Below are 72,089 nucleotides of genomic sequence, written 5' to 3' on the forward strand. Positions count from 1 at the left end.
TTTACACTAGGCATGCTCCTCTTGTGCATCCCAAAGCATCGGAACGTCGAGAGTTATACCCTACCAACATGATCTCTCAAGTGCCCTGAGTCCAAAAAATTATCAAACTTTGACAAACTGTTTCTTCCGATCCAAGACACATATGATCGATCTGTTTGAACCTGTGGGGTCATGTGAGGCTCCTCTACAATGGCCCATCTCATTTTTTGACAACTTGGAGCCATTTTCAATTGGTAGCCTTTTTTTGCCTGCTACAAAAACCATCAGTTGCATGCAATGCAAAGTTGCAAGATAGGCTAGAATTGATTTGGTTCATCATGTGCACAAATAAATGTCACAAGCCCATCTAGGTGGATAGTTTTATGCTAGGCATGCTCCTCTCGTGCATCCCAAAGCATCAAAACGTCGAGAGCCATAACCTACCGACGTGATCTCTCAAGTGCCCTGAGTCCAAAAAATTGTCAAACTTTGATGGACTGTTTCTTCCAATCCAAGACGTATATGATCGATCTGTTTAAACTTGTGGGGTCGTGTGAGGATCCTCTACAATGGCCTATCTTAGTTTTTGACTACTCAAAGCCATTTTCAATTGGTAGCATTTTTTCGCCTGCTACAAAAACCATTAGTTGCATTAAATACAAAGTTGCAAAATAGGCTAGAATTGGTTCAGTTCATCAGGTGCACAAACCGACATCACGAGCATGTTTGGGTGGGGAGGTTTACTCTAGGCATTCTCCTCTCATGCATCCCAAAGCATCGAAACGTCAAGAGTCATACCCTACGGGCGTGATGTACAAGTTGCTTGACAACTTTTTTGACAATAATGACAATTTTTGCTCAAATTGTATCTAGACTCAATCTATTTTTCCTATGACCCGATAATAACTCAAATAATTCTCCATTATTATATAAGAATCAAGAATGCTCATGATTGGCCTTATCACGTCACATAAACTCAAAACATAGTTACAAAACATAGACACAAAATTGTCACATATTATTAAAAAATTTGACTCTAAATATGGTCAAATCAACTCTTGGCTATTTGAATATACAAAAAAATGTCTTACAATTCATCTCATGGGCTTTTATACAAAATTTGGCATTGCAATATGTACGATTCATCTCATCGCCATTTTAATATATTAAATTTGGCATCTACATTTGTACAAATTAGTTTATTGTCAATTAAACATATAAAATTATGCCCCTACACATGTAAAAATCAGCTCATGAGAATTTATATATATAAAAAATGAATATACAACAATTCGTCGATGATATATACAAACTTCTCAAAATCATTCTACTCTAAACCATAAAATCAATTAAGTGAGTCTTCAGGATCGGCTCTAACCCATATTGTGTCAAGTATTGCCTCATGGTCAGATTCACGAACTTTCCATAAAATCTTGTTATGAGGCCTACCATGATACTTCATCAAATGAATATTTGTTGCAACAACAAGGTTAGAGAAATGAAGAATATGTCTATATGTTTCAAATTCCTTGAACAACCAAATATAAAAATTCTTGATAGGGTATCCCCTAAGCCATGTTCCTATCATGACAACAGAGCCTATTGGGTACTCAATACCCTCTTCGTCAATGATTGTGGTTGTCAATTTTCTTTTAGGCTCAACACAACGACACAAATAGTAATTTGTTCCTTCTTCATTGTTCTCTTTTGCAACAACTGCATACACATGACCTGCATTTTATAAAGTGGTAATTAATACCAAAAATAAAGTATGATGTACAACAAAATAAACCAAAAAGAATAATTGCAAAAAAATTAACTCAAAAAATCACCTGAATCCACTAGGTAGGGCTCTTTTTACACATGCTCCTACACCATCGTGCTCTCCCTTACCATGTCCAGCCTCAGTGAAATTCCAAAAATGTTGTACACCACTTGTCATATGCATCCTTGTCAACTAATAAAACATCCTCGCATTCTTGAATTGTGCGGTGCAATTATCTAACCATATTAAGTGTCGGTTGTATCATATGTTCCTTTCCCTTAAACTATCATAGAAAACTTTAATGCATCCTTGTACAAACTTTGATAAATGAGTATGATCATCACTTATGTAGAAGTGATACTCTATTACAACCTTTCTATTTTCCTCGATGCTATCATCTGCATGCATGAATGCTATGTGTACAAAAATAGAAACTTGTGTAGAATGATAATACATAGATTGCACTTCATTTTGAGGTTGTAGTGTATAATTTTCAGCAAAATCAATGATAGAGATAATGGTGCCAAGAGGAAATGTGTCCTTACATAACTTGAATTGATCATCTAACCATTGAGCTCTATGTGTATGCATTATGTACTCATAAACTAGTTTCTCTTGAAACATTTTCATAAATTGAGCTACACATATATCATTTTTCACTAGCTCACATTTCTTCTAATCTTTTCCATCTTTAACTCCATATGTGACTGTCTTGTATTTTCCAAAAGAAAGTAGTTTCCTACAAATTTCATGTGTTCTCTCCAAATGTACACATCTTGGTAAATGTTGCAAACCACCACATATAGCACAAAAACCTTCCAAATAAGGCATCTTATAATAAATGCAACCATCATGTCTACTACATAGCACACTTGAAATAAATTCTCTTACCAACTTAGGAGGTGCTTGTATATTGCATTCCTGCAAAACATCGTTAGTGTGCAAAGTAGAACAAATATGACGAAAAATATCATAGTGCATGGAAAATTCAATATGCATCCTACAACAACATGTGGTGCGTATATGATTAATCTTAATATAAAAAGGTTTTGCCATTTCAAAAAATCTTTGAGAAATTCTTATTTGAGGAAACTTTTGAAGGAATCTTTCATAATATTTTGTTTGAGTCATATCCAAATAGTGTTTGGCATGTGGTTCACGATTTGTAGACCCGATTCGCCTTCTAACAACAGTTCTTTGGTTGGGCAAAACTCTTGTGTTGTCATGCCAAACAATTTCAATTAATGTTCTTAGTGCATCAACAACAACCTTGTCTTTGTGTGGTAGTCTACCCAAGAATGCCCAAAGAGAATTATTGTTAGGTTCCTCTATTTTTTCTCGCCTCTATAATGCTTTACTTAATGTTGTTCTACTAATGTTTAATGACTTACTTGTTTTTCTTATCAAACAATCTTTTTTATTTTATTTCTCATTATGGTTGATGTAATGACACATCGAGTAGCATTAGAATCTTTAGTATGTGATTTTGAATCAATAGCTTGATATGCATCAAATATATTTCTCGCAATAGTTCTTTCAATGTTACTTTCAGATGATCTTAGGCCTAGAATTTTCATTGTCTCTCTAAAATTCAAATTTTTAATCATTTGAACAATTAATTGACATCTTGCGGTTTGATTTAAGTTTTTAAAATAGTTTTGCCATATTCTTTTAGCCATCCTCCTACAAGTTCATTCATTCATTTTATCGGGCATTGGCTTCAATATATTCTCATCAATGTCAATGAGATACTTTGGTTTCCTACAAATGATTCTAGGAGGTGTTAACATCGGTGCATTGTGTACATTCAATTCATCAAATAGAGAAGGTGTATGTTCGTCATTTAATTGATTATTCAATGTGGTATCTTCTTCAATTGCATTAGGTTCATACGGTAAATCAAATGTCTCTTCTTCAATTACATGAGGTGCATTATGTTCGTTTGGTAAATCGAATTGAGATGTTGAGGATGGCATACCTTCTTCTCCCATTGTTGTTATGTCACGTAATTTCTTCATGCATTTCCTTTGTCTTTCCTTTTCAGCCTCTCGTTGTTCCATCGTTCCTTGTTTGTTCTTTCCCATGGTTGATATCAGTTGTCCTAAATAGAATCATATTACATATATATGTAAACAAAAGTTCATAAACAAACAAATAACCATAAATATGCATCTTATCTTTATTTTTTTGAATCAAAACTACTAAACAATCACAATAATATTGACAAAACTAATAAGAACAATAGTTCAATCATTTGAAATCATGCAAAAACAAAAAATTCACTTACTTCTATGTATAAAATAGTGATAGAAGTGAAAACACAGTTGCAGTGGGACCTTCAACGACCTCAAAACTTCTTTTGAGGTTGTTGAGGCTCTTGTGAAAATAAAACTATGTCTAAGTACCCCGTATGTGCTATATTAATAACCGCGTGTACGCTGTTAGTCCCTAGAATGTTGACAAGCCCAATGGTATTTGTTTTCCACCCTATATTGATAATTAGCGCGTATGTGCTCCTATGCCTTAAAAATGTTGTGGCAGGATAGGAAACTAATAGGCTCAGTACCTTGTACCCGCTTACAAGTAATAATTAGCGCATACATGCTCCTACACCTTAAAAATGTTATGGTAGGGCAGCGAACTAATAGGCTCAGTACCTCGTGCGTGCTATTTGTAGTAAAGAAAATTTGAAGGAAAAGGGAGGGAGGGAGAAAGGGAGGGAGAGAGGGAGAGAGGGAGAGAGGGGGAGAGAGAGAGATAGAGACAGAGGGAGAGAAGGGGGAGAGAAGGGGGGAGGGAGAGAGAAGGAGGGGGAGGGAGGGAGAGAGGGAGAGAAGAAGGGTAATGGAGGAAGGGAGAAGGGGAGAGAGGGAGAGAGAGGTAGAGAGAGAGAGAGAGAGAGAGAGAGAGAGAGAGAGAGAGAGAGAGTAGGGGGAGGGAGAGAGAAGGAGGCAGGAGGGGGGGAGGGGGGAGGGAGAGAAGAATGGGTATGGAGGAAGGGAGAGAGAGAGAGAGAGAGAGAGAGATAGAGAGACAGAGAGAGGGAGGGAGAGAAGAAGGGGTATGGAGGAAGAGAGAAGGGGAGAGAATCAAGTCTCTATTTTTCACTTAAGTCTCTCTCTGTCTCTCCCCCATTCTTTATCTCTGAATTCTCTCCCTCTCATCCTCCATCTCTCTATCTCACTCTCCCCTTCTCTCAGGTGTATCTCTCTCTCATTCTCTCCCTCTCTCCTCCCCCTCCCTCTCTCCCTTTCTCATTACCTCTCTTTCTCACTCTCTCCTTCTCTTCGCACCTCTCTCTCTCTAATCTCTTGTACTCTCCTTCCCTCCTTCCACCTCTTAGGTCTCTCCTCTCCTAATCCCACTATCCACCTCTTAGATCTCTCTATATCTCCCCCTCCCTATCTCTCTCTCTCTCCCCCTCCCTTAGGTATCTCTATCCAATTCTCTCTCTCTCTCTCTCTCTCTCTCTCTCTCTCTCTCTCTCTCTCTCTCTCTCTCTCTCTCTCTCTCTCTCTCCCCTCCTCTCTTAGGTGTATCTCTCTCCCATTCCATCCCTCCTTCCCCTCTCTCCCTCTCTAGGGTCATATGGTATTCTTAGGGGTCATATGGTATCCTAGGGATCCATGCATGTTTCCTAAGGGGTCATAGGACACCATATGATTCCTTAGGACACCTTATGACCCATAACGACACATAAGAGGTCATATGGAGTCCTAAGGGGTCATAGAACACCATATGACCCCTTAGCATACCATACAACCCATAATGACACCAAATGGTGTCCTAAGGGGTTATAGAACATTATATGACCTCTTATGACATCATACGACCCATAACGACACCATATGGAGTCGTAAGGGGTCATAGGAGACCATATGACCCCTTAGGACACCATATGACCCCTAACGACACCATATGGTGTCCTGAGGGGTCATAAGGTGTCCTAGGGTTCATAGGACACCATATGACACATAACGACACCATATGGTGTCCTAAGGGGTCATAGGACACCATATGACCCTTAGAATACAATATGATCCCTAACAACATGTAAGGGGTCATAGGTTGTCCTGAGGGGTCATAGGACACTATATGATCCCTTAGCACACCATAGGACCTACAATGATAACAAATAGTGTCCTAAGGGGTCATAGAACACCATATGACCCTTTATGATACCATATGGTGTTCTTATGGGTCGTATGGTGTCCTGAGGGGTTATATGGCATCCTATGACCCCTTAGGACACCATATGGTGTCGTTACAGGTCGTATGGTGTCTTAAGGGGTCATATGGTGTCCTAAGGGGTCATAAGACACCATATGACCTCTTAATAAATAATATGACCTCTAATGACACCTAAGCGGTCATATGGTGGGCTAATAAAATGATATATTATTTAAAGTTATGAATAGAACATCATACAATAGAATATTGATAGTTTAGTTTTGATATAGCTAAGTTAGACCATTGTCAGCATAAAAGAGACTCCAGGCGAACAAACAATGAGGCTTTGCTAAAAAGCAAGTGTAAGTGCTTGACCTAACCCTAAGAGTACTACTTGTCTAAAACATATGATGCTCTTAAATTTGTAAGGCTCTAGGACTGATCTTGATTGTGAATATAGGAATTACACACTTGATTTATTTCATGGGTGTGTACCCTTCTAGGCCTTTTGACAAGTGATGATCATCACATACTACCACTGCCATGCTTACAACAAACTTTAATTTCTTTAGATGTCAGGCGTTGTGTAACAGCATGGGAGCTCTCACATACCCACCACTATCATTCTTTGTGACAACATCTATGTTACTCTCCCTCTATCTCTTCCTACCAGTCGTTTCCTTTGAAAAACATATTGCAAGTAGTCTGACTCATCATTTTTCTTTGTTGACACTATTTTCCACATCTTCTTTGCTCATTAAAAACACATTTGAGAAGAATATTGTTGTAGGTTTCCTTCTTTGTCACGGTAATGCACCCGTGGTTAAATTTCAGACCCTTCTTCCTCCTATTCAATATACACACACAAATCCATCAGTCAATTTTCTTAGGAGAGCATACATGATAAAAATCAAAGAGTAAGTTGCAAACAAGAAATAAATTCACTTACTTCTATAGAAATGCAGACATAGTTGTGGTGGGGTATGGAGGGAGGGAGGGAGAGAAGAAGAGAGAGAGGGATGGGGTATGAAGGAAGGGAGAGAGGGGAGAGAGGGAGAGGGAGGGAGAGAGTGATAGGGAGAGGGAGGGAGAGGGGGAGAGAAGGAGAGGGAGGGAGAGAGACAGAGAGAGAGACAAAGAGAGACAAAGAGAGAGAGAGAGAGGGAGAGAGAGAGAGAAAGAAAGGGAGAGAGTGAGAGGGAGAGAAAGAAAGGCACCTTGTACGTGCTTACATACACATATATGTGTGTATATATATATTATATTAAATACACTTACATACACACATATGTGTGTATATATATATTTAATATATTATATATGTTGGCATTTTGATGATGTTTGTATTGAGCTGTGATTGTCATTGATGGACACACACTTATTTTATGTATTCTCAACCAGTAGTCTGTGATGTATTATGAAAACCGGTACTATGTATGTATAGTCTTTGTTTGTTGAAGACTATCGGTGTTTGCAGAAGGAGCTTACCGGTCAGAGCATGGCCGAGGACCTCAAGCGGTATGAGGACCTCAAGCAATATGAGGACCTCAAGCGGTACGAGGAACTCAAGTGATACAAGAACCCCAAGCGGTAGCCAAGAGATCGGAACACTATGTTCCAGTTTACCAATCTTCATTTGTAAACCGGTAAATTGGTATACTATATTTTGTTAACTGGCAAACTTGTAAATGTGTGATGTTTTTCATCCACCGACAATCTTCATTTGTAAACTGGTAAATTAGTATACTATATTTTGTTAACCGGCAAACTTGTAAATGTGTGATGTTTTTCATCCACCGACACCATGATGGTGATTCTGTGTCGTGTTACAATTATGTTTTGACACATTGTATCTAGGGATTTGTAGTCCAAATCTCATTGAACTGACATCAAATCAGAATTCTATATAAAGACATCATGTCTAGGGTTTTAGGGACGTGTGTAGAGAGTCGATCAAATTTGGTGCAAAAAGAATATCTCGCGATAGAAGATTGAGGGAATGAAGAACAGAAGACTGAAGTAATGTTGTGATGCACTAACTAAGAGCTATCAAGGATCTAACCAAGCATTGTGTGCTACTTTGTAGATCATCTACTTGTTAATTACCAATCTCTTCAACAAGGCAAAAACCCTTAATCGGATAGACTTGGTGAAGTCTTTACCAAATCCTCTAACAAGGTGGTTCGCAATTGTGAATCTGAAATCCTTTAACAAGGTAGCCTTTAACAGGACTTGTGTCCTAATGGAGATCTGGATTCTTAATAGGATCTGTTCTAGTGAAGAACATTGTAAGGCCTTAACTGGTCTAACCTTAACCGGTTTGGTTGCTATTCTGTAGATAGTGGACTTGTGAGTTTTACTCACTGTGGTTTTTCCCATTTGGGTTTCCACGTCAAATATCTTGTGTTATGGTGATTGTGCTATTGTGGGTGAATGCTTTATTTGTTATTTGGTTTATTTGTGTATTAACCACTTTACTATTGAAAAGGATATATCGATCTGCAATTAATTTGCTTAAGTGTTTGTCAAAGTTTTTGGGTATACTAATTCACCCCCCCTCTTAGTATTCATCAATATATATACATATATATATATATATATATATATAAATTATATAATATGTGTATATACACATATTATATATACAATATCATATTATACACACTCCCAAAATTTAAACAAACATAGTGCGTACGTGTTGTTTATAGTAAACATAGCGCACACGTGCTATTTATAGTAAACATAGCACATACACATTGTTTATAGTTAAGATATAGTGTACACGCTTCTTACACCATAAGTACCCCCGTACGCACTTTTTATACCATAGGTACCCCCGTACGCGCTTTTGACTGTTTAGGCTTGGAAATAGGCCTGTATGATAAAACTACGGTTTGGAAGTTTGATTTCCCTCCATTTCCCTCCTTTTTGACATGTTTTATTTTATCAACTTGGTTTCTCAACTTTTTCATCATCAGGTTTACACTTCATCAAGGGGGTATTTGTAAAATTGCCACCATATTTTCACCCATATTATATATACAATGTCATATTATACACGCTCCCAAAATTTAAACAAACATAGTGCGTATGTGTTGTTTATAGTAAACATAGCGCGTACGTACTATTTATAGTAAACATAGCATGTACACGCTTTTATAGTTAAGATAGAGTGTATGTGCTTCTCATACCATAAGTACCCCCATACACACTTTTTATACCATAGGTACCCCGTACGCGCTTTTGACTGTTTAGGCTTGGAGATAGGCCTAGATGACAAAGCTACGGTTTGGAAGTTTGATTTCCCTCCTTTTTGACGTGTTTTATTTTATCAAATTGGTTTCTCAACTTTGTCATCATCAGGTTTACACTTCATCAAGTGGGAATTTCTAAAATTGCCACCATATTTTCACCCATCTTCTGAGCTTTCTAACATATAATTTTTAAAAAATTTGAACAACAATAACATATTATTATTGAATTTCTTTTACCAATGTCTCCATAGTTCTCACAGACATAGGTGCATCATTTTTTTAATAACTTTTGATATACTTATCCAAATTTTTAAAAAATTATATATTATTGTAGTGCACTTGATTCTTTACAATTTTTTTTTAAAATGTATTTTCGATTTGTTTAGTGCAACTTATGCTTCGTGCATGAATAGGTACCTAATTTTCAAGATGTGCTGAACTGGAAAAATAATTAAAAAAAAAAACTCAACAAAAAGTTACAAAAAAAATACACATCTTCTAGTGCTCACTCTTAACTATCTTTATGCTAAAGGATTTGTCAAAATACTAAATCTAACTATTACTTTTTTATGCGCACGTTAGAAACTATGTTATGTTTTTTCAGAAAAAATTAGGGTCTATTTTTCGTGCGTGAAGGATTTGACCCCCTTAATCTTATCCAATTTAAAAAAGTTTAGTAGTTTGGAAACTAGATTCAAAGTACTACAATATTTTTTTGTTTGATTATCTCCATATCTTGAGTGGATGACTTTCAAATTTTGCCTCCAAGTTCAAGTTCACCTAATTTCAGAAAAAAAGTGTCCACTTATACCCCCTTTTTGACCACCATCTTTGTGCACTTACCCTCAATTTGATCACCAATGATCGACCAACACCTTTGCATATGATTACAACATTATTCACACACAGATAATCGCATAATCCCATATCCCATAACCATGATCTACAAAGAGATCTTACATCAAATATATATACCATCCTGGGACCTAAACAATAGATCGGCCACCTAAAAGATAATACAATAAATTCATTACATAAACCCGCAATCCAATGATCAACCATGTCAACTTAGGCCAAAAATAATGTAAATCAATCATTAGATCCCACCAGTAACGCATCGAGATCATCCACAAACACATTACATAAATCAGTCCATAACCTAGCAGAATAAGATTAGGTTTGGTCCCAAAATAGGTCGCCATAAACCAAATCCAACAACTCCGATCATCAGGATCATGAACAATATAACCAACAACATCCCGCGAGCCATCTAGAAGTTGCACCAACACCACTTATCAAGTGCATCAAAAGATCTTCAACAACGCTATGTTGGTAAAACCCTTACCGGTAACCAAAAGGCTTACGAGAGAAAATGATAGCTTTTGAGTCATCAAATATCGAACCAACTAATCATGATACACATTAGAATAGCATGAATGACCAATCCAAACCAATTCCACAAACCAAAGCATACCGGAGCATATCAGATCAACATCATAATCCAACCACTAAACTGGAAACCAACCAAACTATCGGAACCTGTTGGCTACCGATAAACAACCAAAACAGCTAGTGTTGGCATCAATGATGATAAATCATTATCAATTCCTCCAAATTGCCAACAATAATCCAGCAAAGAAGAGGAGAAAGCTCGATCGAACATATCTTATGTGATACCAAAGAAAAGATTACCTAACAAATCAGTCAAAGCATATACATTTGTTTATAACACAAACTCACAAAAATCCAAGCATGAAGCTACCAAAGAGATAGAAGAGCAGCTAGAAAACTACCAAATAGGATAAATCTTCCTTTGATCCCACAAACAAACCACCCCTCCAAAACAACCAAAAGCCCCAATGCACTGACACTGACCACACCTCCGGATACTAGAAGCATGCTGCAACATGTCATCTACAGATAACTTAGTTTCTTGAATACAAACAATATACAAAGAATGATTGACGATCAAATCATGAATAGCCTTTTGTCTGGGCATGCTATTCAACCCTCTTACATTCCACAAGAGAACAATCATGAGTGAGATTGGGAGAAGTGAGAGTCAATGGTATTCTTGAGTTAATTTGTTTATAAATTTAATATGATTATTTATAGTTTATTATTTTCTTTGTATTTTTTTGTATGAAAATCTACAAATCTTATTATCTAATAAAAAGAAAGAAAATTATAAAATTTAGGGTTCTTCCTATAGTGTGTTGGTTAAGTGGTACTAATGTTGTTGTTGTGGCCACCAAGGTTCAAATCTCTGTTGGGTCATTGTGATTGTAGGCTTGTAGCTTCATCGATCCATAAAATGTCATGCTAGCATCACCAATCATGTTAAAAAGTTTACCACACACTTATTTCAAAAAATAGAAAATAAATTTTTTGATTAATTTCAATTAAATCATATAAGATCAATGAAAAGATTGAATTTTGAAAAAAAAAAATTAACTCCTTTCCTTCATGGCGAGTTACACTAGAGGTGTAGAAGGGGCAGTCATATGTGCAATATCCAATTTAATGTTTTTTGTATTGACCATAACATGGCCAAATGAATTACAAATGTGTCATGTCATCATGTCTATCCTTGTGGAAGTCAACAAAAGAAGAGGTAAGTGTCATCTATCATGCAATTTAATATTGGTAATTAGGGATGGTGTTTAGTGAGACCACAATGTGAAATGAATAGTTTAAACATGGAGTTGACAAGATTGATTTCTCCTTAAAATATCCATCATAATTGACCTTAAACGAAGTACTTAAAACATTAAAAATCAAACAATATGTGTTGAACACTCATTAATCATATTTATTAATTTATTGAAATTTAAAATCATATTATATTTTGTATTTGAAACAATCAAATGTGCATTTTGAATGTGGGATAGAAAATGCCAATGAACTGACTATGTTGTTAATACTTTATTGACCTACTTGCCACCATGTAAACCAAAAGTGCCATGTTGTATCCATTGACTTGACCATGTAAGCAGATAACTAATAGGAAGCTTGGGAATGATCTAAGGGGAACAAAAACGAAATGGAGATGGATTATTTTGAAGTCTCTGATATCAGGTAATTTATTTTTGGATCTACAAATGACTCACAGTATATGGAACTATCCTATATTCTATGCAGGAGATACCTAACTGTATTACAAATGAAGTGTACATATCTTACTCCCTGCGGATTTTGAACTTATGACGAATACAGATCCTCTACCATTAGACCAACTTAATTAAAAATCAAACACTTCAAGTTTAACCAAAAGGGACACCCACAAGGATTGGTCTCTATGCTCGTTTAATGCGCTTCCAATCGCTAAGCACCATGCTCCCATGACATATAATCCAGCGCTAATAGCTAGCAGTGAGGACACCTAAGCTGCGAAGGACGCGTCTATTCTGGCTCCAAAAAGATAGTACGGATTGACTAACAGGCATGTTAGTCACGCGTTTGACACTGTCAATTTTGCAATTAATGGTTGCGATTGACTAACCTATCACTAACACGTTGTACGAAAGGTCTGTTTTGGAGCTAGAATAGCCGGGGCCAGTTGGGACACATCTATTCTGGCTCCAAAATGACAGTACAGATTGACTAACACGCATGTTAGTCACGCATTTTACACCGTCGATTTTGCAATAAACGGCTGCGATTGACTAACACATTGTACGAAAGGTCTGTTTTGGAGCCAGAATAGCTTCGGCCTTCGGTAAATGGTGTTATATATTTACAAGTTTATGTATTATAATAGTCAAATGTACATTCTAAAGTTTAGATAGACAATATGCACCATAAAACATTCATACAATTTTTAGATACACCATCAGACATAAGAACATCCCACATAAATAAATTCTTGACCATACCATGGCCAAAGTTGTCATGAAGTGGGCTAAAGTGGTCCAAGTTAGAATTGACATGCATTTGCAGACCATAGTGCAAAAATTTGATGATCAGTATGCCCAAATTTTACTTGTGATAAGCTACCTTGAGAACAGTAATCTTTCTCGTCTTTTACATTTTCTTAAAAATTTATAAGGCTTTCTCAAAAAATTCATGTTGAGCATATCCTACCATCATGGCTTTTCAAGGTAGGGACACTTGTAAGTTGTAACTACATCTAAAATCTATTTGCAAAGAAGTATTTGTTCCTTTTCTTTTCTTCCTTACAGCCCTTGGTTAGAGATTCCAACTACTTTTGCAATTCTTTTTTATGTTTATTTTATTTTCATTTATATTTATTACATGTGGGTCTTTATTTTAATTTACACATTGTTATAGATGCATAATTTATTAGTCATATATTTACTTCTATTTAATTGTATTTTCATACAATTATTTCATATTTTGATATTATCACTTTAATGTTAAGACTCAATTCTATGTGGAATAGCATTAACATAGTTAAATCTTGAGGTGTGTTATGAACCAGTATGATACACATTCATAAATGTTGTCTTTGAATATTCACACCCAACCCACCTAAGTGTTTAGCTAAGAATAAATTAACTTCAACAATGTAGTAGATTCTCAAACAATGTTCATAAATGTCAAAGTCCTTATATAGTATTCAATATTGCAGATTAAGATACATTACAATTATAAGCTTAGTTTCTCTGAAATTGAATCCACATGGTAGAGATGAACTCCATGGCAGTCAAGATCAAATTTGGTGTTGTTCAACTTTTTGGGGGACAATCATCATATCAAAGATATAAAATTTAAATGTTTAATAATCATCCTGTACATGATCAACTTCAATATTTGAACACTAGTTTAAGAGTTAAGTATCTTGATTATTACATTCAATTTTGGAATATTTAAAACAATTTTATTGAGTTAGTGATGAAGAATTCAAGTTTAGATAGAATGAATTCAAATGGAATCAATTTCGTGCATATATGAAATCACTTTCAAAACTCAAATTCAAACCATAATCAGCACCAAGAGTCTAACTCCCAAGAAAAAGAAACTTTCCTCTTTCCAAATGTCTCTAAACTCCTACAACTCCGAGATAAACATGTCATTTGCCAACAAAAGTCAAACAAACAATTAAATTCAAAATGTTTCTAAAACAAGACTTTCCAAAATAAATCATATAAATACCATTACCATTCCTGCATTTTTTTTCATACCCCCAATAAAACAACATTAATTTGGCACCGTCTGCCATAAGAATTTGAAAGCCTCCACAAGTCTCTCCATTTTTCCCCTCACAGCATATGCCTTTTCCACCTCACATGAAGGGATTGTCCTTATCATCCTCACTGGGCTTTGTAACATGATAAAGCTTAGCGGGATTGTTCCTTTTTGATGTCTTACGGGGATTGAGAATGCTCCTTCCAGACTCCTTGGTGATGTGGATACTTCATACTCCTTTGCAGTGTGCCACCTAGAAACTTGTGAGAACAAGGCTATCCATACCCATTTACCCTCCTCCACCTCCGCCCAACATATTATCGTGTAACAATCCTTACTACCATCTACATTACCGCCCATTAACTCCAAATTTGTTTTAGGAGGTTAGGCATTCCACAACAAAGCATATTAGAGTTCCATGGGCACTGGAACTCATATTCTGGTTATCATTCAAGTCAATGACAGAGAGATAGTTGGAGACAAAGTTTACATATGAACTCTCTTCAGGGACTTCCCGCGTACATATCAGAATTTCCTCTGGCCATTTCTGCAAATTTCGTGCACAGCATTCAGTCAATGCAGAATCAATTGAAAACAATTATAATTCTATATAACCATAAACTGTTAGGTATTACCTGCATGCTTTGAATGAAACCTTCAACACCTGATCTGTTGATCGCTGTGAGATTCACAATCCTCAAACTTTCCATGCACTCCAAACTTTCTACTCCCGCCTCCTTCCACCTCTTTTCTGCTGCCAGATCCTCCAAAGCTGTGCAATGCTCCAAACCATGTATTTTCTTGACTCTGTAGCAGCATCGGAGAACAAATACCCGGAGAGATGAAAATTGGACGAAATTGGGAAGCGCCTCTAACTTGGGGCAATCAATTATCGTCAGCCATTGCATATTTACCAGACCATCAGTACCCCATATGCTCCTCACCGTTTTACACTCCGACAATCTTATGTCCTCCGCTGTACTTCGTAGAACTTCTATCTCTGTTAGATGTTTATTATAGTCAATGAAGATAGTCCGAAGGCCTGGACAACAGTCCCGAGGGATGGAAATCTTGGACTCTTCTGTTCTTAACAAATTTATCAGCTTAAGGCTGCAGCGAGAAGAAGCAAACAACCACGCCCGGAGATCCAATTGGCTGATGGGGCACCCAGAAATATCCACTATTTGAAGATTATCCAGTTGCCCTGCTGATTGTGGTAAAGAAAATATTCTACGAGATTAAGATGCCCTAAAGAGTCTGGTACACATTCCAGCTTGAGACATTCCCTAATCCTAAGAGTAGTCAAGGAGCACAAAAATCCAAGAGATGCCGGCAAACTTGTGAGCAACTCACTCCCGATCTCCATCACTTTCAACTTGCTCAGCTGACTGATGTTCATTGGTATCTCCCTTAACATGTGGGTGCCATATAAATGAAGTTTTCTCAAAGACACCTGATTTGTTATGTGACGAGGCATCTCTTCCAATTGCTTACAGTCGGAAAGGTTCAAATACTCAAGCTTTGTCATGTTTTCTAGAATGTCCAACTCTAAGGTGAGTTTAGAACACCCCTGTAAGTTGAGATGTTGCAAGAGTGTGAGCTCCTTAAAACAGACTGGCAAACTTGATGCAGAGCATCTGCCGTTAATTTCTCAGCACTATTCTAAAGGTGTCGTTCAATGATTCTCTGTACTATTTTGAAAGGCATTAATAAGAATGCAGAGAATTGTAGAATTTAAAAGAAGACATCATTAATAATAAAGGCCATGGGCAAAGATTAAAAGACAAGAAATATTGGAAGGGCAGCGGCTATTTTTGGATGACTAACTGCAGATTAATGGGAATATGCATTAAAGAATGAGAGGGAAGAAGTTGCGTAGTGGATAAGGAGTTAAGGAGTAGTGGGAAAGAGAAAGAGTGCATGGAACGAAGGAAGTGAAGGGTTGCGCACCAAGAAAGGGGTTTGAATAAATATGTCAGGAAAGGAGAACAATAAGTGGTGATCGTTGTTTGCAAGATATGTGGGCATCAGTCCATTAAATAGGAAAGAGGCTACATAATAGTGGTGGTGGTGGAAAAAGAGAGGGGAATGGTTATGTGGAGATGAATGCTTGAAAAGAAGGCAAAACCGAGTTGAGTATATGGGATGTGGAGATGGAATTTGGGAGAGCACGTAGAGGCAAAAAGAGCATAGTGGTTGCGTTGAAGATGGAAATGTTGTGTAGGAGTTGGGAATTGGGCATTGTGAGTTGGTAGATATGAGATCTTACATCGCATGTTCACATGTGGAGTGGACTACGGAAGAAGGGATTTGTTTGTGGAATAAAGAATCTACGTAAGAGTAAGAACTGTTAGGGTATTAAAAGGTCGAGAGAGTGATCTTGTGTTAGTTGATTTGGTATGAATAAATTGTGTTTCACTGTTGTAATTTTAGTGTTAAATGAAAGCGGAGTGATTATATTTTGTATTTTATGCATGAGTTTTGTGTTTGAGTATTTGGAGCTGTATTTTATGTTATAAGTTTGAGTTGTAGCAGAGGGGTGTATGTTCGCCCTGCATCAATGGTATCAGAACCAGAAGATTCTGAGTGTGCGGACAGATTCGCTGAAGGGAGGTAGTTTGCACAAGGACCTGAGGGTTGGATTGTGTGAGAGATTTGTTGTATGTGTACATGCAACTTGCAAGAAGAACTTTTTATAGGGTTTGAGGAGTTGAGGCTCCTACAAGTGTAAACATATTGCCGAATGTGAGGTAGTTTATATGTGCGAGACTGAGAGTTTGAATATTTGAGTAGAAAAGAGAAGATTGAGGTTACACAATGAAGGGAATAGATGTGAGACCAAGAGTCCAGATTTTGGATTTAAAAAAAAGAATAAATTTCTGTAGACTTTAGAAACAGATAATAGAGATAAGAAAAATAGCATGTATGATTGATATGATAGAAGAAACAATGGAAGGGGCTTTTGAAATTTTGATTAAAAGACATAGTGATGTCGGAAAGGCGGACGAGAAGATTAATAAAAAAAATAAGATTGCAGATTTAAAAGAGATGGTGCAAAATGGGATGAAGGATCTCAAGAACGGAGTGTCCATATTGACTGAGCTAATTAGAAATAAGAATAGAATTTCAGAGTTCGGTTATCTTGAAGAAGTGACAATATCAAGTGTCACAAATTTGGGAAGTGCAGTGGAGAGCGATATTGACATCATATTTGGTCATAGGTTTGAAGATGGAGGTATGACTGAAGAAGTGCGTAAAGAAGGTAAAGGTATAGAAGACATAGTAGTTTTTGTGACAAGCCAACAAGATACTCAAGATGTGGAAGCTAAGATGATGCACTTTGAGGGCCCCTTGTTTGATGAGTAGATTAATGAAGTTGAGGATGTCATCTTGAAAGAGGAGGTCAAAAGAATCAATAGTTTCTTGGAAGGTGAACTTGAAAAAAGGAAAGATATTGCAATAAAGAGGAACATGTTGGTTTTGCTAAAGCTAACCAAGAAGAAGTTGAGAAGGAATATTTGTTGAAGCATATTGAAGTAGTTGATAGAGAATGGGAAGATTTGATTTCAGGTGGGACAAAGGTTGCAGCAAAAGGTAAAGTAAAATCAAATTTTTATGTGTTCTTTGATGTAAATGAGAGTAAAGAGACAGAGAAAATAAGTGCAATAGTTGATAACTTTGATAAAGTCAAATTTGATAAACATCATGAGGAGGTAAATTTTTATAAATTTTGTAATAAAGAATTTGAGATAGATCTGTGTGTTGAAGTAACTGAAAAGAGGATTGTGTAGTGACGAGGTGGAATAAAGATGTTGCATATTTGTATGTGGGAGTTGTGAAAGATTGTGCAGGTGAAACTTGGTGGAGGTGGTCGGTTCATAATGGATTGAAATCCACAAGAGACAGGAAGAGTGGCGAGGATATTTGGTGGAGGAGATTAGTTGATGGTGGGTTGGAGCACATGAAGGAGAGGAAGAGAGGAGAGAGTCATTGGCGAAGGACTGCACATGGTCAATGCCAATCCATGAAAGGAGTGAAGAATACTATGCAAAATTATGGGACGAGGATGATAGTTGTTCCAAAAAGATGTTGGAAGAAGAGGAAAAAGAAATAGTTTCATGTGCAATTGTCAATGATGGAGTTCATTGCAGATTGTTCACAATCTCAGAGGGTGATTCTAGATCACTCAACTCCACTTTTGTGAGCCTGTGCTCACAAAATTTCTACCGGGTGCATCTGATGCAAAGCATCTGCTATTAATTTCCTTGTACTATTCTAAAGGTGTCATTAATGATTCCCTGTACTATTTTCAAGGGCATTAATAAGAATGCAAAGAATAGTAGAATTTAGGAGAAGACATCATTAATAATAACGGCCATGGGCAAAGATTAAAAGACAATAAATATTAGAAGGGCAGTGACTATTTTTGGAGACCAACTGCATATTAATGGAAATATGCATTAAAGAATGAGAGGGAAGAAATTTCATAGTGGATAAGGAGTTAAGGAGTAGTGGGAAAGAGAAAGAGTGCATGGAACAAAGGAAGTGAAGGGTTGTGCACCAAGAAAGGGGTTTGAATAAACATGTCAGAAAAGGAGAACAATAGGTGGTGACTGTTATCTAATTAATGTCCATGTTTGCAATGTGTGGCCAAACTATTTAGACATGAGAGAGTTCCATGGTAGGGATGGCAGCTCTACCAAAGATAGACCTAGAGCTTGTAGGCGATTAGCCCTGTAGAGTCGCCGCCCACTAGCACCCAAACCCAAGGTGCATCAGGTTGTCCCAGTAGAGCTGAAAGAGTTGATGGAGCTATAGACTCTTTAGGTGGCCAGAACATTGACTGGTGCTATCATACAACATGGGACACAGTTAGCACAACCTTTTACACTGGATGATGAGCCATTAGTTGCTCCAGGTGGCGATAGAGAGTCCATTCAACATGTGTGTGTCAGTTGCTTGGGGATATGCATAGGGACGGATGACGAGGCCATTGTAGATGGATCCACATCTCATTTGTACACAATTTGTGGGAGTAGATGTCAGACCCGCACGGCTGAGGATGTGGCACTAACAGATGAGTTGATGGACATGTTGTTTGACCATTAGTCGCAGACACATGTGTGTTATTTGAATTCATAGTATTTTATTTATTAGTCATTTTAAATTTGTAATTACATAAATGAATTTTCATTTATGCATCGATTTAAATTGATACAAATAATATGCATTTCAAGATGCAGTAGCGGTATCCCATACTCCTCTCGCAGTTACTACAGCTGCAACTTCGACGCCTGAGGTATAAATTTTGTAACATGTTAAAATAGAATAGTACACTTTCAATTCAAAAAAATTACAAGATATACTATTTATATTTAATGCTTGGTCCAATTTTTGGTTTGTAGGTGTTGACAGGGGACCAAATGTCCCAGATTCATGACATCATGCTCTTAGTGATCGATTTTGGCCTACAAGGCTATACGGTATCATATTTTGTACACCCTTTTTTATGTATTGCTTTGATGGAATATACAAGTCATCTGATTTTAGATTTTTAAAATTATGTTTTATATATTATCTGTACTAATATCTCATGTTAATTTTATTTTCTTAGGGTACCCCCCCACATCTAGGCCTCGTCCTAAGCAAAAGAATTCCTCAAAGATGCCAAAACATGGGAAGAAGATAATTGAACACATTTTTAGTTGTACAATTGTTTGAAAATGTTGAAATTGTCTTAGTTGGGATTTGTAGATTGATTAGTATTTTTTGTCTATTTTACATGTACAATGGCCATTGAGCTATGTGAATTTGTTGAACGCACCTGATTCGCCCAAGGATCGAGAGGGGGTGGAGGTATGCATCTCTACTTTATTTTCTTGATTTCATGATTATATGCACGTGTACATGTGAACTTGTGATAAATTATAATCTTATAATTTTTTTCATACAAGAAATATCCATAGTTGCTTCATCAATGGCGAGCCCTCCTCCATGCACTAGAGAAGCATCTCAGGATCCGGTACACTTTTGTTTGATATATTACATTAATTGTTTTTAACCTACAATACTTATCATTATATTAATTGTATTTAATCTTTGATCATTTTTTGATAGGTAATAGTGATAGTTTCTCCATCGATGGTGAGCCATCCTTAGTCCATTGGAGAAGCATCTCAGGCACCGGTACGTCATTGTTCTCTATGTTATAGATTTTAAGTGTTTTTGATGTATTTATGTTAGTACATTGTATTAATTGTACATTTAATCTACAATAGCCCCCTTCGCGGTTCAGCCATAACGTGGATCCTTTTAAGTTTGTCTTCAAGAAAACTCCTAAGATTGACAAGGAGAGGAGAGCGAAGACATTAGATCTGAGATCAACCGATGAGGTAATCTACATTTCAATTGCAAAGAAATTATAGTTAAATGCATAGTTATGTTGTTAATTGTGGACTATTTTCTACAAAAGAATTCTAACTTGACTTTTGAAATATAGTTTTGCAGCCATCTACAGAGCCACGTACTGCATCGAAGAGGCTTGATTTTGATGATCCACCACAATTTTAGGATCATATAGTGTTAGTTGTTCTCATAGAATGATCAATACATGTAGATATATTCTACCTTTTTATTGTATATCTATTTGGACATGGAATATGCCACATTTTTGTAATACTTGTATTGACTTGGTAGACATGCCTGTTTTTGATATATATATAAATGTTGATATTTGATCCAATAAATGTGTACAGAGTTCATTATTGTGTATTTATTGTATTTCGTGGCTGCCATTTTATAAAGTTAATTGATCATTTTCCTATGTAATCAACAATATGAATATAAAGTTTAAACAACAAAAATCTATGATATAAAACATTGCAATCGTGGAATATGATTTGATAAAATTTCTAAAATGTTGAATTAACCCTACAAAACTCCTTGTATTCAGTTCATTATTGTGTATTCATTGTATTTGGTGGCTGCCCTTTTATAAATTTAAATGAATATTTGTCTATGTAATCAACAATGAATATAAACAACAAAAATTGACAATATGAACATAAAAAACAATATCTATGTGGTGCGAGAACACCCTCATGCTTGTAATGGTGAAATTTTGGTTCTCGTGTTTGGGGTCATTTGAATCAAAGATGTAAAAGTTGCTCAATTGTTGTCAAAGTTGCTCAATTGTTGTCAAAGTTGTCAAAGTTGTCAAAGTTTGGCTTCATTTGGATAAAAGATGTAAGAGTTGCTCAGTTGTTGTCAAAGCTGTCAAAGTTGTCAAAGTTGCAAGATAGGATAGAATTGATTTTGTTCATCGTGTGTACAAACCGATGTCACAAGTGCATTTGGGTAGGTAGATTTATGGTTGGCATGTTTGTCTCGTACATCCCAAAGCACTGAAATGTTGAGAGTCATACCCTACCAGCATGATCTCTCAAGTGCCCTAAGTCCAAAAAATTATCAAACTTTGACGAATTGTTTCTTCCAATCCATGAAAAATATGATTGATCCGTTTGAACTTGTGGGCTCGCATAAGGCTCCTCTACAATGGCCTATCTCAGTTTCTAACAACTTGGAGCCATTTTCAATTGGTAGCATTTTTTTGTTTATTGCAAAAACCATCAGTTGCATGCAATGCAAAGTTGCAAGATAGGCTAGAATTGATTTGGTTCATCCTGTGCACAAACCTATGACATGAGTGCATCTGAGTAGGTAGGTTTATGCTAGGCATACTCCTCTCATGCATCCCAAAGCATCGAAACATCGAGTCATACCCTACCGGCACGATCTCTCAAGTGTGCTGAGTCCAAAAAATTGTCAAACTTTGATAGACTATTTCTTCCAATCCAACACACATATGATTGATCTGATTGAACCTATGGGGTCACGTGAGGCTCCTCTACAATGGCCTATCTTGGTTTCTGATGACTTGAAACCATTTTCAATTGGTAGCATTTTTTTGCTTGCTTCAAAAACTGCTTGTTGCATGCAATGCAAAGTTGCAAGATAGGCTAGAATTGATTCAGTTCGTTCTATGCACAAACCGACATCACAAGCACATCTGGGTGGGTAGGTTTACACTTAGCATACTTCTCTCATGCATCCCAAAGTGCCAGAACGTCGAGAGTCATACCCTACTGGCATGATCTCTCAAGTGCCCTGAATCCAAAACAAAATTCAAACTTTGACGGACTATTTCTTCTAATCTAGGACACATATGATTTATCTGTTTGAACCTATGGGGTCATGTGAGTCTCCTCTACAATGGCCTGTCTTGGTTTCTGATGACTCAGAACCATTTTCAATTGGTAGTATTTTTTTGCCTGCTACAAAAACTATCAATTGCATGCAATGCAAAGTTTCAAGATAGGCTAGAATTGATTCCATTCATCCTGTGCACAAATGGACATCATGAACGCATCTGAGTGGTTTGTTTTATGCTATACATGCTCCTCTTATGCAACCCAAAGTGTCAAAATGTTAAGAGCCATACACTACCGACGCGATGTAGAATTTGCTTGACAACTTTTTTGATAACTTTTTTGACAATAATGACATTTTTTTCTCAAATTGTATCTAAACTCAATCTATGACTCCTATGACCTGATAATGACTCAAATAATTCTTCATGATTATACAATAATCAAGAATTCTCATGATTTACCTTATCACATCACATAAACTCAAAACATAGTCACAAAACATAGACACAAAAAATAGTCACAAAACATTGTCACATATTATTAAAAAGTTTGCCTCTAAATATGGTCAAATCAACTCTTGGCTATTTAAATATACAAAAAATATCTTACAAATCATCTCATGGGATTTATACAAAATTTGGCATTACAATATGTGTGATTCAGCTCATCACCATTTTAATATACAAAATTTGGCATCTAAATATGTACAAATTAGCTCATTGCCATTTAATTATACAAAATTATGCCCCTAAACATGTACAAATCAGCTCATGGGCATTTATAGATACAAAAAATGAATATAGAACAATTCATCGATGATATATACAAAATTCTTAAAATCACTCTACTGTGAACTGTAGAATCAATCAAGTGAGCCTTCAAGATCGGTTCTAACCCGTATTGTGTCAAGAATTGCCTTGTGGTCAGATTCATGAACTTTCCATAAAATCTTGTTTCGAGGTCTACCACAATACCTCATCAAATGAATGTGTTGCAACAACAAGGTTAAAGAAATTAAGAATATGTATGTGTTTCAAAGTCCTCAAACAACCAAACATCAGAATTCTTGAAGGGGTATCTCCTAAACCATGTTCTTGTCAGGACAACAGACCCTATTGGGTACTCAATACCCTCTTTGTCAATGATTGTAGTTGTCAATTTTCTTTTAGGCTCAACACAGTGACACAAAAAGTAATTCATTCCTCCTTCATTGTTCTCTTCTGCAACAACAGCATACACATGACCTACATTTTATAAAGTGATTGTTAATACCAAAAATAAAATGTGTTGTACAAAAAATGAACCAAAAAGAATACTTGCAAAAAATTTAACTCAAAAAATCACCTGAATCCACTAGGTCAGATACATAGTCAAAATCCACTGATGTCTCCATCTAGCTCAATTGTAGTGCTTTGGGAATTTGATATGTATAAATGGGAACCAACGGTCTATAAAACCATTTGTCAACCCACTCTTGTGATTCACATTCTTCCCACATAAAATGCATGCATGAAGAGCAACAACATACCATCTATCACGTATAAAGTACAAGTGAACTTGCATTTGAATTCATAAATGAGTGCATGTCACTCGATCCTACAACTGTACAACAATCTAGATAGTTTTCAATGTTAGATTTAGTGATCAACCAAAAATATCTATGAACCATTAACGTACCTGGATTACCTAGACCCACAGTAGAGTTACACCATCACACAATCATTTCTACATCTATTAACTTAGCACCACCTTCATACTTCAATTCTTCTCTAGCTAGGGCTCTTTTCACACATGCTCTTGTACCATCGTGCTCTCCCTTACCATGTCCTGCCTCAGTGAAATTCCAAAAATGTTGTACACCGCTTACATCATATTCATCCTTGTCAACCAATAAAACATCCTTGTATTCTTGAATTGTGCAGTGCAATTATCTGACCATATGAAGTGTCGATTGTATTGCATATTTCTTTCCTTTAAATTATCATAGAAAAATTTAAAGCATCCTTATACAAACTCTAACAAATGAGTATCATCATCACTTATGTAGAAGTCATACTCTCTTATCACTTTTCTATCCTCCTCTGTGCTATCATCTGGATGCATGAATGTTATGTGTACAAAAATAAAAACTTGTGTAGAATGATAATACATAGATTGCACTTCATTTTGAGGTTGTAGTGTATAACTTTCAGCAAAATCAATGATAGAGACAATGGTACCAAGAGGAAATGTGTCCTTACATAACTTGAATTGCTCATCTAACCATCAAGCTCTATGTGTATGCATTATGTACTCATAAACTAGTTTCTCTTGAAACATTTTCATAAATTCGGCTACATATATCATTTTTCAGTAACTTACATCTCTTCAAATCTTTTCCATCTTTAAATCCATATTTGATTATCTTGTATTTTCCAAAAGAAACTAGTTTCGTACCAATTTCATGTGTTCTTTTCAAATGTACACATCTTGGTAAATGTTGCAAACCACCACATATAGCACAAGAACCTTCCAACCAAGGCATCTTCTAATAAATGCAGCCATCATGTCTATTGCATAACACACTTGAAATAAATTCTCTTGCCAACTTAGGAGGGTTCTTGTATATTGCATTCCTGCAAAACATCGTTAGTGTGCAAAGTAGAACAAATATGATGAAAAATATCATAGTGCATAGAAAATTCAATATGAATCCTACAACAACATGTGGTGCATACATGATTAATCTTAACATCAAAAGGTTTTGCCATTTCAAAAAATCTTTGTGAAATTCTTATTTGAGGAAACATTTCAAGGAATCTTTCATAAAATTTTGTTTGAGTCATATCCAAATAGTGTTTGGCATGTGGCTCCCGATTTCTAAACCTGATTCACCTTCTAACAACATCTTTTTTGTTGGGTGAAACTCTTATGTTGTCATGCCAAAAAAATTCAATTAATGTTCTTAGTGCATCAACAGCAACCTTGTCTTGGCATGGTAGTCTACCCGAGAATGCCCAAAGAGAGTTATTGTTAGGTTCCTCTATTTTTTCCCACCTTTGTAATGCTTCACTTAATGTTGTTCTACTAACATTTAATGACTTACTTGTTTTGGTTATCAAATGATCTTTTTTTCATTTTATTGCTCATTATGGTTGATGTAATGACACTTTGAGTAGCATTGGAATCTTTAGTATGTGATTGTGAACCAATAGCTTGATATGCATCAAATATATTTCTCACAATAGTTCTTTCGTTGTTACTTTTAGATGATCTTAGCCCTAGAATTTTCATTGTCTCTCTAAAATTCAAATTTTTAATCATTTGAAAAATTAATTGACATCTTTTGGTTTGATTTAAGTTTTCAAAATAGTTTTGCAATATTCTTTTAACCATTCTCCTACAATTTCATTCACTCATTTTATCGGGAATTGGATTCAATATATTCTCATCAATGTTAATTAAATACTTTGGTTTCCTACGAATGATTCTAGGAGGTGTTAACATCAGTGAATTGTATGGAGGTGTATGTTCATCATCTAATTGATTATTCAATGATGTCTCTTCTTCAATTGCATTAGGTTCATATGATAAATCAATTGTCTATTCTTCAATTTCATTAGGTGCATTATGTTCATTTGGTAAATCGAATTGAGATGTTGAGGATGACATACCTTCTTGTCCCATTGTTCTTATATCACGTATTTTCCTCATACGGTGCCTTTTTCTTTCCTTTTCAGCCTCTCATTGTTCCATCATTCCTCCCTTGTTCTTTCCAATGGTTGATATCGATTGTCCTAAATAGAATCATATTACATATACATGTAAACAGAAGTAAATTTGGCATCAAATAACCTTAAATTTGAGCATTATCATTGATTTTTTGAATCAAAACTATTAATCAATCACAATAATATTGACAAAACTAATAAGAACAATAATTCAATCATTTGAAATCATGCAAAAACAAAAAATTCACTTACTTCTATGTATAAAAAAGTGACAGAAGTGCAGACACAGTTGAAGGGAGGCTCTTGGGCAACTAAAACTATGTCTAAGTACTGCATATGCAGTCTATTACTAACCGCGTACGTGTTGTTAGTACCTAAAATGTTTGCAATCCCAACTATATTATTTTGGCACCCTGTACATTCTTAGAACTCATAAATATTACATACACACTCCTAGGCCTTTAAAATGTTATGTTAGGGCAGTGAACTAATAGGCTCAATACCCCATACGCATTATTTGTAGTAAAGAAAATGTGAAGCAAAAGGGAGGGAGGGAGAGGGAGAGGGTCAAGGAGAGAGAGAGAGAGAGAGCGAGAGAGAGAGAGAGAGAGAGAGAGAGAGAGAGAGAGAGAGAGAGAGAGGGAGACAGAGAGAAAGAGAGAGAGAGAGAGAGAGAGAGAGAGAGAGAGAGAGAGAGAGAGAGAGAGAGAGAGAGAGAGAGAGAGAGAAATCAATTACATTGTATCCTATCAAATCAATCTTACTACATAAGCTAATAAGATAGTTAAATGCAATGGAATTGATTTCCTTGGTATGGCTATAAATTGCTACCTAGACCATGAGTTTGGAAACCACTTCGTATGCTAATAATTGCATGGGAGAAAATTAGGAAGAAAAATTGTGCATTACCAAAGATTTACCAAATCCCACTATAGGAGGAGTGTGGTGGAGGGATGATGCACAATGGGTTTTGTACACTGAGTCAAATGCTAAGTCTATCAAGGAAAGCATAGCCTCTCAAGCTCAAACTATGGACCTTAAGATTATTAGGTGAGGGAGAGGAAGTGAGAGAGAGAGAGAGGGAAATCAATAAAATTGTATCCTATCAAATCAATCTTACCAGGCATAACATAATAAGATATTTAAATGTAATGGAATTAATTTCCTTGGTATGGCTATAAATTGCTACCCAGACCATGAGTTTGGAAACCACTTTGTATTTTAAGAATCACAGGGGACCAAATTAGGAAGAAAAAATATGCATTACCAACGATTTCCCAAAGCCCGCCACAAAAGGAGTGTAGTGGAAGGATGATGCACAATGGGTTTTGTACACTGAGTCAAACGATAAGTCTATCAAGGAAAGCATAGCCTCTCGAGCTCAAACTGTGGACCTTAGGATTATTAGGTCTATTGTTCATCAAAATGGTGACCACTACATGGTAGAGATAATTTCAATACAACAATATAAAGTAAGGGAGATAAAGGGGGGTAGGGAGAGAGAAAGAGCGGGGAGGGAGAGAACAAGAGAGAGAGGGATGGGGTATGGAGGAAGGGAGAAGGGGAGAGAGGGATAGAGAGATAGAGAGAGAGAGAGAGAGAGAGAGAGAGAGAGAGAGAGAGAGAGAGAGAGATAGTGAGATAGTGAGAGAGAGGAAGAGGGAGAGAAAGAGAAGGAGAGAGAGAGAGAGAGGGGGGGGAGGGATGGAGAGAGAGGGAGAGAGAGGGGGAGAGAGGGAGACAATACGCATACATACACACATGTGTGTGTATATATACTTAATATATTATATACTATTATATAAATATATATTTTATATATTATATGTATATACACATTATATATACAATATCATTTTATACATACTATACACACTCCCAAATTTTAAACAAAAGTAGCGTGTACATGTTGTTTTAGCTTTATTACCGCATACGCATTGTTTATAGTAAAGACACCACGTACGTGCTTCTTATACCATAGATACCCCGTACGCGATTTTGACTGTTTAGGCTTGGAAATAGGCCTGGATGACAAAGCTACGGGTTGGAAGTTTGATTTCCCTCCATTTACCTCCTTTTTGACATGATTTATTTTATCAACTTGGTTTCTCGACTTTGTCATCATCAGGTTTACACTTCATCAAGTGGGTATTTCTAAAATTTCCACCATATTTTCACCCATCTTCTGAGCTTTCTAACCATATATTTTTTAAAAAATTTGAAAAATAATAACATATTATTATTGAGTTTCTTTTACCAGTGTCTCCATAGTTCTCACAGACATACGTGTACCATTTTTTTAATAACTTTTGATCTACTTATGAAATTTAAAAAAATTTATATATTATTTCAGTGCACTTGATTCTTTACAATTTAAAAAAAAATGTATTTTTGATTTTTTAGTACAAGTTATGTTTCGCGTAGAAACAGGTACCAAATTTTCAGGATGTGCTCGATTGGAAAAATCATAAAAAACAAAATACTCAACAAAAAATTACAAAAAAATACACGACTTCTAGTGGTCACTCTTAACTATCTTTCTGCCAAAGGATTTGTCAAAATACTAAATCTAAATATGAATTTTTTGATGCGCATGTCAGACACTATGTTATGTATTTCAGAAAAAACCAGAGTCTATTTTTCGTGTGTGAAGGATTGAACCCCCTTAATCTTATCCAATTTAAAAAAAGTTTAGTGGTTTGGAAACTAGATTCAGAGTACTACAATATTTGTTCTTTGATTATATTCATATCTTGAGTGGATGACTTTCAAATTTTGCCTCCAAGTTCAGGTTCACCTGATTTTGGAAGAAAAAAAAAAGTGTCCACTTATACCCCCCTTTTTTACCACCATATTTGTGCACTTACCCCATGTAGAGTGTGTTACATCACATGTGGAGTGGACTACAGAAGAAGGGATTTGTTTGTGGAATATAGAATCTATGTAAGAGTAAGAGATTTGGGTGAATTCTTGGAAATGGAAAGGTTATGGAGCAGTGCATGTAGATGAAAACGATTGGTGCAACATGGTGAAGGGACATCGACATTTCACAAAGAGAGTGGAGGGAAGAGAAAATGCCTTGAGGAGTTGTTAGGGCATTAAAAGGTCGAGAGAGTGATCTTGTGTTAGTTGATTTAGCATGAATAAATTATGTTTCATTGTTGTAATTTTAGTGTTAAATGAAAGCGGAGTGACTATATTTTGTATTTTATGCATGAGTTTTGTGTTTGAGTATTTGGAGCTGCATTTTATGTTATGAGTTTGAGTTGTAGTAGAGGGGTATATGTTTTCCCTACATCATAAAACCTCAAATTTTCACTATTGGACAAATCAAGATGCCTCAGGTTTCTCAAATGGCCAAATTTTTTGGGTAGTGATGATAGCTCTCAACACCTAGATAACTCCAAGTGCTCCAGCAACTAGAGAAGGAAAAATTCTTTAGGCAAACTCTCCATCTTTTTCCAAAACTTTTTTTTAAGGACTATAATTTTCAAATTTTTGAGACATCCAATTGACTTCGAAAATCTTTGGAAATTATAACATTCGGAAATAACCAATTCTCTTAACTGCATAGGAGCTTGCAACAAATTTCCCATCACATATAAGTGAATGAAATAGATTTAAAAATTAGGGAGTTGAATCCTCATTAAACATATAATGAAAGATAATTTTTTAAATATTAAAATAAAACTTCTAAACAATTTAAGGGAAGATTCTTATATCACTATCAGTCTCCCAAAGTTCTCTTAAGTGATGTTTTGAAAACCTATTTTCATAGAATTCTAACACCCTTAAATTTTTCCATGAACCCAGGTTGTTCTTTTCAATGTTAAACCAATGAAGCCATACCAGATCTTTAGAAATTTCAGCAACCACTTGATTATAATAATTTCCTCTGATATGAAAAAAATTTAATGCAAGAAAAAGAGGGTGTGAGAATAGAAGATCCTCTATCTACGTTAACTAGGATCTCCTTTCCCTGGGAATATAGAGAAAAATCCTCAACCTCTAGGATCTCCTTACCCTGGGACCATGAGAAAATTCCTCAATCTCACTTATGCATCCAGTTGAGGCCATTATTCCTCGAATGCCAATTCTCTTTTAAACAAGAAAAGGCATGTATCGGTAAGTTATATAAGCATCAAACTTACTAGAAACAAGAATCAAAGCCACACAAATAGATTAAGAGGATTTCCATTATAGTCTCCAATGAGACAATAATAAATAAATAGTTTTGTTTACCTGTATTTCATTATCAACATTAATAATCTGTTGGATAGACCAGAGATGGTAAGGTGACTGATGATTTGCAATTTCTCGTCCTAGATCCCTCAAGTGGTCATGCATTCTTATGTAGTCACCATCATCATTTATTGAAAAGTCTTTCACAACTATGCAAACCACTCTGCCCTGATCCTTCCCAAATAGCAATGGCTTAACTTTTCTTCTCTCCAATGAAGAAAAATCTAGTATCTATGAATATTTGTTTTTCCTCATCATCTAGAGCATCGTATCTTATTTTTAGTCTATGGGTAAGTGCACCAAGATGGTGAACAAAAAAGTGGCCACATGCCAAAAAAAACAAAAATTTTCATAACCCATGCGGGTTTTAAAAATTCAAAAACATGCTAAGCCAAAAACAATTTAAAAAACCAAAAGTTCCTCAACATTTGGTTTTTTAATAAAAAAAATTAAAAGTTTCTCAAAACCCGTACGGGTTTTGAGAAACATTATTTTTTTGTGTAGGCTATGGGTTTTGGCATTTTTCAATGCCAAAACTCATGGAACAACAAGGGAAAGCCAAAAAACCATAGAACCCGCACGGTTTTGCAATTATTTTGGATTTTCCCAACATTGAGAGCAATTTTCAACAATGGCACCCCGTCGAACAGGTAAGATTTGATTGGTTTGATTATTTTTGTTTGCATTTTAATTGAAGTAGGGTTTTTTAATTGATTTAAGTTTTGTTTTTATTAATTTGATATCAGATTCTTCAAGCAATCTCCAAAAATGAAATAGACAACAAAGACCTCCTCTTGCACAAGCAACACAAGCAAACCCTGTAAACATTGCACATAAGAAACAATAAAACCCTCAAAATCCTCAAAATTTTGCTCCTCAACAACCACCGCCACCCCGAAACCCTCCACATCCTCCATTAGATCATGTAGATGCCACACAAGAGGATCTCATCAATTGCCTTACACAAAATAGTGCCCAAATTTCTATATTGGTGAATAGGTTGAGGTCCTCTAGGCTTGAGCACCACTCAACCCTCGCAAGAATACTAGAAACAATGGCTAATAGTGCAAATGAGGTATCTAGGGAGGTTGCAAAATGGGGTTGATGGAGGGATAGATGTCGAACATTTTATGGAGATGGGTTGTCATATGATCAAGTGAAAAAAAAGGCCATAGGCAAAGCTAACATATGTGCTCTTTTCACCGATCCTGTTACCGATAACAAACAAGAACTAAATACGACTTAGTTTCCTATACATTGGTGTGTTCATGTTAGGCTGAAATAAGCTCTTTGGGATAGGTGGTATATGGTCTTTGACCAATCACCTTGTAATAATTGGGTGGTGCCTCTATCTTTTTTGAGAAAGTTATATTGTGATTTTATCCTCGGCGAGAAGCCAAATTACTTTGACATCTGGCAATTTTAGGGTAGAGGGAGAGGCTCTACACAGGATAGACTTGGGTTCCATAGGGTGGTAGAGCCACAACATAGGAGGCGTACAGCTCCTAAACCCATGGTTCATGTCACTTTCCCTATATCCTTGAAGGAGTCTATAGAATTACAGACTCTTTAGGCAGCTGCATCATTGATTGATGTCATTGTTTAGCATGGCACACAATTGGTCGAAGCAGAGGATGTACCAGCACCTACAAAACCTTCATCAGTAGCACCTCCTTCATCAGTGTCACCTCATGCATCATTTGGCATGAGCCAGCCCATTCAGCATATGTGCCCCACCTGCCAGGGTGTATGTTCTAGTGTAGACATTGACGTGGATGAGGATGGTTCAACATCTCATTCATGTACATTTTGTGGGAGTAGATACCATGCTTCCAGTGTAGAGGATGTGGCCCTCATCGACGAACTGATCAATATGTTGTACCCTCTCTATCAGACACGGGTGCGTTTAATTTTGTTTATGACATGTTATGAATTAAGTGACTAAATCTTATAAAAAGAAATGAATTTTTATTTTTAGAACAATGTAAAGTGACATATAAATAAAATGCATTGCAGGGTGCAGTAGGTGGTGGGAGTAGACCACATACTTTTCAGTCGATTCCACAGTCACGAGTAGTTTCGCCACCAGAGGTAAAGATTTATAAATTTGTTAAAAATATATTAATACATTGGTTTCAAAATATCTTTTGTTAATTATATGTATCATTACTTGTTATTTTATAGTGCTTATCAGTGGCTGAGATGTCCCAACTTGATGATATCACGCTTTCAGCCATTGACTTTGGCCAAGATAGCTATGCGGTATCATTTAGATTTATATATTTTTGACTTAAGTGATATATTAAATACATGCTCTTTTGCCTTATGTTAATTTTTTTCGTTAGTTTACCCCACCTGCCTCGAAGACATCTCCTATGAGAAATCCATGCTCTAGCACTCTGAGGCAGAAAAAGATATCCTCTCAGACACCCAAATAACAAAAGGTAATTCTGTACAATTTAAATACATTTATTGAAATGTATTATGATTAAACATGTATATGTAGATATTGATAAATGAACTTAATTTATTTGTTCTATATACAGAAACATATGGGGTTTATAGAATTAATGAATGTACTAGATGTCGATGAGGTTCAGTAGAGGGAAGAGGTGATATCTTCATATTCACTTTGGATTGCATTCTTTCTTGTTCGAAAAAATTAAATCCTTTTATGTCTATATCATATGTTATCATTTTTCATATAGGAAATGGTAATAGCTGCATCAGATTTGACTAGCCCTCCTAAGGTTACAGGAGAACTATACGAGGCTTCAGTGTGCATTTGTTCTACATATGTTAAAAATATTTGTTTTATCTAGTTTTTCAACAACTTTGGTGTAGCGTCCTAAAATTGCGACACTTGCAATTTCGACTGCATTTCGGTCTTCACGATGGCGACGCAACACGCAACCTGAATGGAGACCCCGAAACTTGCTCACGACACCAAAAACTGCATTTTTCAAGCACCCTGGCCTGAACCTCCTTGTACCCTGCTGTCCCGGGAGGTGGGACCAGAGCGCCCAGCGCCCTGGTCCCTGGGTCCTATTTTGGGCCCAGTCTCCTAAGGAGATTGCGGGTCTTTTTGTTTGCAATTTGGAAATTATATTTCCTGGTCGGCCTAAGGTCGGGAAAATCAGTCTAATAACCCTAATCGGCAAGTATATAAACTACATTTTCCTCTCTCATTTGGATAGAGGACATAACACATACATGACGGAAAAAGCGTGGAAACTATATTCAAACATTCAAGCATTCAAGCAATTGATCATTTCAAGTCTCCATTCAAGGCTAAGTGTTGCATTCAAGACAAGGATTCAACCATTGAAGAGGAGATCACATATTACTACAACATACAACAACATACAACATCTAAACCTTCGCACATAAGGATACAAACATCCTTAGAATAAGGTATTAGTACTTGTTTTACATTACAGTCATTTACATTTACAACACTTGCTCATTTCTTGGTTAATTCCAAAACTGGGGTTTGACCTAAAGGCAAACCCCTAATCCCTAACCCCCCAATTGTCTTCGCTTTTCTATGTGTAGGTTGCAGGTACGTGGCTGAGATTGAAGATCTGGAATCCTTGTGCAGAGACGAATAGATCCCCCTTCGTTTCGCGGATTTTTCAGAGGACCGTGGCGCCGGGCGCCATCGTCATGACAAATTTTGCTCAAATTTGCAGGACAACTCCGTATCGACATTCTACTGCTAATTCCAGGTTCGCAGCTTCATCCTATAACCCGAACTCAGTTTATAAGCGAATCTTTGTCACTTTCTATGCATTCCTAGCTTAATTTCCTTAAACAACATTCTTTACAAAAGAGGGTAGCCTTGCTTTTCTAACCCTTGAAATTCATTTAGCATCCAATCTTACATTGTGTGGGATTGGATCTTATGATTTTCAACCCCTCTTTTGAATGTAAAGTCTATCTCCTAAGTGAAAACCATCGAATCCTAGCGAACCTCCCTTCTCTCTCCTCGGAGTTGGAAGAGGGGAGAGCAACTAGGGTTCGATCGCGATTTTTCCGCTTTACATTTTGGTGAACCCGACGTGAACATCCTTTCTGATTTTTCATGCTTAGATCTGAAAAAATTGATTACATTTCCATGTTTGATCTTTTGCAAAATTTTAGAGGTGATTGCATAAAAAAACCCTAAATTTTCTTTTTGAACATTGAACTTGTGAAATGCTTAATTGTTAATGTTTGTTTCAGATCTGCCTTTCTATTACAAATTATCAATCCATATTTGTGCTTTGAAAATTAAGTGGTTAAATGTCAAAACCCTAATTTTTGAAACCCTCTTGATTCAACCTTTGTCTGACAATTTGACCGATCAAAACATCTCCAAATCAGCTGTAACTTTGGATCCTGCAATAAAATCACAATATCTTTCATCCCTGAAAATTTGGAAAAAAGTTGCGAGGACCGTGTTGCACTCCGAGCGCCATCGTCCCCAACATTTTTTCCAAAATTTCGGGAGCGAGATCTTGCTGTATTTTCCTGCTAAAATCCAGAATTTTGGCTGCTTTTATCAATTATAACACTTTCAAAATTACAGTCAAAGTTGGTCTTGTAATTGCTTGGTCTAGAGCTCCTAATCATTCAAAAATTATCGAAATTGAAATTTTGTGTCAAAACTGTGTTCTTACTATCTTAAATCTGAAAATTGTATTTGCATTCATTCGAAATTTCAGTGCTTTATTCAAATTCTTGCAATTTGTGACTTTTGAAATTAAGTGCTTAATTACAACAACTTTGATTTCTGCTTTCAAAATTGAATTTTGCGTGAAATTGAGTCAATTTTTAAAATCCAAAACTTGCATTGCTTTTGACATTCCCTCTAAAATCATAAAATTCAAAATTTCAATTTCCCTCTCTTTTTCAAAATTCAAAATTTTGCATTTTTCGACAATCTGGGTAGGGTTCAATTTCGAGATTGCAACTTTAATTTGGCCTATCTACAGATCGTAAAATCCCTCAATTTTTGCAGATTAGCTCTAAAATCATCATATCTTTCATCCCTGCAAATTTCGAAAAAAGTTGCAAGGACCGTGTTGCACTCCGAGCGCCACGGTCCCGAACATTTTTTCCGAAATTTCGGGAGACTGTCGTGATTGCATTTAACAGCTTAAATCTGGAAGATTGGCTGGTTTTACTGAAAATTGCTACCTCTAAAATCAAAATCTTTTCTCTCTTTCTAGTGCATGAGTTTTACAACAATAAGCCCTACTTACACTATTCCTGTTAGACGAAGCCGTAGAATTAAGTCTTTCCGAGGTTTAACTACCAAGGAGATGGAACCTAATTTGAGTAGCCTTTTTAACGAGGATATGGGTAATTCCTCTAATCCTCCTAATGATGAAGAAGCTCTCCATGAGGTTTCTGTTGAACAACTTTCGAAATTGGATAACCAATTTGACGATTTTTACCAATGGATGTCTCATGAGTATCCTGATAGTCAAGCTCTTCCTTTAATTGAGGGTCTAAAACGCATGCTTCAAAGTGATAAGAATGGAATTGATGTTTTTCATGGTATTTCACACATTGTGAATTCGAATGTGATGCCTATAAAGAGTTGTGCTGAAACTTTAGGTTATACACAACCTCCTACACAAGACAATCATTCTATTCCTTTGACCACTTCTATTGCTAGCATACCTACCTTTACATCAAACATAATGGCTACTTCTATACAAGACACTCCTCCTGTGATTACTAGTCATGGGGGCAATCCTCCCTCTTCTTCAATTAATCCCCTTCATTTAATTTGACTTCTTCATACATTTTTTCAATGAGTGTTCCTATTACATCTTCACAAATGAACATGACGCAAGGGGGCAATTCATTTAACCATTCTATTCCTCCTTGTAGTGTTCCTCCTATCCAATCATCCCCTATGGTTGACTATCATAGGGTCCCACCACCTTACTCTTTACCTTCTTTCAATAACATAACACCTCCATCTCAATCTAACACACCTAATATGAACTCTTCGACTGAAGCGACCATTAACAATCTTGCACAAACTGTCTCTTCTTTACAGCAACAAATTGCCTCTATGAATCAATCTAAGTTTAGTGTGCCCACATTTGATGTTGCGAGCCCACTTTCTCTTGACATTGTTCGAGCCATCCCTCCTAAACATGTTGAAATCCCGCATTTGGAGCTTTATAATGGTAAAGGAGATCCTCTAACACATGTTAAGACTTTTCAAACAATTTGTACTGATTTTGCTTATGACCCAAGGTTGCTTGCAAAACTATTCACTAGAACATTAAGAGACAAAGCCCTACAATGGTATTGCTCATTGCCTTCTTATTCTATTACTTCTTTTGAACAACTTGCAAATGCTTTCATTCAACAATTTCAAAACAATATAAGTCCTAAAGTTACTTTGATTGATTTAATGCATTGTAAACAAGGTGTTAAAGAAAAAGTGACTGATTTCATTGGTAGATATAAGCATTTGTATGCTCAAATTTCTTTTCCAGTGCCTGACAATGATATTCAAAGAATCTTTATTTCTAATTTGCAAAAAGATATTCGAGACAAACTTCTATTTTCTAAGTTTACTTCTTTCCAACAGTTGTGCGCGACTCTTCACAATTATCAACTGACTGTGAGTCAAATGGAACAATCACATCCTATGGCTCCGAGCGATAAGGGTGATAGCAGTCAACAACGATTTGGGAAGATTAAACCGAACAGAGATTCCATCAAATTCAATGAAAACATCATCAACAACAATGTGAATGCAGCATCAGGTGTGCCTCCTATTTCTAAATTTTTCAGGAAAGAAAGAAAGTATACTCCTTTGAATGAATCATTGCATGATATTATGAATAAGTTATTGGGACAAAATGTGCTTACTCTTCCTCCTGTACGACAAATTGATCCTGCAAAGATTACTTCACCTTATTTTGATCACAAAGCTTTTTGTCACTTTCATCGTCAGCCTGGTCATGATACTGAAAAATGTTTTTCTTTAAAGGGTAAAATTCAAGATCTGATTGATAATAATACTATTTCTGTTTCTGGAGTGAATGATAAAGGCAACACATCTATAGCTCCTCCTAACCAAAATCTTCAGATTTTTACTGATCCATTACCTTCTCATACTTCTCATACCTCTAATGCGATTGAGGCTAATGATTCCTCTCTCTCATCTGATGGTCTTGTGTCTATGACTCCGAATGTGATTAACTTTGTAGAGCAGCAAGAACACCCTAAAGAACCTTCCATCACATTTGATTCTAGTGAAACCATTAGAGCACCTGATGGTCCTTTATACATAGTTGCAAAAGTCAAGAATACACCTTGCCGTGGAGTGCTTATCGATCCTTCATGCATGGTTAATGTTATTACAGAAGAATTTCTTTTTACTTTGCAATTGAATCAAGTGATCTATGACAAAATAGATGTGATTGTGAAATTATTTGATGCATTTTCTTCTCCTGTGATTGGTTCTATTACATTGCCCATTGAGGTCCATAACAAATCTCTTGATGTGAACTTTGCTATTATTCCTTCATCCGAACAATTTCGTGTGAAGCTTGGCTATCCTTGGTTATCTTCCATGAAAGCTATTGCTTCTCCTATACATAAGTTTTTGAAATTTCCCCATAATGGTGAAGTTGTTACTGTTAATCATAGTCTCTTTAAACCAGCTGAAAGAACTTCTAGCGTTCCTATAGATTACTTTTGGCCTAAACAATTTCAATCTCTTCCTCCGCGAAGTGATCATCTTTTCAAATCTTATCAAAAGTGGAAAATAGATAAGATCCTATCTTTAAGTGAACCTAGAACACCTAAACTTGACATTCCTATCATTCTTGAGAAGGAAATTCTTCCTTTGAAAGATAAAACTAATGTCTTTCCTCAAGAAGATTCCCAACCCGTCCCCATGGATGTGACTATGTCTATGCCTGATAAATCTTCTAAAAGTAGACCTATCCCTCCTCGTCATGATGGACTTGGTCTTCTTCCTAAACCAAAAATTCCTCCTTTATATGGAGCAGTTCCTCCTCCTGCCTTTTATAGAGAAAAGAGACCTTCTTCTTCTCCTATTATCCAGCCTAAGAGACCACAACCTAAACACCCAAGTGATAAGGATGAGAACATTCCTCCTCCTCTATCTTCTACACTTCCTACTAAGACTAGACGAAATCGTTCTGCACATGAACGCCGACGAAAGCGTCATCTTAGGGCTCAAGCAGCTGCTTCTCAAACTTTACAATCTCCAAAAACACCTTCAACAAGCATTATTCCATTTTCTCCTCAGCCGGATATTGAGCCTAAATCTCCTAAACATAAGATGCATGATGGTCTTGATCCTGTGCGAGTTAAAGATCCTATTTTTATAAATCTTGATGATGATATAGATGAAAATGTTATTCATGATGAAAATGTTACTCCTCTTGCTTCTGATAGTGAATATGAACTTGTTGATGTTGATAACCATTTATCTAATGAATTTTCTAAAGCACTTATCCTAGCTCCTAGACAAGAACAACGTGGCTTGGAACATGAACATAGCCCTTGTTTGGATCTTGTGATAGCTCCATCTGCTGTGTTGGATGTTTCTCCTCTAGCGTGTTCCCTGCCTTCCCGAAACATTGATCAGCAAGATCGGGAGGTAGATGACATGCTAGACTAGTTACATTAGCATGGCAGATTCTCTCCTCCTCTCTTTTGTTACTTCTTCTATATGTTATTCTCATTCTTCTATTTGTCATCCTTAGTGTTGTCTACTTGAGGACGATGCAAAGCATTGAGATCTCTTTGGTCTCTCTCATGTTGACTCAAAAGACACATGTGTTCCCTTCTTCTAGGTAGTCTTCCTTGATTGGGGAATGAAGAACAATTATGCATACATACATATGATATATATACATGACTTATCATACAGCATACTGACCCCGAGGAAAGCGAAGTCACCTTGTGCTTTGTGTTTTGTGTCTATTATCCTTGGGTTTATCTCACACTTGGGGGCTAAATCTTTGTGATAACGTGCTCCTTTCCTTTCTCATTTCTTATGTGTATCACTACGTTAAAAAAATCACCCCCGTTGAGGCGTGTGCGATCGCTTTAACGTAGGGGGGCATACACCCTGTCTATCCTTTCAAGATACTTGAAAATTTCTTGGCGAACTTAGCTTTGCCTTGAAAATTTTTGGTATTTCTTTTGCATGACTCATAGTGAGGGAACCTTACTACTAACAGTCATGGTTCTCCCTCGTGATCTTCCCTTTTAATTTGTCAATCGAAGTCGTAAGATCCTTAGTCCACTGGGGGCTTGGTGTATCTTGCCTCCTTGACGTGGTGAAAGTCTTTCAATGTTGTTTCCTTGTACTTTACCGGAAGTATGAGCTCACATACTCCCACTAAAGTGGGGGCTAAATGTAGCATCCTAAAATTGCGACACTTGCAATTTCAACTGCATTTCGTTCTTCACGATGGCGACGCAACACGCAACCTGAATGGAGACCCCGAAACTTGCTCACGACACCAAAAACTGCATTTTTCAAGCACCCTGGCCTGAACCTCCTTGCACCCTGCTGTCCCGGGAGGTGGGACTAGAGCGCCCAGTGCCCTGGTCCCTGGGTCCTATTTTGGGCCCAGTCTCCTAAGGAGATTGCAGGTCTTTTTGTTTGCAATTTGGAAATTATATTTCCTGGTCGGCCTAAGGTCGGGAAAATCAGTCTAATAACCCTAATCGGCAAGTATATAAACTACATTTTCCTCTCTCATTTGGATAGAGGACATAACACATACATGACGGAAAAAGCGTGGAAACTATATTCAAACATTCAAGCATTCAAGAAATTGATCATTTCAAGTCTCCATTCAAGGCTAAGTGTTGCATTCAAGACAAGGATTCAACCATTGAAGAGGAGATCACATATTACTACAACATACAACAACATACAACATCTAAACCTTCGCACATAAGGATACAAACATCCTTAGAACAAGGTATTAGTACTTGTTTTACATTACAGTCATTTACATTTACAGCACTTGCTCATTTCTTGGTTAATTCCAAAACCGGGGTTTGACCTAAAGGCAAACCCCTAATCCCTAACCCCCCAATCGTCTTCGCTTTTCTGTGTGTAGGTTGCAGGTACGTGGCTGAGATTGAAGATCTGGAATCCTTGTGCAGAGACGAACAGATCCCCCTTCGTTTCGCGGATTTTTCGGAGGACCGTGGTGCCGGGCGCCATCGTCCTGACAACTTTTGCTCAAATTTGCAGGACAACGCCGTATCGACATTCTACTGCTAATTCCAGGTCCGCAGCTTCATCCTATAACCCGAACTCAGTTTATAAGCGAATCTTTGTCACTTTCTATGCATTCCTAGCTTAATTTCCTTAAACAACATTCTTTACAAAAGAGGGTAGCCTTGCTTTTCTAACCCTTGAAATTCATTTAGCATCCAATCTTACATTGTGTGGGATTGGATCTTATGAGTTTCAACCCCTCTTTTGAATGTAAAGTCTATCTCCTAAGTGAAAACCATCGAATCCTAGCGAACCTCCCTTCTCTCTCCTCGGAGTTGGAAGAGGGGAGAGCAACTAGGGTTCGATCGTGATTTTTCTGCTTTACATTTGGGTTATCAACTTGTATAATTGTCTTTAACCTATTGCAAGCCCCTTCCAAACTTCCTACTCTTATTCTACCATTCCATTTCAGTAGAAGTCCTACATGTATATTATGGGATCCAACACGACCAAAGGAAAAGGTATGTTTGTCTTAGATCAATTCCTTTTCACTAAGTGCACAACGGAGTTGAAACCCTCTAGTTAACTCATTTTGGATCACTTACCATGGATATCAAAAATGGTCCTAACTAATTCATGTATGACTTTGCCTCCTACGACCACAACACATCCATCTGAGGCTCCGGTATGCTTTAGTTTTTTAGTCTATTCATTTTTAGTTATTATGTGTTATTTAACATATATGTTATTAACATGTATTAATGTTGTTTTACCAATTACAGCCCCCTTCAGGACATCCCACGGATCCTCAACCTCACCCAATTGCAGAAGACAGAGATGAGGTAATCAACATTTCAACTTCAAACAATTTAGAGTTCAGTATTTAGTTATTTTGATGTTATATTGAGAAAATATATCTGATTCGACATTTGAATTGTCCTTGTGTAGCCACCTGCAGAGCCACGTACTGCTTCGAAGAGGCTCGATTTTGATGATACGCCATAGTCATAGATACCGATAGAGACATATAGTTATAGTTGTGGTCATTGAAGGGCCAATTTTTTTATATATTCAACATTTGTATATGTATATATTGCCTTTGACAGACATGGCACATGCCACATTTTTGTAACTATTATTGATTTAGCATCTATACCATTTTTTGATATGTACACGATTATTGTTCATTTTGATATATATGAGACTTGATATTCAATCCAGTTTGTTCATTGATATTTTTGAAACTTAGTTATTTTCTATTAAAATGTGATCAAACTTGTTCATTGTGTATATGTCTTGAAATATGATCCAATTTGTTCATTACTTGTAACTCATATGGCGTATACTTTTAAACTATCTATTGCTCATATTGTGTATACCCAAGTACCGACACCAGTAATGCTAATATTGTGTATTTTGATTGAGTGAATTTTCTTTGAGTCCTCCGTGCATGAAGAGATTGGAGTGAAGTTATTATTTCATAAACTCATGCTTATGGAGCGAAGTTCATCATTTCAAGAACCAATTAATACAAGATTTGAGTGCACAAAGAAGATTTGAAATTTATCTAAGGATGAGTCATCTTAGGTAAGGTTTTCATTTAAATTTTATTCCATAACAAGTCGGCCTTAGGGTAAGAGACACACCTATTCATCCAAATCTCCTATAAAAGAAGAGTTGAAGCAATCATTTTAACATCAAATCAAACCAATTATCTCTTCTTTCGTCAAAAACCGTCAATGAGAGGTGAGAAAATAGTGCATCTTTCATTTTGATCATCGTGGGAATGAATTGTCAGTGTGAGCATGTCTGAGTGGTCAGGTTTATGCTAGGTGTGCTCTTGTCTCACTCCCCAAGACGTCCGATCATTCGGAGCCACCTCATAGCAACGTTTTCCCTTGAGCACTCAAAGTGGTAAAAATGGTCAAACTGACATCGCGTAACTCAGAGACAGTGGAACTTATGATAATCCATTTGAACCTATGGGGTTGTGTTGTCACTACCTAAAAAAGCCTCTCTCCGTTTCGAGCAACTCGATTTTGTTTTCTTGTGGGGAGATTTTTTCTGTCGCATCAAAAACTATCAGTGAGAGGTGGCAAAATAGTGCATCTTTCATTTTTGTCATCATGGGAGTGAACTATCAGTGCGAGCACATTCAAGTGGCCTGGTTTACTCTAGGTGTGCCCTTGTCTTACTCCCCAAGACATCTGATCATTTTGAGCCACCTCATAGCGACGTTTTCCCTTGAATGCTCAAAGTGGAAAAAATAGTCAAACTTTGACATCGCATAACTCGGAGACCGTGGCACTTATGGATGATCCATGTGAACCTATGGGGTCATATTTTCTCTTCCTAAAAAATACTCTCTCATTTTCATACAAATCGATTCCGTTTTCTTGTGGTGAGATTTTTTCTATCACATCAAAAACTGTCAGTGAGAGGTGGCAAAATAGTGCATCTTTCATTAGGCTCATCATGGGAATGAACCATCAGTGAGAGCACATCTGAGTGGCTGGTTTTATGCTAGGTGTTCCCTTGTCTCTCTCCCCAAGATGTCTAATCATTTCGAGCCACCTCGTAGTGACGTTTTCCCTTGAGCACTCAAAGTGGAAAAAATGGTCAATGTTTGACGTCGCGTAACTTGGAGACCATGGCACTTATGGATGATCCGTTTGAACCTATGGTGTCATGTTGTTTCTGCCTAAAAATTCCTCTCTCTATTTTGGACAACTTGATTCCATTTTCTTATGGTGAGTTTTTTTCTGTCGCATCAAAAATCGTCAGTGAGAGGTGCCAAAATAGTGCATCTTTCATTCTGCTCATCGTGGGAATGAACCATCAGCATGAGCACATCCAAGTGGTCGGGTTTATGGTAGGTTTTACCTTTCCTCACTCCCCAAGATGTCTGATCATTCCGAGCCACCTCGTATCGACATTTTCCTTTGAGCGCTCAAAATGGAAAAAAAAGTCAAACTTTGACGTCGCGTAACTCAGAGACTGTGGCACTTATGGCCGGTCTGTTTAAACCTATGAAGTCATTTTGTTGCATCCTAAAAACAACTCTCTCAGTTTCGGACAACTCGATTCCATTTTCTTCTGGTGAGATTTTTTCTGTCACATAAAAAACCATCAGTGAGAGGTGACAAAATAGTGCATCTTTCATTTTGCTCGTCGTTGGAATGGACCGTCAGCACAAGCACATCTGGGTGGTTGGTTTTACGCTAGGTGTGCCCTTTTCTCTCTCCCCAAGATGTCTGATCATTCTGATCCACCTCGTAGCGACATTTTTCCTTGAGCACTCAAAGTGGAAAAAATAGTCAAACTTTGACGTCGCGTAACTTGAAGACCGTGGCACTTATGGACAATTCATTTGAACCTATGGGGTCATGTTGTCACTTCCTAAAAAATCCTCTCTCGGTTTTGGACAACTCGATTCTATTTTCTTGTGGTGAGATTTTTTCTGTCACATCAAAAACCATCAGTGAGAGGTGGCAAAATAGTGCATCTTTTGTTCTGCTCATTGTGGGAATGAACCGTCAGTGTGATTGCATTCAAGTGGTAAGGTTTATGCTAGGTGTGCCCTTTTCTCTCTCCCCAAGACGTCTGATCATTCTGAGCCACCTCGTAGTGATGTTTTCAATTGACCGCTCAAAGTGGAAAAAATAGTCAAACTTTGACGTCGCGTAACTCAGAGACCGTGGCACTTATGGATGATCAACTTGAACCTATCGGGTCATGTTGTTGCTGCCTAAAAAATCCTCTCTCAATTTTGGACAACTCGATTCTATTATCTTGTGGTGATATTTTTTTTGTCGCATCAAAAATTGTTAGTGAGAGGTGGCAAAATAGTGTATCTTTCGTTCTTCTCACCATGGGAACAAACTGTCAGTGCGAGGGGGTCTGGATGGTCAATTTTACACTAGGTGTTCCCTTGTCTCACTCCCCAAGACATCCGATCGTTTCGAGCCACTTCATAGTCAAACTTTGATGTCACGTAACCTGGAGACCGTGGCACTTATGGATGATCTGTTTGAACCTATGGGGTCATGTTGTCTCTACCTAAAAAATCCTCTCTTAGTTTTGGACAACTTGATTCCATTTTCTTGTGGTGATATTTTTTGTCCATCAAAAACCATCAATGAGAGGTGACAAAATAGTGCATCTTTCATTCTGCTCGTCGTGGGAATGAACCCTCAGCGCGAGCATGTCTAGGTGGTTGGATTTATTCAAGGTGTGCCCTTGTCTCACTGCCCAAGATGTCCGATCGTTTGGAGCCACCTAATAGCGATGTTTTCCCTTGAGCGCTCAAAGTGAAAACAATGGTCAAACTTTGACATCGCGTAACTCAAAGACCGTGGCACTTATGGATGATCTGTTTGAACCTATGGGGTAGTGTTGTCGCTACCTAAAAGAGCCTCTCTCAGTTTCAGACTATTCCTACTAGCCCTTCAAATCGGGTAATTTGGCAATAACTCAAAACTTTCCCAAAACACTATTCAGATACCCATTTGCAACTTATTTAACATATGTCAGAATCAAACATAGTTATTTATAATCAAATATTATAAATTTATAATCAAATGGTACAAGTTTAGTACAAATGTATTTGTAATCAAATGGTACAAATTTGGGCTCTCAAAATTTGCAAATCAGCCCCATGGACACTTTCATATATAAAATTTGGCATCTAATATAAACGATCAAGCTCATTACTGTTTATATTTACAAAATTTTGCATCTAAATATGCAAATTACAACTCTTTGTTGTTTTTTATACAAAAATTAGCATCTAGATATGCACATTACAACTCATTGTTTTTTATACAAAATTTAGCATCTAGATATGCACATTACAACTCATTGATATTTTTATATACAAAATTTGGCATCTAAATATGCACATTACAGCTCATATGCATGTAGAACACATCCAAAAAAGCAAAGTGACAACATTTCACAATAGATATATACAAAATTGTCAAAATTAATCTACCATATTGTAGAATTATTCTTCTAGATGGCCCAAAATCAATCGAGTGAACCTTCTGGATCAGCTCTAACCCTTAGTGTATCAAGTATTGCCTCGTGGTCAGATTCATGAACCTTCCACAAATCCTTGTTAAGAGGTCTACCATGATATTTAATCAAATGAATATTTTTTGCAACAAGAAGGTTTGAGTAATGAAGAATATGTCTGTGTCTCAAAGTCCTCAAAAAACCAGGCATTATAATTTTTGATAGGGTACCTGCATTTTATAGAAGGATAAGTTAATGCCAAAATCAATACAATGACTACTAAATAAATGAGTTTAAGAGGTCTCAATATAACTCGACATAACAACAGTACCTTCTAAGCCATGTCCTTGTCACAATAACGGATCCTATTGGGTACTCAATACCCTCTCCATCAACCACTGTAGAAGTCAATTTCTTTTTGGCCTCAATACAACGACACAAAAAGTAATGTGTTCATTCTTCATTGTTATCATCCACAATAACTGCATATATATGACCTGCATTTAATAGAAGGATATAAGTTAATACCAAAATCAACATAAGTTAATACGAATAAATTGAGCTTAAAATTGTAGCAAATTGCAACCCTTTCCTTGGTTCAACTATGTCTGATACATGGTCAAAATCTATTGATGCTTCAATTTTGTTCATTTGTAGTGCTCTAGGAAGTTGATATGTATCTAGGGTTTTAAAAGGTCTACAAGACCATTGGTCAACCCACTCTTTTGATTCACATTCATCCCACACAAAATGCATACACGAAGAGAAAATGCGTGCAATCTGTCTAGTATAAATAACTAGTGATGTTGCATTTGAACTTCTAAACAAATGCAAGTCACTTGATCTAGTAAGTGTACAACAATCTAGATAGTTTTCAGTGTTAGATTCACGTATTAACCGAAAATGTCTAGAAACAATAGACTTACCTGCATTATCTGGTCCCATTGTAGAGTTACACCATTGCACAATTGTTTCTGAATCTATTAACATTGCACCACCTTCGTACTTAAATTCCTCTCGATTAAGAGCTCTTTTCACACATGCTCCTACACCATCATGCTCTCCCTTTCCATGCCCTGCCTCAATGAAATTCCAAAAATGTTGCACACCACTTGTCACATGCATCCTAGTCAACTAGTAGAATGTCCTTGCATTCTTGAATTGTGTGGTGCAATTGGCCGACCATATTAAGAGTTGGTTGTATCTTATACCTCTTTCCCTTAAACTATCATAGAAGACTGTAAATCATCCTTGCACAAACTTTGAGAAATGAGTATGATCATCGCTAATATAGAAGTGATATTCTCTTATAACCTTTATGCCCTCCTTGGTGCTATCATGTGCATGCATGAATGCAATGTGTACAAAAATTGTAACTTGTGTAGAGTGGTAATACATAGATTGTACTTCATTTTGTGGCTTTAGTGTATAATTCTTAGCAAAATCAACGATAGAGACAATAGTGCCGAGAGGGAAAGTTTCCTTAAACAACTTGAATTGCTCATCTAACCACCTAGCTCTATGTGTGTGACATATATACTCATACACTAGTTTCTCTTGAAACATCTTCATAAAATCAGCTACGCATATATCTGTTTTCACTAACTCACACCTCTTTGATTCTTTTTCATCTTTAACACCATATGTGACTAACTAGTATTTTCCAATAGAAACTAGTTCCTTACCAATTTCATGTGTGCTATCCAGATGTAGGCATCTATGCAATTGTTGCAAACTGCCACTTGTAGGATAAAAACCTCACAAACACATCATCTTATAGTAAATGCAGCTGTCATCTTGTCTACATAGTACACTTGGAACAAATTCTCTCGATGACTTAGGAGGTGCTTGTAGACCACATTCCTGCAAAACATCGTTAGTGTGCAAAGTGCAACATATATAGCAATAAATATCATAATGCATGGAAAATTCAACATGGACCCTACAACAACATGTAGTACATGCATGATTAATCTTAACATAAAATGGTTTCGTCATCTCAAAAATTCTTTGACTAATTTAAATTTGAGGAAATCTTTGAAGAAACCTTTCATAAAATTGTGTTTGAGTTGTATCTAAATAGTGTTTTGGATGTGGCTCACGATTACTAATTCCAATTCGCCTTCTAAGAACATCTCTTTGGTTGGGTGAAACCCTTGTGTTGTCATGCCAATATTTCTTAATTAACATTCTTAGTGCATCAACAACAACCTTGTCCTTGCATGGGAGTCTACCCGAGAATTCCCAAAGAGAATTATTGTTAGGATCCTCGATTTTCTCTCGCCTCTCTAAGGCATAGTGTAATGTGGTTCTACTTATCCTTAATGACTTTCTTGTTTTGCTTATTAAATGAGATTTTTTCATTTCCTTTCCCATTATGGTTGATGTGAGGACACGGCGAGTAACATTAGCATCTTTAGAATGTGATTTCGAACCAATGGCTTGGTATGCATCAAATAGATTTCTCACAATGGTTCTTTCACTATTATTTTCGGATGTTCTTAACCCCAAAATTTTCATTGTCTCTCTAAATTTCATATTTTTAATCATTTCAACAACTAATTGGCATCTTCCACTTTGATTTAAGTTTTCAAAATGGTTATTCCAGATTCTTCTAACCGTTCTTCTACAAGTTCTTTCAAAAAATTATCATGCATTGGCTTCACAATATTTTCATCAATATCTATTAGGAACTTTGGTTTTCTATGAATTATTCTAAGAGGTGTTAAGATTGGTGCATGCTCTTTGTTTTCATTGGGTGCATTATGTGCATTGATCACATCAAATTCAAATGGTATATCTTCTTCAATTTCATTAACATGTGCATGTGCATTCACCAAATCATTTTCAAATGGTGTATGTTCATTGAATTCATTAGGTGCATTCATCATATGTATTTGAATCGGTGCATTCATCACATTAATTTCAATTGTTGAATGTTCATCACTTTCATTAGGTGCATCAGATGATGTACCTTCACATAATCTCCTCATACGCTCCCTTTGTCTTTCCTTTGCTGCCTCTCTTTGTTCATCTGTTTCTCTCTTGTTCTTTCTCATTGTCCTACACATAACATTATAATGACAATCCACAATCAAATAGCAAAAAAACAACAAATGATCATCATTTGGTTATATTCTAAAGTAACAATAATAAAATAACTAAAAAAAAACAAAAAAACAAGACAAATCATTTATGATCAAAGCAAAATAACAACAAATGATCATCATTTTTTTATAATCTAAAGTAACAAGGATAAAATAACTTCAAAAACAGTCCAATATACAAGATAAATCAATCATTTCAAAGCAAAAGTGACCAAAAAAAAATGAAAACGTGACTATTACTGTCCCAGAAAATCATGTGCAAAAGAATTGGGGCCTTCAAACAACTTGCAATGATGGTTTTTAGGCCATTGGGACTAAAATATATTAAGATTTGTATAGGTTATGGAAACATTTAATGTGAATGCTCACAATTTCTCATAACCTATACGGGTTCTATAGAACTAGAAGTTTTGGCCTTATTTCTACATAACCCGTACTGGTTATGTAGAACTAGGAAAAGGAGAGGGGGAGAGGGAGAGGGAGAGAGAGGGAGATTGGGAAAAGGTGAGGGGGAGGGGGGAGAGAGGGAGAGAGAGGGAGAGAGGGAGGGAGGGAGAGATTAAGAAAAGGAGAGGGAGAGAGGGAGAGATGGAGGGAGAGGGAGATTGGGAAAAGGAGAGAGAGAGAGAGAGAGAGAGAGAGAGAGAGAGAGAGAGAGAGAGAGGGGGGGGGGGAGGATGGATGGAGAGGGAGAGAGGGAGGGAGGGAGATTAGGAAAAGGAGAGGGGGGTGAGGGAGAGGGAGAGAGAGGGAGATTGGGAAAAGGAGAGGGGGAGAGGGAGAGAGAGGGAGGTTGGGAAAAGGAGGAGAGAGGGAGAGTAGGATAAAGAGAGGGGGATGGATGGAGAGGGAGAGAGAGGGAGGGAGATTAGGAAAAGGAGAGAGAGAGAGAGAGAGAGAGAGAGAGAGAGAGAGAGGAGAGAGAGAGAGAGAGAGAGAGAGAGAGAGATGGATGGATGGAGAGGGAGAGAGAGAGAGAGATGGATGGATGGAGAGGGAGAGAGAGAGGGAGATTAGGAAAAGGAGAGAGAGAGAGAGAGAGAGAGAGAGAGAGAGAGAGAGAGAGAGAGAGAGAGAGAGAGAGAGAGGGAAAGGTAGAGAGAAGGAGATTGGGAAAAGGAAGGAGAGAGAGAGAGAGAGAGAGAGAGAGAGAGAGAGAGAGAGAGAGAGAGAGAGAGAGAGAGAGAGAGAGAGAGATTGGGAAAAGGAGAGGGAGAGAGAGGGAGATTGGGAAATGGAGAGGGGGAGAGAGAGAGGGAGATTGGGAAATGGAGAGAGAGAGAGAGAGAGAGAGAGAGAGAGAGAGATTGGAAAAAATAAGACAGAGAGAGAATAAGATAAGGAGAGGGGGATGGATGGAGAGGGAGAGAGAGGGAGATTAGGAAAAGGAGAGGGGGAGAGAGAGAGAGAGGGAGATTGGGAAAAGGAGAGAGAGAGATAGAGAGACAGACAGATAGACAGATAGACAGACAGACAGAGATAGACAAACAGACAAACAAAGATAGAGAGATAGATAGAGAGAGATAGAGACAGAGACAAAGAGACGGATAGAGAATAGGATAAGGAGAGTGGGATAGATGGAGAGGGAGAGAGAGGGAGATTAGTAAAAGGAGAGGGGGGAGAGGGAGAGAGAGGGAGATTGGGAAAAGGAGAGGGAGAGAGGGGGGAGGGGATAAGAGAGATAATATGGGATAGGAAGAGAGGGAGATAATAGGATAAGGAGAGAGAGAGAGAGAGAGAGAGAGAGAGAGAGAGAGAGAGAGAGAGAGTGGGGTGGATGGAGAGGGAGAGAGAGGGAGATTAGGAAAAGGAGAGGGGGAGAGGGAGAGAGAGGGAGATTGGGGAAAAGGAGAGAGAGAGAGAGAGAGAGAGAGAGAGAGAGAGAGAGAGAGAGAGAGAGAGAGAGAGAGAGAGAGAGAGAGAGAGAGAAGGGGGAGAGTGGGTCAGAGAGAGAATAGGGGATAGGAAGAGAGGGAGAGAATAGGATAAGGAGAGAGTAGGATAAGGAGAGGGAGAGAGAGGGAGATTGGGAAAAGGAGAGAGGAGAGGAAGAGGGAGAGAGAGGGAGATTGGGAAAAGGAGGAGAGAGAGAGAGAGAGAATAGGAGATAGGAAGAGAGAAATAGAATAGGATAAGGAGAGGGGGATGGAGAGAGTGTTAGAGACAAAGAGAGAAGGGGTTAAGGGGAGTGTGAGGGAGGGAGATTGGGAAAAGGAGAGGGGGAGGGGGAGAGAAAGGGAGATTGGAAAAATGAGAGAGAGAGAGAGAGAGAGGGGGGGGAGAGAATATGATAAGGAGAGGGGGAGGGAGAGAGAGGGGGAGAGGTAGAGGAAAAATTGGGAGAGAGGGAGAGGGAGAGGAGGGCGGAGATGGGGAGAATAGGATAAAGAGAGGGAGAGGGAGAGAGAGAGTATAGGAGAGAGAGGGGGAGAGAGAGATAAGATAATGAGAGGGGGAGTGAAAGGGGGGAGAGGGAGAGGGAGGGGGAGAGAAAGAGAGATAAGGGGGAGAGGGGTGAGAAAAGATAGGATAATGAGAGAGAGAGAGAGAGAATGTGATAGGGGGAGAGAGTAGGAGGAGGAGAGGGTGAGAGGGTGCATGAAAGGTTTTACCCTCTTAATCTTATCCAATTTTTAAAAAAATTAGTAGTTTAGAAACTAAATTCAGAGTACTACAATTCTTATTCTTTTCTCAACTCCTAGTTTTGAGTGCATGACCTTCAAATATATCTTTGAAGTTCAAGTTTACCGGTTTTCAAAAGAAAAAAAAAAAAATGGCCACTTATACCCCCCCTTTTGTTCACCATCTTGGTGCACTTACCCCTATCTTTGATATCTTTGTGAAATATTCTAGAGATCTTATGCAATTGAGTCTTCCAATAATCTTTGTTGGATTTACCATATAATTGTGCTCCAATAATCTTTAAGGACAATGGTAATCCATTGCAAACATTTAGAAACCTTTCAACCAAATCTTCAAACTCTTGGAGTAGAGTAGGCTTCAGGAAAGTATGCCAACAAAATAGTAGTTTACCATGATGCGGATCTAATAATTTTATTTTGTAAATAGATAAGATGCCCCAACATTGAAGGACTTCAAGTTCTCTTGTAGTAACTATCATCAAACTACCCCATCCAAGACTATCCTTATTAGGCACTAGAGCATCTAATTGATATTCATTATCCACATCATCTAGAATGATCGGCACTTGAACAGATCTCAAATGGTTGGCAAGAATTCCCTTCCCTTCTTCTATATTGTCAACCAATATACCCTGAAGACCGAAGTCCTCCAAAATATTTTTCTGTTTATTATGCAATAAAATTTTTGAAGCAACATCTCTAACATCAAAAAGAAAACTAGACTTTTCTATAATTATGTATTTATTGTTATATAATTGTTTGGCAAGAGTGGTTTTGCCAAAACCTCCCATGCCCCAAATTCCCACAATTTGCACTGTGTGAGAGCTTTTTGCAGATTGAAGCATAGTCCTCTCAAAATCTATGACAACTTCATCTAGATCAATCGGATGTTTGGAAACCACAAATAGCACATTTTTTATTATTTTCAAAACACGATTAACAATACTCTTGAGCAGGCTCTCCTCGTCACTACACATATAGAAAAACTACAAAATGAAGCAGAACAAACATTTCTTAACATCACATATGCACCAAAAGTTAAGAAATAGTAAAAATGCACCGAATGCAGAAGATAATATGAAAAAAGATAAGTGATGGAGATAAAGGATTTGCTACTTACTCTTCATTATGAATGATGCTACCAACATTGTATGAAACATTGTTGAGCGTGTTCTTCCACTCCTGAAGCTTTTATGAGGTATACCTACCCTTCTTTTCATGTTCTAAAATTGCATGACCATATACTCCTTTTGCATATCGAATGCCATCAGGTTGAACATGGTAGAAAATAGGAACAATTGGAGTGCATGTTTTAAGCCTAAATGAAAGCTCTGCCAAACACCATGGGGATTGTGCATACCTCGGAGAAAGTATAGCTATATGAAGTGAAGCCCTGCGCATTACTTCTTCAATCTCTGTAGGCATTAAATCCCCTAATTCAAGCTGTTGGGAATCAAGAAAAACCCTCAATCTCATGCCAGTGAGGGTATTGTAGAGATTGGTGGCGAGTGTCTTTTTGCATCAGAGCCTCGATGATTAATAAATATATCATAGGGAAGCTTTGTCTCCGACATTTTGGATCTACCAGAAATAGAAGGAGATGGTGTAACCTGTTCAAAAGCATGCATGGTGGATGAAGATGGTGAGATCCCCTGATAGTCATGTCTAACCTGAGTACTAGAGGTAGATCTATCAGGCACATAATTGGATTTAATTGAACAAAGAGAAATTAAGAAAGAAAACCAGCTAAAACAGGATGAAAATAAGGATCCTATTGAGGTTGTAACAGAAGTAGATGAAGATGGAACAATTCCTTCAGATGCATTTGTATGCTCGTTTTCTTGTTGACATCCAATATTACAACTAGAAGCAGAAGCAAATGCCATGGATCTGGATCTGAACTTTGACAGGAAGAAAACATGATTAACTATACTCTTGAGCAGGCTCTCCCCGTCACCAGACATATAGAACAACAACAAAACGAAACGGAACAAACATTGCTTAACATATGTACTGAAAGTTAAGAAATAGTAAAAATGCACCGAATGCAGAAGATAATATGAAAAAAGATAAGTACTGGAAATAGAGTATTTGCTACTCACACTTCATTATGAATGATGCTACCAACATTATATGAAACATTGTTGAGCGCGTTCTTCCACTCCTGAAGCTTTTTTGAGGTATACCTACCCTTCTTTTCGTGTTCTAAAAATGCATGACCATATACTCCTTTTGCATATCGGACGTCATCAGGTTGAACATGATAGAAAATAGGAACAATTGGAGTGCATGTTTTAAGCATAAATGAAAGCTCTGCCAAACACCATGGGGATTGTGCATACCTCGGAGAAAGTATAGCTATATGAAGTGAAGCCCTGCAAATTACTTCTTCAATCTCTGTAGGCAAGTAATCCCCCAATTCAAGCTCTTGGGAATCAAGAAAAACCCTCAATCCCATGCCATTGAGGGTATTGTAGAGATCGGTGGCGAGTGTCTTTTTAGCATCAGGGCCACGATGATTAATAAATATATCATAGGGCAGCTTTCTCTCCGGCATCGTGGATCTACCAGAAGTAGAAGGAGATGGTGTAACTTGTTCAAAAGCATGCGTGGTGGATGAAGATGGTGAGATCTCCTGACAATCATGTCTAACCCGAGTACTCAAGGTAGATCTATGAGGCATAGAATGGGATTTAGTTGAACAGAGAGAAATGAAGAAAGAAAACCAGCTAAAACAGGATGAAAACAGGGATCCCATTGAGGCTGTAACAGAAGTAGATGGAGATGGAACAATTCCTTCTGATGCATTTGTATGATCGTTCTCTTGTTGACATCCAGTATTACAACTAGAAGCAGAAGTAGATGCCATGGATCTGGATCTGAACTTTGACAGGAAGAAACAATAAAAAACATAAAATGGACTGAAAGAAGACATGTTATTGAGGAGGTTAAGTGCTAAGAATTTGTAAGTGGAGAGAGTACCGATAAAGATAAAATAGTGACCAAAATGATAGATTGTGTGGCTAAAAGCATACGAGAACTATACAACCACAAAAGCCAATTACAACACAGTATGCAATGCTTAAAATCAGTATATGTGGTTTGCTTGGGAAAAGCATGGAAGGAATCCTTTGCGAGCATCATGACATTAATAGAAATATGGCAAATAAATGATCAGGTGACTAAAAATTTTAGTCACAACAAGTAAAAATGATCAAATTCTAGTCATTTTTTGCAACAGGACTATAAATGACTAAATAAATGACTAATTTGGTAATTGGTTAAGGAACACAACTAAATAATTAGTCACACAAATAAAAATGACTAAATAAATGACTATTAATCCTCTATTACAACTAAAAATCAAGTTTATGTTTGGACAACAGTTATATATAAAATTGAGTTGATCAAATCCTATGTATCATTTGGTTTGGTTTTATTAGTGGTTGTTTTCACATATGATATTATTATTATACCTAGTGTTAGATCCCTATTTGTTTCTGTTATCCAAATTTCTTTTTTATGTCAATTGCACTTAATAGGGGGTTTTTCTTGTTAGGATCTTGGTGGTCCGAGTCTAAATTTCTAATTTTCTAATAAATATAATGTATGGTTTGATTTTTTATTATTTTATTATATAATTAATTTTTAAATTAATTATTAATTAAAAAAATAATTATATTTTTTATTTGATTATTTATATATTTAATAGATTTATTATTGTTTTTATTATCATCTAGAATTTGAATTTTGAATTTATATTTAATTTATTCTATATTAATTTTTAATTTAGATTTAACTTTTAATATATTAATTAATTATTTATTAATTTAATAAAAACATTATTTATTATTATTTTTATTAATATTTGGATTTTTATATATTTTGACTTTATATTTAATTTAATATATTTAAATTTTAAATTTAGATTTAACTTTGAAATTTATTTTAATTATTTATGTTTTATATGTAGATTTTGTCATAATCATTGTGGAGGGATTAACAAGGTAATGATTTTACACTCACTAATCAAAACCATACACAATCAAATGCTTACACTCATTAATCAAATCCATACACAATCAAATCTATAAACATTTAGCAACATTTTCATGGATTGTAGAAGTTTCCTATCCTTGATTTTACACTTACTAATGTGACCAACTATTAAAATCCTCCTTAAATAGCTAGAATATAATTCTTTAACACAATTTTATATGCAATAGTAAGAAACTATTTTCAAGTATTTATAAACTAGCATTTGTATTTTCATAAAAGTTTCCCTCTTTATCTATCCTTTCACATTTGTTCCTTCATTTTCCAATTTGCTCTCTACTAGCCGCTCTTCTTAATATTTTATTTGTTATCCTTCTTTGTACTATTCTTCTTCCTCTTGATAGATTTCTTATTGCAATCTAACATGATGACCATACCAAAAAATCTAATGTGGTTTGTCCCAAAACATTCTTGCAAGTACAACATGGACTATGAAAAACTTATGTCAATTGTAGACACCTAAAAATGTCGCATTAATTCTACACTAATTATTCGTCTAATTAATTAAGTAATTCTTTAATTATAAACTAACTATTTCTTCTAATCATCGCCCTTCAACACTTCTAATTATTCTATTTCTATTCTCAAATCATTTTAACCAGTTAACCATATCTCAATTATTAATTAAATATCAATTATTTAATTAATTATGATCTTTTCCTTAATTAAATAATCTTTATTATTTAATTAATTCGATCTCCTAAGTTTAAATAATTTCATTTAAATCAATTAATTAAAATCCTCCAATTCCCCAAATTATAATTCCACTTAATTTCATCCAATTTCATTTCATATTTTCCCAAATTCAAATTTCAATTAATTTCATTTCTTCCAAATTCACATTTCTCCAAATCTGAATTTCAGTTAATTTCATGTGCATTTCAGCATTCAAATGACCAAATTCAAATCCAAATTGAAAAATGAAAATCAAATTCAATTTCAAATTCCTACAACACATGCTAAAATCAGAACTGATTGATCAAATCAGTTGTCTAATCAGTTAACTCATCAATCATCCTTTTTAACTGAAAATCAACTTTTTATGACTAATCCATCTATTCAGTCTACTGATCAATCAATCCACTTATCTCTCCAATCAATTCAGTCTTCTAATCAATCAATCTAGTCAACTAGCTAGTCTATTCAGTCTATTGGTCAATCAATTGAGTTCACTCTCCAATCAATTCTGTTAACAGATCAATCTAATGAGCTAACTAATCAATCTAAATCAGTTGTCTCCCAATCAAAACTTGAGTTCTATTTCTCACCCCCTTTGTGTTGAAAATCTATAAATTCAACCTCTTTGCTCATTTCATGGTAGAATCTAGAATCACAGTGTTCAAACAATTGTCTAATCCATGCAAGAATCCCAGTGCAATACCTAAGAGGCACCTACAAGCACAATTTAGAGAAGCACAATGGAAGCCACAATGCAGGATGAGGGAGTTTCATTTATTTTTATCTTGTGTTAATTTCTATTGGTTTATGTCTGAAATTTCTTTGATAGTTAAGGATTTGGTGATTTGTCCTTATTTCCTATTTCTGCATTAATGATTTTTAAGCATGAAACACCAATTATAACATTTGTGCTTTAAGGAGGTCTAATTTAGTTATGTCCAAAGTAAATATATGTTATCATTGTCTTATATTTAAATTCTTGTTTGTATTAACCACGTCATTTCTTTAAATTATTCTTACTCTTCCATACATAAAAAATTGACATTTTGAAAATTGAATTACAAGTAAAATTATAAGGCATCATACATACATAACTATGCATGATATAATAGGTGATTAAAAAAAAGTGACTAGACAATTGTTTTATCTCTTAATCTTGAACATGAGTGCACACATATACAGCCTATTGTCTAGCTATTTTAATTGTGTAATATTATTGTTAAAGAAATAAAATGCACACTTAATTATATTTAAATTACTGTAATGGTGAAATTTATAGAATGGTGTCATTTCCCATTTAGTATTGTGTTCACTTTAATGAAAATTCTTTAATATAATTATATTTTGACAAGTGGCATGCTCTTATGCTAAGCTTAGCTCATGCCCTAATTACTATCCATCTATATTTCCACTCACTTACACTTATTACTATGCATTTGATATTTACTTCTCATTTATACATTCCATTCAATTTTTTCTCAATACATTTCATCCCTTCCTTAAGATTGTTGCTTTTTTACCTAGGTTCATCTATGTGCCACTCAAGATTAGTCCTCGACATGGAAGAATGAACCTCAAGATCAAATATTCAAATTCTAATTCTAATATTCCTACACCTTTTCACTAGTGTCTTAGCATTTAAAGACATTTAATATGGCAGTGATTCACATGTTTGAGCCTAAAAATAAAAGAACATCTAGAGCACACTTAATTCAATATATTATGTGTAGAATTTGATGGCTAATAGTTAGAACATCTAAAAATATTAGCTTAAGATGGTAATAAAAATGTTCAAACTAAGATGATAGAGTCATGGACATGATTCCATCCAAGGAAAATTTATACCCATAATCTAATTCTGCAAAATAAATAAGTGATTTTTATCGTTTTGTGTTTGCATGTTCATGTTCCTGACAATCAATCTAACCTTGAATTTCATTTTTGTTGGATTGTTATCTATCCAAAATTTTACTCTTGAAAGTTTCTAAATCCTTTTCAATGAATCCATTTTATGCATATCCTGCAATCATTGCATTCCATGAGACCACATTTCGTGATACATTATGTCAAACAATTTGCATGCCTTGTCTATACATCTATATTTTGCATACATGTTTATGAGTGTTGTCACAACTACATCTAATAAAAAAACCCCTTCTTTTATGCTTTGATGGATGACCATACCTTGTTCCAACGCTCCCATTTTAGCACAGGCAGTGAGGATTCTAGAAAATGTTTTGGAATTTGGCTTTACACTTGGAAATTTTATTTGCTTGAAAGTTTCTAAAGCCTTTTCAACAAATCATTTTTTTGTATATGTAATTCCCTTCATTTTCATGACCACCCAAGGGCCAAGAGGCAAGATTAACCCATTTCCACATTCCCATGGGTTTTATGTCGTTAGGGAATGCGTTTTTGACTTAAGGGGACTTCATGAAGAATATTTTTAATTATTTATTGATAAATTTATTTTTTTGGTTACTTTATTTAATATGTCAAATTATATAAAGTAACTTTATAAAATAAGTCTTTATTAACCCAATAGGCTTTTAGTATGAGTTTTTTTGACTGGAAAAGTGTCAGCCATCCGAAAAAAAAATTTCCAGTCACATTTCTCAACATCAGAAATCTTGAAGCTGGCTGCTAATGTGTTCCAAGGACTCTCCAAATTTATTAATCAATAAATTTGTGCTAGAACTTGTAGGATAATAAATAAGCATTTAATATTTATAAAATGATAGTCTTTTAGTATGAGGTTTTTTGACTAGAAAAATGTCAGTTACCCAAAAAAAGTTTTCTAGTTACATTTCCTTGATGAATACTAAGAGGGGGAGGGGGGGGGTGGATTAGTATACCAAAGATTAATGAACTAAAACACTATAACAGTCTAGCAGTAAACCGGTAAAACAGTTTTGCAAGCACACCGGTTAACACACATGCGAACCAACAAGCAAATAAAGCATTCACCCACAAAAGCACAATCACCATAACACAAGAGATTTTGACGTGGAAACCCAAATGGGAAAAACCACGATGAAATAAAACTCACAAGTAACTATCTGCAGAATAGTAACCAGACTGGTTAAGGTCATACAATGTTCTTTACCAGAATAGATCCTGTTAGGAATCTCAATCTCTGTTAGGAGATAAGTCCAGTTAAAGACTACCTTGTGAGAGGATTTCAGATCCACAGTTGTGAACCACCTTGTTAGAGGATTTACAAAGGCTTTTCCAGGTCTACCCGGTTAAGGGTCTTCAGACTTGTCGAAGATGTTAGTAGTCAACAAGTGAGTGATCTATATACTAGCACAGTATGCTTGGTTAGATCCTTGATAGCTCATTGTTAATGCATTTTAGCATTACTTTAGTCTTCAGACACTTCACACTCTGTTTCTTCACACAGACCTATTCTCTTCCTGTAATCACACATACAACAACCTCCACAATCACCTTGAACCCTAACAACAACAAAAACACTAGACATGATGTCCTTATAAAGGAATCTGATTTCATGTCGGTCCAATAGGATTACATTGCAAGTTCCTAGGTTCAGTGTATCTAGACACATTTGGTAACACGACACAAAATCACCATCAAAGTGTCGGTGGATGGTAACTCATCACAAAAATACCGGTTGGTAACTCAGAGTAATACCGATTTAAATAGATTACCGGTTGACAAATATGAAGACTGGTAAAATGATAACAGCTACTTTTAGTTCCTTTGCTCCACTCTGCTTGAGATCCTCGAACCGCTTGAGCTCTTCATGCCACTTGCAATCGGTGAGCATTTTCTGCAAAACACCAATAGTCTAAAGACTACAACATAATAGCGGTTTGGAACAAATACCGGTTGAGCATAATTCATACATTCAAAAGTGATCTTATAGAAAGTGTGTGTCCATCAATGACAATCACAACAAAATCATCAAAAATGCCAACAATCTCCCCCTTTGGCATTGATGGCAACACTTAGGAAAAATTTTGACATCTAAGTGTTTTACAAAAAAAAATGCCATAATCAAAATTACTCCCCCTAAGCATATACACTATCCCTTGGCAGAAAATACAATGTATACTACTCTCTTACAGAGATAAACATGAAAGTATACATAACATGCATCAAAATTTTAAATACCAGAATACTACTCCCCCTTTGCCAACAATGACAAAGTATAGCTGAAAAACCCCTATTTCCATTAGCAAAAAAAAAAAGTGTTTATGACAATAAAGAGTGAAACTTGTCAAAAACTGATTTAAAGTCCTGCATAAATTGCTTCATGGATAAGGACCATGACTCAAGCAATGAGGTAGCAACCTCACTCTCCATTTGCATCTGATAGACCTATTCTTCCATGGCATCTAGGGTACTCATCTCTTGAGTGACCGTTAGGGCTTCCAGATTGAGATAACATTTCTGAAGTATTTGCAGTCTTGGTAGTAGAACTAGTTGAAGTTTATACAAATCTTGTGTCTAGTTGCTGATCTCTAACTCTATTTTTGCAGATTGGATTTGAAACCGGTGAACGGTTTGCCCATAAGCGGTGAAGGAATCATATGGTGGCTTGAAAGTGCTTGTGAATGACTGTAAGTCAAATTGTAGCTTTTCTTTCTGAGTGACCACATCATCACAGAATAAATGGGGTTGGCTTATCTTACTGAGCAGCAGATTCCCCTCATCTAGAGCATCCCTGATGTCTTTCTGTTCTTTGTGAAGTTCTGTCTGAAGCTCTTTCAACTTCTTCACCAAGGCAGTGTTCAAAGCCTTTTGATGCTTCTTTTGTGCACTGGCTTCAGCAACTTCTTCCAGGCTTTGTACCTGGTCCTCCATAACTGTGCATAAGAGTTTCAGTTGGGCCAAAGAGGAATCGGTACTAGGGAGGTTAGTACCAAGTATCAAACCGTTAAGAGTGTCCACCGCAGATTGAATCACGTCTTGCTCCTTCCTCCTTATCACTTCCAGGTGTTCTTAAGCAAGCTTAACGCTTTGCAACAGCTCTAATTCATTTGCAGATTGGAGGTCAATGGGACTGGTAATGTCAACCGGTTTGGCTTGACTACCGGTTGCCTTTGGGGTCTCCACCTGTGTGCTCTGTGTCGCTTCCTCCTTCTCTTTGGCTCTCAGCTTGTCCTCTTCAACCTTCTTTTGCCCCTCTGCTTCTTTTTGTCTTTTCTCTTCTTCCTTCTTCCTCTTTTCTTCTTTTCACCTTTCTTCTTCTCCATCCTTCTTCTTCTTCTCTTCTTCCTGCTTCCTCCTTTCCTCTTCCTTCTTCTTCTCCTCTTCCTGTTTCCTCTTTTCCTCTTCCTTCTTTTTCTCCTCTTCCTGTTTCCTCTTTTCCTCTTCCTTCTTCTTCTCCTCTTCCTATTGCTTCTTCTCTTTCTCTGCTTGCTCCTTGTCACCCTTTTCTTTGTCCTGTTTCTCCTATCTTACCGCTTCTGATGGTATACCCTAAGTAACATTTTCTCCATTCAGGGAATCAACATCTATGGGGTCCATTTGATCAGTGACCAGTTCTCCTTCACTGTCATATACCTCATCCAGTTTGTTGATTTCCGGTTCTTGCTCAACTTTCCTGTTGGCTTCAGCCACTTGATGCAATCTTATAGTGGATTGGGCAAGGGAGTGGGTATCTTTGACCACTTCAGGGACTTTTCCTTCAAGTAACAAGAGTCTCCTTCTTCTTATGAAGAAGAGGCCTTTATATTTTTCCATAACTTCATAAAGTTCTGAATTAGATACATCAGAAAAATATTGTGCAAATACTTCCTCTCTTATTTCCTGTTCCTTTTCTATGGCAATGTGCCATTTGTTATCTAAAGAATTATACAAAGAATCCGGTGTCATAGATCTAATTTCTGATGGCGACCAGTCATTAACACATAAATATAGAATGACTTCCTGTTCAACTTCCTCTTTTTCATTGTTATTAAAATCATCAAAATATTCTTGCAGATCACTAAGCAATTTTCTCCTAATATTCTTGATAGTTCTTTGACAATGTGTCAAAGGTTTATAGGAGGAAATATCAATATTTACCGGTACTGATGTTGTCAGTTCACTACTGGTTGTCTTTGTCTTTTTCCTCATTTGCCTAGTCTTCTTAGGTTGTTCTTTAGACATAGTGTCCTTTGAGTTTGGTGTGTTTCCTTTTGTCTTCCGCTTTCTCTCAAATACTTCCGCTTGGTCACTTTAGGACTTGTTGTAGTAATCGGTGTTGATACAGATGGCACTTCCTTTCCCTTCTTTACTGAAGGTTCTTTTCCTTTCTTTACTGAAAGTTCTTCAACCGGTGTCACCCTTTCCAAGTAGGTGCCAGTTCTCTTCTCCTTAGGATCAAGGGTCAAGGTGAGCAGGGTAGAGGCATACCCATCTAACATGTCGTACATTACCTCATATCCCATGGGTTCCACTTCTTCCTGTCTAGGCTCAATCGCCTCCATTATGCACTCATCAACTTTGATGGTGAAGAAAATGTCCTCTTTATACTTCTTGACAATATCACCGGATATTCTTACCCTTTGGCTCATTTTGCGTCTGAAATCATCAAAGTATTTGTTCAGAACTTCCGGATAACCAGTTCCAACCGCTTGAAGGCTCTCTTTGATTTGCTTTGTAACTGGTTGGTCAGTAGACCACTGAATATCTCCAACTCCTGGGAAGTAACCTTGGAAGTAGAAGAACAACTCAACCAACAGTTGTCCAAACTTAAATCTTAATGCATTGTCCTGTTTAATGGACTTCAAGCTCACCAGAAGTTTCCTATGCATATAGGTGCATAAATCAAATGAGGCATCTTCTTTGATCATCCTATAGGCAGCATTTACCATTGCAGTAGCGACAGAGTTGATCCTGATAGCATAGAATGTCCAGTAACCTATTACCATGTAGGCATACCTAACCAGATCATCCTTGATGGGATTGATGGTCATTCCCCATTGGTCGCTCATAGAACCGGTGAGCTTGGTCATTTCAGTCTTGCTGATCTTCCTTAGGGCTGGCACTTTACCGACGTTATAGAAACTGGTGACGACATGAATTGCTTCCAGTGTGATGTCGTGTGTCCACTCTAAGTACATTTTGTCACCGTGCACTCTGCTCAGAATGATGCGGATGTGATCATCTATAAACTCTTCAAGGAAATAGACTGCATTGTGAAACTTTTTCTTTTCCAAGATGTTGTATTTCGGTTTAATCTTTTTGTCCTTCCCATAGAATAGGCTTAACTGAGAATGGATCATTAGAGATCCTAGGTCTTCAATTTTGTAGTCAATATAATTTGAAATGCCTTCCTCGACTATGACTCCAGTAGGTGTTTGGGATAGGGCATTATATTTTGCCTTCTATTGGATGAAATCTATTGAATCAATGGGTGCACTAAAGCTAGAGTGTGAAGCAGAGGCCATGATTAACAAAAAAATTTGAAAAGTACCTTCGTAAACCAAAATTTAGGGCTTGCAGATTCCACTTCGCCACACACTCCTTCGGTTGCTGCAATACCGCTTTGTGTTCAACACTTGACCGACTGATATTGGCTTCTGATTCTTCTTCAAGGTTTTGAAAACTTTTTTAATCGCAATGCAAGTCACCTTTCATCGCTCTGCACTTGAAAACTTCTTCGCTCAAGAAGTGATAAGTAAAATGACTTTGAAAAATCCTTTTAAACAAGTTCTCCACGTACCATAATAAATGCTCCACTATTAGGGCATAAACCCTAATTTGCCTTTTTACCATTTTCGGTCTTCTGCCAAGAGACAGGTGTCACATACCGGTTAAGGTCTTTTACCAATGTAGATCGGGGGTTCGAAACATTTCACCATTTTCTCCCCCTAAGCTTTTTCGATGCTTAGTTTGTCAATTCAGTGACTTCCACACTAGGTGCAGAAACCGGTTCCTCTTGTAACACTTCATTGGATTTCTTCTTCCAAGTTGTCTTCATGTCTGATTGAATAGTTTCAACATCAATCTTTCCTTCCGGAGTGACCGGTATATCATCTAATATGTTCTTTCTAGTTTTGCAGAATCTTGTTGTATGACCCGGTTTGTTGCAATGATAGCAAACCATTCTAAGTGCTCTCCAAGGTCCATTATTCATGTTTCCATTCTTCCTTCTGCATGTTGTAGTAGTGTGACCATGACCATGACAAATCAAATAGGTTGCTCTCCATCCAGTTGCCGCTTGATAGCCACCGCTACCTGACTGATTATTATAGGTATTAAACCGGTTTGGATTCTAGTTCCTAGAGGGTTCAGGAAAGACTCCTTGACTCCTTTGAGGATACCTTCCAGTGTTGTGCATGACAGACCTGCATTCAAATGCTCTATGCCCAAACTTGTTGCATGCATAACAATTGCCATTGAATCTATTGGATCGAGGCATATTGTTTAGAAAATAAAGAAAATTATTGTAAGCCTTACTTCTACATACATTGGCAGTGTGTCCTTCCTTGAGACAATTAAAGCAAACGGGTTTGAATTTCTACTTACCTTTATACTTTGGTGTTGGTTGCTTCTTTGATGCTCCATCTTTTGTTCCAGAGGTCTCACCTTCCTCATATTCGGAGAAACCAAGTCCATTAGTATTCTTAATCGATTTTGTTGATTCAAGCTTTTGTTCTAGCTTGACAGTGCTCTTGTTGAATTTGGCAAGTATTTCCTTTGACTCAGTGAGTTCTTTGGAAATAGCAGCATTGAGTTCCTTCAAGGTTGCATTCTTAGAAATAGCCATGTTTAGTTCACCTAGCACTTCTTCTTTTTCCACTTTACTCTCTTGGAGATGAGCGGTAAGAACATTGATTTCTTGCTTCAGCTTGGAGATCTCATGATCTTTGTCTTTTACCAGATCTTCAGTTTTCCTCTGGTTCTCAAGCTCTTGACACATTCAGATAGTCAGTCCTTCCAACTCCTTTCTCAGGTTGGTATTGGATTCATTCAGTTTTTCCACTTCTAGAACTAGGGCTTTCATGTCCGCTTCATCAGAAGAACTGTTTTCAGTTAGCTCCATTAGTTTTTCAGCATGCTCTCTTCTTTTTGCCTAAGAGGCCTTATATTTGACTTTAAGTTCATCATAGGCTTGCTCAGTCTGAGTGAGCCGATGAGTAAGTTCCCTCACAGTGTATTCCCCCATATCTCTTTCCAAGTGGTTAGACTTATAGAAAGGTTGGCTCTGATACCAATTGATGAATACTAAGAGGGGAGGTGAATTAGTATACCAAAAATTAATGAACTCAAACACTTTAATAGTCTAGCAGTAAACCGGTAAAACAGTTTTGCAAGAACACTAGTTAACACACATGCGAACCAACCAGCAAATAAGGCATTCACCCATAGAAGCACAATAACCATAACACAAGAGATTTTGACGTGGAAACCCAAATGGGAAAAACCACGGTGAGATGAAACTCACAAGTAACTATCTGTAGAATAGTAACCAGACCAGTTAAGGTCATACAATGTTCTTTACCAGAACAAATCCTGTTAGGAATCTCAATCTCTGTTAGGAGATAAGTCCGGTTAAAGACTACCTTGTGAGAGGATTTCAGATCCATAGTTGTGAACCACCTTGTTAGAGGATTTACAAAGGCTTTTCCAGGCCTACCCAGTTAAGGGTCTTCAGACTTGTTGAAGATGTAAATAGTCAACAAGTGAGTGATCTAGATACTAGCACAGTATGCTTGGTTAGATCCTTGATAGCTCATTGTTAATGCATTTTAGCATTACTTTAGTCTTCAGACACTTCACACTCTGTTTCTTCACACAGACCTATTCTCTTCCTGTAATCACACATACAACAACCTCCACAATCACCTTGAACCCTAACAACTATTAGAGTAATTGGGTATTTACTTGATTAATTAAACAATATTTTTTTAATTCTTTAAGTTCCCTATTATCTTTTATACTTAAGCTAACTTTAGGTGCATAATAATTAATTCTTTTATTAATTATTATGTGCAAACCTAGGTTTTCCTTTTTAGGGTTTCTTGACCTATTAAAAGTTGAGTTCTTTCTTTTCATTGTATGAAGAAGAAGGTTTTTTACATTACAAATTTTGTGAATATTGAGCTCTCTCTTTTTGAGCATATTTTATGTGTATTTCTTTCTTTTGTGATTTGCTTCCTTGCTTCTCCTTGTAACAGGTTTTTCAGCTTGCAGAGATCATTTGGGGTCCTGTGGTGTTGTATTTTCTCAACTCCAACATGGTATCAGAGCTTCAGATTTGCAGCTACCTGTTCTTGTTTTGAGAATTTTTGTATTGGAAGCAGATCTGGGGTTTTAGAAAAAAAATTTATGTACTTAGGGATTGGTCTTTTTTCTAAGCACTTTGGGCCTAAACGGACCTCACCATCATGCTCAGAAGGCCCGAAAACCCCTATGGTCATATAAAATTTAATCTGTTTTGGTTCCTGAGCCTCTGGGAGTTTTTTTTTCTCCAAATCCAGGGCGTACGACCCTGGCACGCAGTTCGAGAAAAAAAATTTAAATGCCTTTTTACGGCATGCAGGCCGAAATTTTGATTTTTTGAGGAAAAAAACAAAAAAGACGATTTTTTATTTTGGCAAAAAAAATCAAAATTTTTTTTTTTTGGGGCAAAAGGTTTTTGCATTGCGCAGGGTACCAGGCTGACAGTCCGGTCGCCGTAGGGCGACCGGACCCTACAGGCCCAGCTCTCGCTACTCCTTGGTCTCTGACCGCCGCTTCCAGGCAGCCCCACTGTCGCCGGCCTTCCTCGACCCCCGCCGGCACCGACCCCAGCCTCCGGTCCCCTGCACGCCCGACTGCCGCTTCCCGACAGCCCCGCCGCCGTCGGCCTCCGTACAACCCCCGGCCGCTGCAAGCTCCCCGGCTGCCCTACCGCCGCTACAGCCCTCGCCACCGCTGCAGCCCCCGCCGCCGCCCGCAGCGCCTGCTGGCCCTACTGCCTAGCTCTTGCCACCATAGCACCACTGCCCAACCGACCTGCCATCGGAGCGCTACCCATTGACCACCGGAGCACCGCCCAACCACCAAACTACCTTTTTTGCCTCTTTTAGGGGGGTGTTTGGTTTTTTGGTCATATCTTGAGCATACGGAGTCATTTTTTCGAAAACGAATAAGCGTCGAAAAGTTGGTTCCGAGCTGGACCTCATGATGTTGATAATTTTTTCCAATTTTTCTGTTTGACTATTTTTTTTTCCAGTCAAAGTGAGGTCTCTTTTTTGCACTCTAGGAGACATAGAATGAGCATTCGACCTCCATTTTTTGAAAAATTTATATTTTCTGAAAGCATGTGCTGTGAACTTTCTAGCCATATGAGTTTTATTTCCAGATTCTGCTCCATGCATATTTTATTCAATTTTTTACTTTTCAGCACTCTGGTGGATATCTTGGTTGTTTCAAGTCCTGGGATCTCTTTTCTAGGTAGGATGTCTCTATTTTGTTTCTTGTTTCTATTTCCAATCTTGTTATCATTGTCGCATTGTATATATACAAATGCACTGAGATAAAGTGCCATCATGCATTGTTTACTTGGGATCTTGCACATCTTGTGTCTTGTTATACATGCACTGCTTATAAAGTGCCATGAGGGGATTGATGTTTGCCTATTGTTTGCCATCTTCCTTTGTCCAAAGAGTGTTCCTTCCATGACATTCACCTCATGATGTGTGTCAAATGAGTGTTCCTTCCACGACACCATGTACTTTTCTCAGCACCTTTTGATGTTCCTGGTTCTTCGTCATGTAGTTTTTCTTGGTTGTTCTTTTCAGTGTTCTTGTCCCTCTCCCTCGTCAACATTATGGGGAGGTTTGTCGTGTTGGTTCTAACGCTTCCGTGGTTCGATTGATCAGCTCTTTAGGCTTTGGTGTCTCATGCCATCTGTATCTTCGAGATCAGTGTTTGCCTTGTTTGCCATCTGATTCGAGTAGTGTCATTTGAGGGCACTCATACAGATTATAGTCTTCTCTACCTGGTCATGTTCTATTTCAGTGGAGGTTCTTCAGATCAGCAGTTTCTCAGAGACAGTGTTTGCATCTATTTCATGCTTCAATGGTGTTCTTTTCCATCTCTTTTTGGAGTAGATTTTTTTCCCAATTGGTTTTCTCTATTTTTCTGTTTCATAGAGATTTGATTGTATTTGGGTACCTGATCAGGCCTTGTTTCCGGGACCCATCTTTCATGCTTTTAGTAGTTGTTCTAGGTTTTAGCTTCTCCCTAAGTCTAGCTTAAGGGGGGGTGTTAGAGTAATTGGGTATTTACTTGATTAATTAAACAATATTTGTTTAATTCTTTAAGCTCCCTATTATCTTTTACACTTAAGCTAACTTTAGGTGCATAATAATTAATTCTTTTATTAATTATTATGTGCAAACCTAGGTTTTCCTTTTTAGGGTTTCTTGACCTATTAAAGGTTGAGTTCTTTCTTTTCATTGTATGAAGAAAAAGGTTTTTTACATTACACATTTTGTGAATATTGAGCTCTCTCTTTTTGAGCATATTTTCTGTGTATTTCTTTCTTCTATGATTTGCTTCCTTGCTTCTCCTTGTAATAGGTTTTTCAGCTTGCAAAGATCATTTGGGCTCCTATGGTGTTGTTTTTTCTCAACTCCAACAACAACAACAAAAACCCTAGACATGATGTCCTTATAAGGAATCTGATTTCATGTTGGTCCAATAGGATTACATTGCAAGTTCCTAGGTTCAGTGTATCTAGACACATTTGGTAACATGGCACAAAATCACTGTCAAAGTGTCAGTGGATGGTAACTCATCACAAAAATACCGGTTGGTAACTCATCATAGAGTATTACCGGTTTATACAACTTTACCGATTACCGGTTGACAAAGATGAAGACTGGGAAAATGATAACAGTTGCTTTTAGTTCCTTTGCTCCACTCCGCTTGAGATCCTCAAACCGCTTGAGCTCTTCATGCCGCTTGCGATTGGTGAGTGTTTTCTGCAAAACACCGATAATCTAAAGACTACAACAAAATACCGGTTGAGCATAACTCATACATTCAAAAGTGATCTTATAGGAAGTGTGTGTCCATCAATGACAATCACAACAAAATCATAAAAAATGCCAACATTCCACCAAAAATCTTGAAGCTGGCTGCTAATGTGTTCCAAGGACTCCCAAAATTTATTAGTCCCTGCCTTATATGCAGGAGACTAATGTTTTCACATCAACTCATTTTCTATTAATCTTTCCTTGAAAAAAATGCCAGCATAAAAATAAATGGCTTTTCCTAATGTTTGCACATATTTGGATTTTAAAAATGCTAATTTTACATAGTTTTCTTTTTTTCTCATTCGTTGTCCATATTTTTCTTAGTGGTTTTTTAATTTTTAGATTAAATTTTGAAGAAAAAAATACTCTGACCAATGAGCAAAGAGATCGGCTGACTTAATTCTCACATACGAGGCCCGACTTTTCAGGTCAAAAAAATTTATTTTCCGTTTCTACTTTTGCATTCCAACAATTGGGCTCACCACTATTAGTGCCAGCCTCTTACATTATTCTGAGATGACGTTAGTAAGTTTTATATTTAATAATATTTTTATGTTAAATTTAAATATTAGATAAATTTAATTTAAAAAAAACAAATTAAATTTAAATATTAGATAAATTTAATTTAAAAAAAACAAATTAAATTTAAATATTAGATAAATTTAATTTAAAAAAAACAAATTAAATTTAAATATTAGATTTATTTTATTTTAAAAAATTAAATTAATTTGATTTAATATATTTAATATTTATGTTATTTTTAGTACATTAATTATTTTTGAAATTGTAATATATATATTTTGGTTTTTGTTGCAATATGTTATTTTTTAATTTATTTTTATTGTAATATATTTTTTAATTTTTTTAATTAATCTTAATTTTGATCTTGATTATAATCTTAAATTAGTTAGGGTTAGAATTAAACAATGTTAAACAATGTTTACATATTTACATCTTAATATTTTTAAATTTTTTAATACTATATTCAAAGTTAACATATTGTGTTTTATTTTTAAGGATATATTATTTATATTTACAAAAATTATTTTTACATAAGATAAATTTATTCACGTCTTTTTAAATTCTTCTTGTCAAATTTCATCCAAATCTAATTTCTATCAAACATGAACACAAACTAGAAGCTAATTTCTATCAAACAAGGTAAAAGCTAATTAAGAGTATTACACAATTTTTTAGATGAGGAATATGAATTAAATAGAAATATACTTTAAACCTAATTTTAAGAAATAAATTTGTGTTAATATTTTTATATGATAGTGAACTTTCTTTTTTGATTTATCTTATTATGTTTCAATGTTCATGTTTTTTATTAGAGTTTGAACTTTTGTTGTTTACTTTTTCTTTAATGTATATGTACATTTCATCATACCAATTAAAAGTTATAGAAACTAAAGTAGTTTTCTAGGTCTATAATTCAGACCCCATTTTGACACAATTAGGCAGAATGAAAAATTTATGGAATTTGGCTTTACACCCATGATTTGCATATTTTACCTCCATGCAATATGGGGCTAAAAAATTTAGTAGGTCTAAAACACCAATATTTTAAGATTTGGTTTTTGTCTATTGTTTTAGATGTAATTTTTGGTAATTGTGAATGGATTGATGCAACCACTATGGAGAGGACTCTATTCATTTTTCTTCATCACACATGTTGATTGCATGAGACAATTTGTATAGAATCTTCAAATAAGTTGCTTGCCATGGTTCAAGTGATTTTAATGCAGAGATGGTTATGGTTTTCAATTTTTGATCAAATAGTTTTCACATTTAATTTGTTGTTTTTTGGGTTCCTTGTGTAAGTATCACATATGATGTTGGATGCAAGACTCAATTCAGTTTAAACAAGGACGCAAAGCGTCAAGTTCCTGCCATTAGAAGAATGAGAGTAATGGATAGAAATAAAGAGGAAGAGATAGCTACATATAGATGGAGAAATAAAGCTACATGTGGCACTATGATAGAAGGATACAGAGATAGGGGTATAAAAAATAGAGAAAGGGACTCAAGTAGAGTGAAAGAGAGATAGGTAGACAGAGAGAAGAGGGGGGGAGGAGAGAAGTTATTGTTATCAAATTTTAATTAATGTAGTGAAATTGAATTTAAATTCCTTATTAATATTACAAAATTTTAGTTAAAATATTCTCATGGTTGAAAAGATTTATTTCTAATTATTGAAAATGAGTGTTAGTAGAATATAAATAATAATGTTTGAAAATTTTATCCATAATTCAACTAAAATTAGAAATTTATTACAAAACTTATATAATATGTTGATTGAGTTATCATGTCACTATATACATTGGAAGCTTTGTAAATGGATAAAAAACTTAGGTGGAAAACCTAAAACCATGCTAGTAACAATTTTTCCTAAGGTTAGTGTGTTTGAACCAATCACTTTATAACTAACAAAATTTATTAATTACCATATTAAAAAAACATAATATACATATAACAAAAAATATATCTTTCTAATCTCTAACAATTGTAATCAAGATATATAGATTAAACTAATTTCTAAATTTAATCTTTCAATTGCTTAAAAAAAAATTATAAAATGAAATTAAGTTAAAAAAATTGAAATCTTATCTAAAATTACAAATTCTTACTTTGTAATTTTGTTTTGTAAAACTTAAGTGCAAATCTTTGACGAGTCTCTAAAGATTTAGATTATGGCATACTATTAATATAAATGCATGTTTTTAATTTAAAAAAATACAAATTACTAGAAAAAATTACTTGCATATATTTTTTTACCCTGAAATCAATATAATATGTAAAATATTTATACAACAAAAAGTTTAAATGAAAGTGTTATTATTAATTCGTTTTATATTCTATCATAATATATCTTCAATACAATCTACTAAAACT

The 72,089-nt window shown here is 36.3% G+C and overlaps 2 protein-coding genes across 2 annotated transcripts; both read right to left on the reverse strand.

Moving 5' to 3' along the window:
* Window positions 1-14,692: 14,692 nt before the first annotated feature.
* LOC131056761 (disease resistance protein RPP5-like) lies at window positions 14,693-15,844 on the reverse strand. Its single transcript, XM_057991020.1, has 3 exons — window positions 15,655-15,844; window positions 14,952-15,520; window positions 14,693-14,863 (listed from the first exon to the last, which is right to left on the reverse strand). The coding sequence occupies exons 1-3, from the start codon at window positions 15,842-15,844 to the stop codon at window positions 14,693-14,695; spliced, it is 930 nt and encodes a 309-aa protein (XP_057847003.1).
* A 17,025-nt stretch (window positions 15,845-32,869) lies between these two features.
* LOC131856360 (disease resistance protein L6-like) lies at window positions 32,870-54,343 on the reverse strand. Its single transcript, XM_059208119.1, has 5 exons — window positions 53,577-54,343; window positions 53,145-53,487; window positions 52,835-52,917; window positions 51,962-52,443; window positions 32,870-32,928 (listed from the first exon to the last, which is right to left on the reverse strand). The coding sequence occupies exons 1-5, from the start codon at window positions 54,341-54,343 to the stop codon at window positions 32,870-32,872; spliced, it is 1,734 nt and encodes a 577-aa protein (XP_059064102.1).
* Between the last annotated feature and the right edge of the window lie 17,746 nt (window positions 54,344-72,089).

This window comes from Cryptomeria japonica, chromosome 7, assembly GCF_030272615.1.
Source record: "Cryptomeria japonica chromosome 7, Sugi_1.0, whole genome shotgun sequence".
Taxonomy (NCBI): domain Eukaryota; kingdom Viridiplantae; phylum Streptophyta; class Pinopsida; order Cupressales; family Cupressaceae; genus Cryptomeria; species Cryptomeria japonica.

Excerpts from the sequence above, each read along its gene's own strand:
- LOC131056761 (XM_057991020.1), bottom strand. The coding sequence starts at position 15,844 with ATGACAAAGCTTGAGTATTTGAACCTTTCCGACTGTAAGCAATTGGAA. Across the intron at positions 15,521-15,654 it reads CGGGAGTGAGTTGCTCACAA|GGCAACTGGATAATCTTCAA; the intron begins GTTTGCCGGCAT and ends CACAATCAGCAG. Across the intron at positions 14,864-14,951 it reads GTTTCATTCAAAGCATGCAG|AAATGGCCAGAGGAAATTCT; the intron begins GTAATACCTAAC and ends CGAAATTTGCAG.
- LOC131856360 (XM_059208119.1), bottom strand. The coding sequence starts at position 54,343 with ATGGCATCTACTTCTGCTTCTAGTTGTAATACTGGATGTCAACAAGAG. Across the intron at positions 52,444-52,834 it reads ATAGCTATACTTTCTCCGAG|TGACGAGGAGAGCCTGCTCA; the intron begins GTATGCACAATC and ends CTATATGTGTAG. Across the intron at positions 32,929-51,961 it reads TAAGGATAGTCTTGGATGGG|AATTACCTTTTGTTATTTGG; the intron begins GTAGTTTGATGA and ends TAAATTGTACAG.